The sequence below is a fragment of the Corvus kubaryi genome, unplaced genomic scaffold, assembly GCF_017639235.1.
Source record: "Corvus kubaryi isolate FWS band 111438036 unplaced genomic scaffold, C.kubaryi_AGA036_p1.0 37322, whole genome shotgun sequence".
NCBI classification, from domain to species: domain Eukaryota; kingdom Metazoa; phylum Chordata; class Aves; order Passeriformes; family Corvidae; genus Corvus; species Corvus kubaryi.
Genome location: NW_024581101.1, coordinates 5,124,576 through 5,189,193, shown reverse-complemented (window position 1 = coordinate 5,189,193; position 64,618 = coordinate 5,124,576). Strand labels below are relative to the sequence as shown.

General features: G+C 40.3%; 2 long non-coding RNA genes across 2 annotated transcripts; one reads left to right on the top strand and one right to left on the bottom strand.

The window, feature by feature from the left end:
- The first annotated feature begins 13,943 nt into the window (after positions 1-13,943).
- LOC121665275 lies at positions 13,944-35,124 on the top strand. The gene is made up of 5 exons (XR_006016305.1): positions 13,944-14,187; positions 20,943-21,040; positions 23,662-23,743; positions 32,366-34,783; positions 35,085-35,124. It is a non-coding gene; the product is annotated as an uncharacterized LOC121665275 (long non-coding RNA).
- Positions 35,125-35,946: 822 nt separating this feature from the next.
- LOC121665276 lies at positions 35,947-39,379 on the bottom strand. Its single transcript, XR_006016306.1, has 3 exons — positions 39,224-39,379; positions 39,028-39,086; positions 35,947-37,984 (listed from the first exon to the last, which is right to left on the bottom strand). It is a non-coding gene; the product is annotated as an uncharacterized LOC121665276 (long non-coding RNA).
- Positions 39,380-64,618: the final 25,239 nt, after the last annotated feature.

Sequence of the window (64,618 nt, the reverse complement as noted above, 5' to 3'; positions counted from 1 at the left end):
CAGACGCTGATCAGTGATGTCACACAGACGCTGATCAATGATGTCACACAGACGCTGATCAATGATGTCCCACAGACGCTGATCAGTGATGTCACACAGACGCTGATCAATGATGTCACACAGACGCTGATCAGTGATGTCACACAGACGCTGATCAATGATCAATGATCAAAGTGAGCCCCGGGCGAGGCTGAGCCGGTGGGTGAGCCCCAGGTCCTGCTGGGCCGGGAACATCTGGAGCGCTGCGGTTCCGGGGCAGATGCGTCACTGCCTCCTCACCCTCCACACCCTCCTCAGCCTCTGCATTCTCAGCAGGCCAGCGCCTGCCACCAGTGCAGCAGGGATTTGCAGCCTGCAGATTTTCCCAAAGTTTTCATACTGTTCCTCTGAAGATCACAAGGCTCACCAAGAGGTGCATTGTAACCAGGATGGACAGGCTGTGTGTTAACTTAGTGCTTTTATTTCTAGCCTTGAACACAGAAAAAAATGGTGCTGGAGGTCACAGGGATTGGAGTCAGGTGGAATGCCAGCGTCTAGAGAAAGGGAAATATTTTGTTCCCTCAGTCATTTGAAAAAAAATCTAAAGAAAGTGCCTGCTGGCTAAAGAATAATCTTTTCTGTTCAGTTTGAAATGAGAGAAAAATGGGAAATAGCAGGTAACAAAGTGAAAGTTAGACTCTAAACAGTCCACCAAGTTCTTATTTTAATTACAGGTCTATGTTCTCATGAAAGCTATAGCAAAATGAGACAGCACAGAGATCTCAAGCTGTACCGATGGGGTCTGTCATTATCTGTGCCATGTATGGGTTGTAAGGTGCCTCCTACAAAGAGGCTTTTATAATGTTTTATTTAAAATGAAGCATCATAGAATCTTAGAGTGCTTTGAAAGGGACCTTAAAGATCATTTAGTTTCAACTGCCTTTCCTATGCACTGCTCAAGTTCTTGTCCCACTAATTTGAGTGTTTCAACAAGCGGTGATTGTCACCACATTTTATGCAGCAGAGGAACTCAGGGAACAGCAGGAGAGAAGACTCTTAATTGGCTAAAAATACCTTGACTTCTTCTTAGGTACCACTTGCTAAATATAGTGTCATTTATAAAATTATTAGACAGCATATGTTTATAATTGTTAGGCCTTCTTTCTAAAAGTACACCATATTTGTTGTCTTTACTTCCGTTTTTCTTTACTTTAGTCTTACATAAACTTCCAATTCACCCACAGGTGGGAAATGATGGTAATGCATATTAATTGGAGAGCTCTCTGACTGTCTTCAGCTGCACAGCAGCAATTGTTTACCATGCTGTGTTATCGGGGGTAAGATCTCTGAAAAGAGAAACAGGACGATTTTAACATCTTTGAAAAGATTCCAAGCTCTGAGGTTTTCTTTTAAAACAAATAAACATGGCAGTGCCAAACTGCTCTAAAAACATGCAGTCTTTTCTAATAGTCAGGTTTTAACTTTTTTTTTAAATTTTCAGTGATTGTTCCTGGTCCCATTTCGTTATTGGCTTTCATCTTCCTCTGAGTTGCTACGTCCCTTGTTTTCAGTTTGCTCACTCTTGTTTTTGCAGAATTTCTTTCTGAATATTTTCAGTGTAAATGTGGCTTGAACAAACACTAGAAATGAAAATGTTCATTTTATCCCAGGGCAGATATTTTTCTCTGTTGGATGCTTTCATTTGACTTACCACCCCCTGAAGTTTTAATGCATTTTGAAAATTATTCTAATTCCACTCTTGAAAAAAAACAAAAAAGAAACAAAAAAAGAAAAAAAGAAATATTTTGCTGTGATTGACAGCGGAAACTTTGCAGTTCATTTCATAACTGCAGCTAATTAGTCAGTCATTACAGTGTGCTTCAGTTAGATGGCAGAACTTAGTGCTCTTTTCTGAGCTTCCCAGTCATAAGGGCAGGACAACAATGTCTCATTTGCCAAGGACTGCAAAACGAAAGCTTTCACTTTGGCGTGGTATTAAAAAAAACCCTGGACCTTTACAATAAGCTCCGTGTTTTAATGCTGGATCACCTCTGGAACTGCTATCAAGCTGTGCTTTGACCACAGCAGGGAAGCATTTGATTAACTACCAACAAGAAAGAATGCGCTGAACAATGAGACATCAAAGACAGCAGCTTCCTGACAGCACTTATTGAACAGTGATTAATGAATGACACAAATGAAGGATGTATCACCTCCAGTATATTTAAGAAGGCTAATAAGTATCATGAGGTGAAGTTCAAAAGAGTCATTAATTTATGAAAATAAAGAGCAACAACTTTAAAATATGTTTAAAATTTCACATTCAGTCTGGTTTAAAGATCAGCTGTATAGGGTGACATAGCTAATACTCATACTGCAACTTTCTTTTTTAATGGAAAGAGCTGCTTGGATTAGTTTAATTGAGGGGAAAGATTTATGTTGATTTCAATAATAAGCATTGCAATTTGAAACTCTTTCATGCTTTAATAATAAACAGTCCTTTTTTACTGCTCTTAGTTTTCATGGTAGCTAATTACTGTTGAATTTTCAATGGCAAAACTGAAGAAAGTAAGGAAGAGCAGAAATATTACAAACATCAGTGATCTGAAATAAGGTGAGAGGTAACTGAACATTATTAGCAGTTCAGAAATGTTTTTATGCCTTTGGTTTGCTGTCACTTAAAGCTAATGGCTCAAATAACATATTTCATTGCAATTAGATGCAATGTTCAGACCACAGCTGGTCGTCTAGTTTGCTTATACTCCTCTCAAGCACTGCAAAATCCCTTCCAGAATGGTTAAAGTGTGAATATGGCATCATGATGAGGTCAGAAGCTCAAAATTGTGAGTAAAGTTTGTTGGTCCCCGTGCTGCTGCTTCCAGCCTGTGAACATCCCTGTTCACAACATGCTGTCAGCTGGAGAAGAGAGGGCTCCAAGGAGACCTCAGAGCATCATCTGGAGCCTAAAGGGGCTCCAAGAGAGCTGGAGAGGGACTTTGAACAAAGGGATGGAGAGACAGGACAAGGGGGAATGGCTTCGAGTTGACAGAGGGCAGGGTTAGATGGGACATTGGGAAGAAATCCTTCCCTGGGAGGCTGGGGAGGCCCTGGCACAGGATGATGCCCAGAGAAGCTGTGGCTGCCCCTGGATCCCTGGCAGTGTCCAAGGCCAGGTTGGATGGGGCTTGGAACAACTTGGTCTAGTGGAGGATGTCCCTGCCCATGGCAGGGGTTGGAATGAGATGATCTTTAAGGTCACTTCCAACTCAGGCCATTCTCTGATTCTGTGCTCTGCCATAATAAAAATGTGCTCCCCGAGTGGTTTCCTCCTTTGACTGCAAATTTTATCATCTCCAACGAGCTGGAGGGAGCTAAGGCCAGCGCCAGAGAGCCTCACACACCAGAGCGCACCTGGAGGAATTCACTGTTCTGACTGGGTACACAAGTTTCTTTTTCCAGGGAGGAAGAGCTGGAAATACACTGGGATCAAAGGCTGTGGAACAAGCAATAGCAAGAGGCACAGAGGTTCCACTCAGTCCTCACCAATTCCTTGGAGCTGAAGAAGCCATCCAGCTACAGCTGGAGTGAGGCGCAAGCAGCACTGTTCTCGCAAAAGGAGGCCACTGGAAACCCTCTGCTCGCCTTTGCTACAGCACAGAAAGGAGGGCAGTCATTGGGATTAGAAGAGATCAGATGCAGCTCCCTCCTCTGCCTACAGGGATTGTTAAATCTCTCAGAAGAGTCCTAATTAGTGTGCTATGAGGTATTCTATGGAAGAATGCTCTTGGTTGCTCACGATGTTATTGCACTTGGCATTAGATAATTAAATCTTTACTGGAGAAAAGATGCAAGGGAAAGGCAGGGGGATGGGGGTGGAGGGGGAGAGAGAGTGCACCAACACAACTTTTAAACAACATATGTGAGAAATTCAGACTTGTATTCTCATTCCTATAAATACAACCTCACTTCACACTACGTAGTCATTGAAGGAGGGAACATGTATCTCCCCATCCCAAGTAGCCTTCTATCAACTAGACATTTAAATTTGTTTTTAATTAAATGTTAGGGGGTTTTGGGGAGACTCAGAGGGTCTGTTGTTGCACATGCTCATAGCACTTCTTTCCTGCAGGGAGGGTCAGACCCCTTCAGTGAGCAGAAATCCATTTGTGTCCCTGAGCGGCTGGACTTGGAGATAAATCCTTTCAGCAAGGTTGCTGAGGAGTGCAAGGCATGCAGGAGGCACAGATTTATGTGTGTGATCTTGGTGCCTCTGAAGTGAAAGTTTAGCATGTGATAAGGCAGACGTATGGCTGGAGTGTTTAATTTGATCAGGGAGCTGTAACACAAGTTTTTGTGAGTGCCCCTCAGTCTCTGCTATGAGGTCACTGTGTTGTTTTATTATTTTGGGACATGACAACAGATGGAAAAGGGCTTCTCTGCTTAATGTCAGTTATGTTTGTGACTGAATAGCCTATAGAGTTCTATTGATACAGCTGCTAAAACCATTAAACTCTACAGCTCAGGGGGCAGGGGAGGGGCTCTGCTGGGAGGGAGATTTTCTTCTGATTTTAATTCCTGGTCAAAATATATTTGTGTGTGTGTGTCTATATATAAACATACTAGAAAGGTGTGCCTGGCAAATTATTTCTGTGGTGACAATTTTTTAATTCAATCTGTGGTCTTTGCAGGTGATAGCCTAAGTATGTATGGTTTTCAGAAGCTGCATATTGAGGCAGTGATGAACAGGTTCCATAATTGTTATTTCTGGGCTTTTTGTAATGCTTTAATAAGAGTTATACCTGAAGTTCATACTCTTCTGTGTGAGACTGGAATATGTAATCTAGTAAGGGGAACTTCTCTTGTGTCATTCCAAGGTTCTACATTTATGAAAAGTTCTGTGGCTTGAGAAAAGAGAGACCTCCTCTTGAGACTTCCATCATTGCCTCAGTCAGGGTAAAAGCAATATTTCACTGCTTTTAAACCTAGAAAAAGGGAGTTATAATTAGTACTGTTCACTGAAGGCTTTCAAAGACTGTTACAGTCTGAGGGTGCTTCAAGGCTTAGGGAGGGCAAGGTCAGAGTTTCCAGCATTATGATCCCATTAGTGCAGAGCACTTTAGCTAATCTTTGCTGTGTTAGGACTAAGTTAACCCCAGAGCTAGAAAAGGTGCTGAGAGTGCAACAGGCAGGACTTAAGAGTTGCTGCATCCTCGGAGAATGCCCCCCTGGGAATGCTGATCCATGTCCTAACAGAGTGCTCTGGCTGCAGCTGCGCCATCAGGGGTTTGAAGAGAACTTGCTGTGAGCGCTTCTATTTGTGGTTAGATATCCAAAATACCAAACATGCTCTCTCCTACTAAACTACCTGCCTTGGGTCTCTCTGGAAACTCTCAAACTCTCTGCATCTTGCTAGACTTACAGAGATTTCTGTTTGAACATAATGATATTCTTGATTTGGTGTACACTCTTCGATCCCTCATTACCCAAAGGATTTATTTCAATAATGAGGGAAATTATCTCTTTATATAATTGCAATTTTTTTTGTATTCCTCTGACTCAAAGGCAATTATAAGTACAAAACAGAAGTTTCATATTTTGATATACAGTGACTCCTGCAAAGGAAAGTTCTTGAGTACACTCTTTAAGTGAGATGCTGCATGAAATTAAGCTACAGTTACATTATGAAGAGTAGGAAGCTTCCAAACTTGAAGAAAAAATGAGTTTAAACGCTGAAGCTCCAGAGGATTCTGGCAAGCTCTTCCAGTCTCAGAATTGCAACACATCTTTACTTTGAGACATTTGTAATGTGGTAAAAAGAGTTTCTTTAGCTGAAGTTAGACTTTGTCCCTCAGTGCGGTCGTTGCAGAATTTACTGTCTTTGGGATTTGCTAGCTGTGACTCTGGAGAAGGCCTGCACCCCATGAGCATCAGAACGTTCTTTCCTCTGCTTCTTTCTAATTATTCATTGCACTTTTTAAATTGATCTGCAGGATCTTTACATCATCGATCATTCTTATCACTTACATCATACCTTGATCAGTTATAGCAGAAAAATTAGGGGAAAAGACTTTAAAAGTGAATTTGGTTAACAAAGTGAAGATCAAAAATATTTCCTCCTTACTGTTTACTCCATCCTGAAAAAATGCACAAATTAAACTACGGAGCTCAGTTAATGAGCTAGTCACAAGTGTAAAGTTCAGCTGCGCTGACTTTTGCTATAATCAGGAGATTATTAGAATACAGCAGGTTTTCAATGCCATGTCAGTGACCCAGTGAGCCATGGAATGGAGTGTGTCAAGCCCTGGCCGTGCTCTCTGCTCCCAGTGCTCACCTCCTGTGTGTGGGGATGTGAGGGCAGCAGGCTGGGGTGTAAACCTTCAGCTGTCCTGTCCATGCTCTGTCTCAGCCCTCTTGGCCCTGTGGCTTTGGACTCTGCAGTCATCTAAGCACCTTCTTCTCTCAAGGATCTCCTAACTTATTTTTACTGCTGGATTTCAAGAGTTTATTACTCTTTGACCAATTTTCTTTCTATTACTTTTCTATTGTTACTTATTTCTGGAAGCTCTTTCAAAGTGTAGAGATTACACCTCAGCTAAAAGTGGCCAGGGCTTGCACAAAGGTGTCTGTCTCTTCTCACCTAAATATGATTTATAATCTAGGTATATAAACATAAGGGCACCGCATGAAGGAGAAATTAAGCTCAATATTGCATGAAAATTATCACTTTGTCTTCATTTTATCTATTTATCCTGCATAAGTAGCTTTGTGACAACTTTTGAGAAGGCCAATTCTCAGCAAAGGCTATAGGTGTTTGCTGGAGAAGTAATGACACATAAATCACTTTTGTTCCTTCTGCAACCATTTTTTTTCCACTGGAAGTTCAAGGCTCTGCTTTTTCTGCTTGTGTGATGAGTTACACCAGCTGAAGTTGGGATTTGTTCACAAATCTGTAAGGAAGCTGATTTTGCTCAGGACAAAAGACATCAGCTCCTGAATCCTGTTTCCCATCCCATCGTGTCTCTGAGGTCTTCTGGTCTGTGGTTGTGTCACAGCGCAGGATTTCTGGTTTTGACAAAAGAAGCACATTCCTCTTTTTATTGCTGGCTGTAGTTTCCTCTGTTATCAGTTTAGGACATTATTTTCTTGTCTGTTCTGCTGCTCTCTAGTGCTTCCACATCCACATTTCTATTCACACTTCATCCACATCCATTTTCATACTTCTGTCACGAGTCTTTCAGAGGGCATTTAAGCAATGAGCAAATTAAATTGCATTAACATATTAGCATTGTTAAATGCATTATATACCAGCCCTGAGATATCACCAGTGTTATAGAAATTGCCCTCCAGAACACAGTAACAACAAACTGAGCTGAATAGGCACCTTTTCCTACCCAGATTGTGGCCTGCAGCAGTTTTGCTTCTCCTTTCCTTCTGCTGTTGCCATTTCCCCTCTGAACATTAAAATCCCAGATGTATTTTTTTTTTTTCTTATGTTTGGCGTAACTTAGTGATGAGGACTTCTGGAACATATGGACTCTTTTGGAAAACACAATTATCCAAGGGGTAGCTAAAAGACAGTTCATGAGTTCAGCCTCCTGCATTGCTACTTCATTTACCCACGACATTCCCAGGCTTGCTGCAGTATCTGTAAGGAAGGAAGCAAACTTAATTCCAAAGTCAATGTTAAATGAATTTATAAGTCATGCACACTTTGCACAAGTATCTTCTTCCATGAACTTGAATTGTCACGTTAATTCAGTTTTCTCCTAAAGGGCTTTGAGAGTGATAATCTCATTTCCTCATCTAGTTTCACATGTAACAGAGATGAGGAAGTGTTGGCCTTGAGCATAAAATCCTTCAAATGCATAACAGTATTTTAGGAGTCTTAAAATATAGTGAGCTTGATGTTTTCTTTTAAAAAATACACTCAGAATGAATACCTGAAAAATATGCTGCATAATGAAATGAGATATGAAGTGATTGCCTTGAGAAGAACTTACAAAGATGATTTTTGCCCTTCAACTCATGCTCTATACTGAGCATTTCTCTCACATATTATTTTCCAAGTGGATTTTGGTGCCAGTAAATAATGAGTCTTTGAAATGGCTGGAAGTCAAGAAACTTCTTCTCCCAGGAATAAAGAACACTTTTTTACACAATCCCCTCTACCCTGCAGCCTTATTCTGGAAGCAAGCTGCAGCTCCAGTGGATAACCCACTCAAATTTGAATGGGCAATCAGTCGTGAGCCTCTCTGAATGCCCAGGGGGAAGGATGTGCTCCTTCATTAGACAAAGAAGAGAGGATCAAATAGGAAAATTCCAGTTTGTCATTTTACATAGATGTGGTAACAACAGAAGTGAAGTGTCTGGTTCTGCTGGCTGGGCATTGATCAGGTGCACAGACACAGCGACAGAAATTTGTGCAAGACACTCAGGGGTATTTTCTGCTGCTCTGCTCAGTCTGGGAAGGCACAGGAGCTTGGGGTGGTATCAGAGCTCAGGAGGAGCAGATCTGAATGTTTCCTGAGGAGATTCTGGGGATGGGAGCGTTGATGGCTGTGCAAACAGCTGCTGGGAGTGGCACAGGGGAGGTGCCGGTGAGAAGGAGTTATCCTGGCACACAGGTCTCTGTTCCAGTAGTGTTTGCCTATTTCAGTGCAACTTATTGCTACAGTGACACCCTGGAAACTCAGAAAAGCCACTGTGTGGCTGTAAGGGCAACAAATTCAGTCTGAGCATCAGCTCTACTGGAAACAAAGCTGGCTCTCACCAGGAAATGTGTAGACTGAGATTTCCATTCTGAGAGAGCTTACAACACTGGGTAGAATGTCCTCAAGAACATTTGATAGCACAGCACAGAAATAAATGTGTGCTCAAAAACCAGATCAGAACTTTGTCCTAAATTCGTATTTGTGGCTGGAAGGAGATGGTGATCACAAGACCAGTGAGACCTTCCATGCATTGTGCAAAGCAGATTATTCACAACATCTTTATCTCATGTTACATGCTGAATAAGCCACTACAGGAAAAATTTTCTAAACAATTTTGTAGATCCTCTATCAGCAATAACTTAAATAAAACCCCAAAATACATTATTGTTTTTTTATTTTTCAAATGTGCTGGGAGAACACTGAAAAGTAAGCTTGGATTTTTCACATGGAGGGAGTCTCCCATTTGTGGCCTTCTGGACAATAAGCTGAAAAGGTTCCTTGATAAGTGATGGATTGAGAGAGATTTCCTTTCCTGGTGACTTACTCTGGGTGTAACAGGCAGGAGGGTTGTGCAGTTTTCCTCTTCTTTTGTGATGAGGAACACACCTCTGTGCTAGTGGCAGAGCAAAACGATTCTCCAAGTTTCTATAGGTCAGCCTCAGCTTTCTTTTTTATTTATTTTGACATTTATATAATAATGTCGTTTACATGCAAAATTCTCACCAAGGCCAAAGTCTTCCCTACAAAGACCCAGGCTATCTCTTCAGATATGCATATTTTAGATGCCATGCCTTTAAATTTAACTGGGATTCTGTTGCCTTAAAAAAAATAATTGAGTCTACTGCCCCTGTATCTGTCTCTTCCAGTCTTTTCCTGGTAATAAAGAGTACTATAAATGATAGCTGAATCTGGTAATTAGAAAAGACTTCCCTTTTCTGTCCTGCTTTTTTTTTTTCTCTGTAATGCATTTTGTCTGTTTACTGGCTTGAGGTCCCTTCCCCCTGTGAGACTTATCTTTTTAATGGCAGTCATTTTTAACCTGCACAATTTTTCTGTAAGCATGACATTCACTATCTCTATAATAACAATCATTTGGCTTATGATTGAAACCATTACAGCACTGTACCATGCTGTGAGACTCAAATGCTGGCTTCACTTTTACATTGTTTACTTTCCTATCAGCATGCTGACAGTTCATAACTCTTGGCTACTTCCACACTGCCTGCAATTTCTGTACAGCTTTAGTGGAAATAAAGAACTGCATCCAGCAATTGTTTTTTTTGAATTACTTGCCTAAGCATGCTGGAAACTTGGTATCAAGATGCTGAACTGGACAGTCACTCTATAACACGGCACAAATTTGCTGGTAAACAGGTATAGCACCACTCTTTAAACAACAGGTGAAGTGTAATAGCCAAAGATCAATGAAAACCTTTTTACAACCTAAAGACAAGGTACATTAAGTACTAAATTAATAGACAGATTTATTGCCTGGCCAATCTTGTTTCCTTGCTCCACACGTCTTCTCTCCCTCATTTGAGGGACACTTCCTTTCTTGAAAGTTTAGTCATTATGGTCTGTGAGAGTGAAGAAAACTCATTTTACAGGTGATGGTTTTTGAATTAGTGGACTTTGTTTTGATTATCTAAAGGTTCTAGAGAGATCTTTGCTCCCTGTAATCATTTCACACACTTTTTCCTGCTCTTCAGTTTTCTAAAGGAGTCTGTAGTCAGCCCAGCCAGCAGGAACAGGAGAGGGCATTGCTAGGAAAACTCATTTTAGGACAAACAGGGTCTAGAACCTCAGCACAAGGAACTCTTCAATATGAAAAAATGATTGGGGGTTTCTTTTTTAAAGAGATTTTCAACTTGGATAAATAGAGTGGAGTTCTTACAGCTGTTTCCCAAGTTGTATCTCTGCCATGAGATTCTCAGACATATTTTGAGTCCTGTCTTATTTCAAAGAAAAGATCTAAAGAATTTTTTACATGGAAAGGAATTATTTTTGCAAGGTATCCACCCTGAGGTGTACATATGTTTAACTTGGTCAATGTTTTATGATGCAGACTGTTTCTGATCTGCACATTTTACCCTTAATGAGCCTTCCCTTTAAAATAAACAGTAATGTTCTGGTCTTCTATACATGCAAGTGCGGGTCTTGGTATTGACCAAAAATATATAGTAAAGCCAAACATTTTTGTTGTACTGATTTTACTGCACTCTTTTATTTCTTTTCCTGATTAGGGTTTCTTTTGTAGAAATAGTTTTGTTATTAAAATGAAAAATAGGGTGAGGGAGAACTTTGTGTCTTAAAGATGACTGAAGCTGCCTGTCACAGGCAGTGCAGAGGCAGAATTTGGTTTATGCAAAGATAAATTTGTTTAATAAAATCTCATTTTCCAGGCTTTAATACTAATGAGCTGGAGAGCTTCTACTTTCAGATACTGCTAATGACTTATGAATATGTTACACTGCACACAAGTACAGTGTTACCTGGCTGTACAATTGCACTTCAGGTTTGCCTTGCTTATATTTAAGCTTCAGGAATTGTGTGATTATTCCCTTTTTAAGAAAACATTTGCAATGTGTCTAGTGGTAGATAAAAAGCTTGACATTGTGTTTTAAGCATTTCTTTTAAGTGCTTGACACCTGGAGAAGTCAGAAATATTTCAAAATGGTTTTTAATAAATCTGATGTCTCAAGACTGACAAAATTTTGGAGTGAGTGACTGTAGTTGTAATCTACTTTTTACATATGGCAAGTATTGTTCATAAGGAGCACACACTTGAATATTTTTTGGAGAGGATTGCAGGGGCAGCGTGGGAGGATTTCATCTGAGTCAACTGAGCCAACTTTTTGTGAGATGACTTTATGTGAGAGGACCTCTTGAGGACACACTCAATACCTGCAGATGAAAATGTTCATTTTTCCCAAATTTCTTACCTTCCTTATAAGTGTTTACTGAATTTGTACAACGTAAATTGATGATGTGTTTCGAAGAATACTTGATACCAATTTACACTCTGCATCATGTTGGTGTGGAAATACCCTACTTCCCATTTTTCTTGAGTCCTAACGTCCTAATTCACACCCTCACAAAAGTAAGCAGGTAGAAGGACGGTAGGGCAGAACTTAATTTTGAAACATTCTTCCTCCACTTGAGATTTGCCTTTGTTTTTTGTCTTGAAATTCAAATTGATGGGCAGAGGATAATTCGTGTTAAGGCAGCTGTTATTCAGTCTGAGGGATATCTAATGGGAAGAAAGTGCTCTGAGCTGGGGAACAAAGGGTGACAAATGTCATTCTGCACATCAAGTTCTCCAATAGTTCCCCTGAAGCAGACAGCACATTAGCTTTAAAAAAAAAAAAAAGGAAAGAAAAAAAAAGAGCATTTGAACCAGTACAGTGTCAATATGTTATAAAAGTCTCCTAAACCTCTTGTCATTTGGGATAAGGACATCAATAATAGTCATTGTCAACCTTCATTAAACTCAGATCATCCATTTTTTTGTCCCTCAGGGTGTTTTTCATTGATATTTTCCCTGGAAAGAGAAAAGGCCCTACATCAAGCTAGTGTATAAAGCTTGATTCCTTTCCTCAGGGTTTTTAGTACAAGAGAAACAAATTATTTTAATTACTCTTTTTCTGTTTTGATTTTTTTTTTATTCTTTATTTGTTCAGTTGGTTTTTCTTCTGAACTCCTCTCGGGTGCTTAACCTGTTTCTAGTTGCAGAAGAGCCCTGGCTCATTAATCCACATAAAAAAGTCCAAGAAAAAGGGAATGTTCCACTTGCAAACAAAAAAGAAGATGTTGAGAAAACTAGATCCATGCTTCCCTTTCTCTAGGGATTTGTCTCCACATTGTTGCTGATCTTCCTCAGTTTACTCATTTCTGGAGTTTAGGTTTTAGACCCTTGTTAGCTCTTGCAGGTTGATTTACCAGCACTACCTGAGTTCTTTGGGATTCTTTTGGAAAAGACAAAAAGAAAGATAAAATTCCTGGCTGTGGATTGAGTTTGATGTCTTTGCCAACATAGGAGGTAGGTGGCAGGTGTTTTCAAGCATGGATGTTGGTATTCAGAAATGAGTATCTTAGACCTATTTGACTTTTTCTGAAGAAGAGAAGGAAATTATTTTCTATGCAGTGAGTTATTTTCTCAGACCTTGTTAGAGATTTTGCCTAGAAGTAGATAAATATTCTCACAGAAAAAAATCCAAGAAAAACAGAACAAAACTGAACAAAAAAACCTTATCAAAAAAACCCTGTGATCACATTTTTGTGCGCCAGGCAAAGAATTTGGTGAGTAAAAAGACATCTCTGATCAATGTAGGAGCTGGGGTGCATGAAACAGTCCTTTAAAAATATGCATCAGTGGAGTTCCACATAGTAGTTAATTTCTTTGCTTGCCTTGTGAGGTTTTATGGGTTTGTCTTTTGGGGGTTTTTTTGGATGAATTTTGACCAACCAATCCCACTCGATGTTTCATTAGTGCAGTGTTTGCAGAGCTCAGGAAATTTCTTTCTCTGGTGTCACTTTTAAGAGACCCTTCAGGTGGTGAATGTGCTCATCATCCTGCTTTTGTCGGTGCAACGGGACTTCATTACGGTGTGCAAGCACTTGAAAGGGCAGAGCCTGCTGAGCGAGAGACCCGTGCATCTTGTGAGGGAAGGTGTCCTAGAGTGTCATTATGAGCTGTCAATGCAATCGTACCTCAGGCCATTCCCACAACATATCTAATTCTGTTCCCCTCTGACCCCTTTCATGCCAGAAAATGGCAGAATTGTGCAGTTGTGCCTTTGAAAAGTGGTGGAGAGCCTGGCACAATGGATTCCTTATAATGTCATAGAGCACATTGAGCCAGGCCCACGGGGATTTTGAAAGGGATGAAATTACGCTGATCATCATATGGGGCAGTTAAGTCTTATCTTCAATCTTACAAATCAAACATGGGCATTCTCTTGTTTCCTTGAAAGCCACTCTATAAAATGATTCATGAAATGATTGTGCCTGAACTTACACCATATTTTTCAAAACAGCTCAAATCCAATGATTCTCTGTGAGCCTTTCTAACACCAGGGCACCCGCTGACCCAAATCCTCCAAAGGGACTGTGCTTTGGAAAACAACTTAAACTAAACTGGCAGCAAAATAGTGTAACACTCTGAGAGTTTCTTGTGCGCATGAGGAAATTGGAAAAACAATATCGTTCTCTAATATAAATAACAGAAAACTGATGTTTTTCTCTTAGAGTGGACTGGAATTGGAGTACGTGACACAGCCCTTCCCCATCCCCAGCGTGGGCACATGATCTCCCCGAGTTATCTGAGCCGTGGGATGGTGGGAATGCAGCCACTGTGGAATCTGGGCACAGCTTCCAGCTGCTGCCGGGAAGGGATGGAGCCAGAGGTGCCTGGGAGGAGGGAGGAGTGCTGCAGGATCCTGCTAAGTGTAAGTTTAGGGATGACAGACAAGCATGTGAATCTTGAATTTATATGCAGGTAAGCACTTCTCTTCCTCACCTCACTTTTATACCTTGCTAAATCCAGATTTAGCCCTTGATTTTCTTCTTATTACATCATTTTGAGGACACGTAGTTTGAAAGATCTTGAATCGACTCACTTCTTTTTGCTCTGCCTACCCCAATTTAAAGCTGTAGTTACTGGGAGAAGGCACAGGGATCTGGAAGCAAAATTATGTTCACCTCTTGGCTTTCTGTTGTAAGTATAATATTCAGAGTGTTTTGCCATATTAATGTGCAGCTCATAATTGTTAATATTGCCAGTGATTTACTGATGAGCCTCTTAACTTTAAGCGATGCTGTGACTCAATCCCTTTCCCTGTAGCATTAAGAACTAATTTGACAGTTGCTACAGGCAAAGCTGCAAGATGACTCAGATTGTCAAATGTCCTTTGTCCTCACAAATGCAAAATCCTCCAGCCAAGTTTCAAATGCAATTCCATTTTATTCTAATTTATTGTTCATTTCTCTTCTTGACACAGCAGCTCCCTAACAAGTCTGTACATCATTACTGAAATGCTTGCTCACAAAGGACTCTTGTCAATCACTGGCACAGGACATCAGGCAGAAAGGATGTCTGATCAAACACATTTTGAAAGGTCTGCCATAACAATGGGGAAGAGCTGAATCAAACTTGGGGAAAGGAAGGGCTAAACAAGGCTTATTTGTATCAAGCAGATGAGATTATTTTAAATAGGCCTAAGACTCTGAAAATCAAGTGGAATTAATTAGTTTCTGCATACTTAGAATGCATATTTTTTAAAGCATTGATTATAAGGCAAGTGGTGGATAAAATACTAATACCAATGAGCAGAGCAAAAATGAACCATCAGACCATTCAGACCTTCCTGGGGCTGCAAAGAACCTTGGACTCAGCCTGAAAATTACTAAAAATATCAGCCTGAAAATTACTAAAAATAAAATGAGGGATGATTCCTCTGAGGGTGAATCACTCCTGGCTCATCTGTATTAACAGTAATGAGAGCACTTTAAATAATAATTTTTTTCTTGTGCGTCTTTTTGAGTTACGATCTTGATTTTACTTATTTTAAAATACCCACAAGAAGAGAACATCTGTGGTTCAGTTTTACAAACAATATGTTTGCTTTTAATTTATTCTAAAATATAATTGTTCTTTACACAATGTATCAAAGCCTCCATCAGTTCAAGAGGTAAATGGTACAAAGGAATTGATCAATTTTAAATTCAAAATGCTGAAATAGATTTTTCATTTTGTGTACCTCAATGAGAGTAATTAGATTTTTTTTTCCCTAATCTGAGAGGAATTTAATGACACTGTATAGCCTTGAACTTCCCCTGATCTCTGCACTGTAGCTGCATACAAATCAATAACACACTTCACTTACAAGGGTTTATGTCCTTGTCAGCTCAAAATTCTGGTCACTCAGGGCTGTCACACTGAAGGTGAGCTTTGCACATCTCCCTGGATTTCTTCATCGCCCCTGCTGGGGCAGCGAATGGGAGTGGGAGGAAAACAGCGATGGTTGTGATTCTCTGCCAACCCTTCTTTATCCCAAACCTCAAAAACAACAAAATCTTTTCCACAAACGAGAAAATGTTGCACTCCCTGAGGAGCTTCTGGAACGCCATTGCTCTGAGGGTGTCTCAGTGGGCTGGGCAGCAGGAACAGGGTTTCAGCTGTACTGAGCAGGCTTCTCACTCCGGGCACTGAGTCAGGAGACCAAAAGGAAAAACAATGGATGATGATTTAATACAGCAATAATTCCCATGACAGAGACAATGAAATATGGACGGCGCTATTTTGTCACTTTTATGTGCCTCCCTCTGAAATCACCTTTTACGTTGCTTCAATATAATTCCCTATGTTGTGTTTTAACAAGAAAACAAAAACTCCCCATCACAGCCATTGTCTGAAACTGCAATATTCCCACAGTCCACCACTTGGCTTTATACAATGATTCTTAATAAAATGAATGGCGTCATAATCCTCACTATCATCATCATCCCGTTCTGAGGTGAAGAGACTTCAGAAAGTGAATTCTTTCTGAGCTTGAAAAGAGCTGTGACCTCGAGTCCTGGGCTCAGTGGCAGGGTCAGGATTACCCTTCCTTCTATAGTATGAAAACTAAAGTTGTTTAAGCCAGGAGCTCTGTGTTGACCCAGAAAAAGAGCCACAACAAGATCTAAACCCTTCCAATAATTTCAGAATAAAAGACCTGGCAAAAGGGTTAACTCTGGTAAGAAACAAGGCTCTGAGAAAATGGTCAGACGGAAATGTTGCTGTTCCCATCAAACACTACATGTGCTGCTTGTAGAATAAATGGGTTTACTTAGTCGTATTCCTCACCTCGTTGAAACTAAGAGCAGCAATTCTGTTAAAACCCAACTCTTCTCCTGTCTTCTTTCCAGGTGCTATTAAAAAAAAAACCCCAAAAAACAACAAAACACATTCCCTAAACTGATTGACTTTCATCAAGAGCTCTTTCAATGTCACAGAAATAGATTTCATTGCTGTTGACAGCCTGGCTTGATGCTAAACTTGTATTGAAACCCTACCAACAGGAAAAAGGCTGCTGAGTTGAACATAATGGTCATATTAGGGTTTTTTGCAGTGCCTGTCTCTGTGGTGGATGTGATTTCCTCTATTTTGACCCTGAGAAGCTTTTACAGCAGCTCATTTAAAGTTCGTGTCTCCAAAAGGAAAACAGGGGAAATACAGAAAGCGAAATGATCAACTGTACTTTTATTTCGAGCAGCCCTCCCACCGGCCGTGAGCTCTGCGGGGAGCAGGAGATGGGAAATCAGTGTTGCCCTTAAAACAGAGGAAATGTCTTTTCCAACATAATATCCATGAAGCTCCCCAGCACTCTGCCTCTCTGTAAACGACTCGAAGACAGGAGGTGCAGATTCTAACGACGTGGAGGGTGCCTCTAAATGCCGTCCTCCTCAAACTTCCCCTGCTCCTGTTTGTTGCTGTGCACTGAGTGTTACGTGGCCTCCTAAGGGGCTGTGAATAATGCACCCATCAGCAACTTTTGCATCTTCTGAGACGATTCCCATTTTCGAAAGCAGTTTGGTTCAGGGCTGTAATTGAAACCATGCACTGAACTGGTATTTTTATATGGGCCACTCTGAAAGTCTGTCGCAGACTGAGCGAGCTCTTCCATGTGTTGTGTCATCTTCCTTTTCTACACAGTCTTTGGAAAACCCCCTGGAAACTGTCCAACACCTCAGCTGGAGCTGTGACCATTCCCCACTCTGGTGTTCTCCTTGTGCTCAATCAGCAATCTCTAGCCATGCAAAGCTGGGGAAGGAAATGTGCTCTCTCTCTCAAGAGCTTGGAGTATTTCCTGGATAAAAGTGAAGAAGGGCTATAATCCTTTATTCTGTTTCTTTTTCCCCAAAGTCTGGTCAAGGGCAAGTTTCCAGTCAATAAATCTCTCTATACACAGCCTCTCTGTGCTTCTATTTCCCTTGGTGGTGACATCCCCTCAGTGTGTGGGAAGGAGAGGTATCCTAGAACATCCGGAGCTGGAAGGGATCTACAGAGATCATCAAAGTCCAACTCTTGGACATCTTGGACAGAAAGTCCAAGAGTTGTCCATCGAATACAATTCCATGGCCAGAAAGGAGCACTGGAAACAAAAATATTTAACAGTTCCACCATTGCCTCCCACCTCCTCAAACAACCCTGGTCTGGAAAGGGAAGGACAAACCCAAAATTCTGTGAAATTGTGGCAACATGGGAAAACTTCACAATTTATTGGCATCAGCTGGGTAATGTTTGTTGCTGCAGTTTGCTCACATTTTTTGCCGAAGAAGCAGAACTAAGTTACACTTTTGTCCTTGGCTATGACTTTTTGAGAGTGTGACTCAGGCAAGGTAGGGAATTTGTGTTTAATATTCCACTTTGGTGATGATGTGTGCAAATCTCTTCCCTTAACACCTTTTTAGATTTTTTTTTTTTTAATTCCTTTTTCCCCTCAATTTGTACAGCTGTAAACTTGTCAAGTGGGATGTGGTTCAAATAGTGTGGAGAAATACAGGAAATTGTTTAAAAATACTTTTAAAATGCTGTAATTTGTTACAAATAAGTTGAATTATAAACAGCAAAATTAAGCTTGGTACTAATTTCTCTTGTGTTCCTCCCAGTTGGCAAAAATAGAAAATGGCTAGTCAGCTTTCCCATTGTTTACATAGTTTTGAGTTTTTAATTAACATAATCTGCTTATTGCAATGTAGCTGTTAATTGCAGCCAGTTGAAGGAGAGGGGTACAAATTGCTGTTTATGTAGTAGAAGAAGGAGCCAAATAATTAGGGAAACTGTTTCCCGTATAGAAAATGACAATATTTTCTTTCTTTACACGGAAACATAAATAAATCTGTGACCAACTGTTTAGACACCATTTAAAAAGCACTGTAGCACGGCGAAGAACTTCAATACATTCAAATTGGTTCATTTCTCCATCAACTTGCCTGAACACATTTTTCTTTTGAATGAAAATGAAGCTTCTGTTAAAGAGAATTCCATGCTCAGTTTTGAGGGGTTAGTGGGGAATCTGTAAAGTCTCACTGATCTGTCCCAAGACTATTCTGCAGCACAGCTCTGAAGGTGCTGCAGCACCAGCTCTGGACTTTAAGCATCTGAGACTAGCTCAAGTTAAGTTTTTGTATAAGAATGAGTGTAAGGGTCTGTGAGTGTTCCAAGACTCTTTTAGTGTCTTAATTATTGGCAATTAAAATGACGACTGCTTAGGCACTGAGCATTTCTATTTATTTTCCTCAAAAATGATGGGGTTTTAGCAAGGAAAAAATAAATCAATGGTTGTGGCAAATATTCATATGATATGCCTGTCTCTAATTATTATATGTGACTCTGCAGGGGAATCTTGGGCAAAGAACCATTAATTTTGACTTTTTCTGCAAACCTAAGCAACAGAACCAAACCTAATTACAAAACTGAGTTTTGTCCCAGCCATATAATCCACTGTGCAAGTTTTACTCTTCACGCTTGCACTGCAGCCAGATATGGCAAAGGTTATTAAGTATTCTAATCTCATAAAATAAAAAGGAACAAAAAGGGATGCTGTTAAGATGACTTGGTTCTCTTTAAACACAGCAAGCTTTACTTTATGGTAGAATGAACAATGATTAAGAAGGTTTGACTGTATTATTAGAAATCTTTAATTGCAAAACGAGGAGCAGCCATGTATTTTGTGAAATGTAATCGAAATCACTCACAGGAGCAAATTAAATATATTCATGAGTAAAAGTTCCAAATATTTTATCTGTTGGCCTTTGCCATACACTGCAAAATTGGTGCTATTGCATAACTTTAAAAACAACAGTGCTGGAATGTGGGGGCCTGGTTCTGGTTTCACTTACATCTGATGTAGTTTGGAGCTCTGGTTGCAACCCTTGATTGACAATGCTGACAGCTGAGTGGAGGCATCCTTATGGCTCAAAGACTGCCCTTATGCCCACTGATTTCTGAAATGAGCAGCCAGGACAATGGTTATTGATCTGTTACAAATTACACACTCCATGTGCTTTTCTAGGCTTAGCACCTGAGTCAGGGAAATGGGTGACGAATTGATGGCAGGAATAAATGGCTCCTTGGAAGTAAAATTTATACTTTGAATCTTCCAAATCATTGTTGCCATGATAATTCATTTTATTTTTCTGTAAAATAATGCCAGATATGTTTATATTTTGCCTAACAGGTACAGTAGACAACATGTCTATTGTCCCAAGCCATATCTAAAAACATTTAGTGCAGATATTGGAGGCACAATATTATTGTTCTCTCCTCCTGGTTTCAGAAAAATAAAGAAATCCAACCTTGTAATATAATGAAGTTAATAAGATAGATTCGGTGTTCCCTGGGCAGAGCCTGAAGCTAAGATCAAAATCTGAATTTGTAACTTATTGAAGAAGTCAGATCCTGTGTCTGAGACTGGTGAGTATCACAAAATGTTTGTTCATGTAGATAGAACATATGTGCACGATGGATTAATGACAGCCTGTGTCCTTGAAATCCTAAAATAAACCTTTCTAACATGGGATATCTCCTTTCTTCAAACAATGTTCCCAGGCTCAGCAATACAGTAACATAAAGTGATATCTGGTGTGCAGCCATGAGCACCAATTGCATGAAAGAGGCTCCATCTGTGTCACAGCCAACAAAGAGAGGGGCTGCAGGTTCGGGAAGAGCCAACAGATAGTGAGGGGGAACCAATTAAAGGTTATTAAATGCTAAGACCTCTCCTCTGTGTCTGGAGGTTTGATTTTCAAAGTACTGGTGGCTCTGAGAATAATTATTTCCTGTTTGGCCCCTTCATATTTCTGCTGGGAGGTCAGAGCACGTTAAGGAGCAGCTGAAGTTGTCACTCATGAATAAGAGAAAACAATTTTAATGTGTGTTGTCTCCTTCTCAGCTTGCACTGGGGGTTTGTTGCAAATACTCTCCTACAAAAGGGTTCTGTTACAAAACAGCATATTTAAATCTGTTTTCCCTATTTTTATGCTCTTCTAAAAATAAGTTGGGACAGGTGTCACAGAGAGAAGAATATTTAATCAGGACATAAGGTTTTATTCCCCAATTTTTCCTTCATTCCAGCTCTGGGATGGGAGCAGCCTCAGCTGATGCTAAGATCCTGCAGATCTGCCTTACGAGCAGGTCAAAATGTCAACCTTTATGTATTTCTAATATTAGCCATTTCCTCAATTAATTTCCACCTTTTCTTTCTACAGGTTATTATTCCAGGCTTGTTAGTGCTGCCACAGTGAAAAGCTCAATAATTCCGTGCTTTTCCGTGCTCCCCTGGGGCAGTGCCAGGGCCAGGCTGCAGGTGAGAGGTGCAACCAGAGCTCTGGCAGCTGCTGGTGCTGCCATGCCCCACCCTGGGCATGCAGAGCGTTCCAGAGGCCAGCAGGAAGCTCTGCAGAAAAGTTCTCCCGCAGCTTTGGGTGTTTCTGACGCTGCCACGCTGAGGCCAAGTGGTTTCCAGTCTCAGGGAGCTTTTCTGCTGCTGGTGGCTGCACAGGGCTGTTCCTAAAGCTGCTCTCATCTGTGACAGCACACTAGGGTCTGCAGTGAGATTTAACTCGGGCTGATGTTACTGAGGAACGTCCTGATGAGTTGTGTTCAGTAGTCCAGCAGAGCATAATAGAGCCTGAAAAGAACCCTATAATGACCACTAATGCTGTTTTTCAGGAGAAGCAGCTCTCTTATTTACAGCCTGTGGAGAGGGGTGATAGAGTGCTTTCAGACAGAAAGCGAAAGAACTCTTAAAACATCGTCATACCCTCAGAATACCACCTTGCCCCCCTTCTCCTGGTTCTTTATGATTGCAATCTCTTTTGAGTGAAAATGCTACAATGAAATATATTATCCCTTTTATTGTAAGGAGAGAGATAGAACACTTACCGAGCAATTTAAGTGATGCAAGTGAACCTAATCACTCCTGAAATCAAAAGAAGTAAAGAGAAAATTCTTTCCCCCCTTCTTTTCCCTGGTAATGAATGCGAATCCTTAGTTTTGGACTCCTTTAACCATTCTGTCTCCACAAATGAGTGTAGACAGGGAATAGATCTTCACACTTCCCCACTGCTCCCAGCTTAGAGATGACACTCCTTTATCCTCTGCTCCATTTCTCTGGTGTGTCACCAACTTTTTAAGTGGTATTGCAGCAGTGGTTATCAATTGGTTCAGACCTCAGAATAGTTCTTCTGTAACTATGCTGATGAAAAAGTAAGCGTGAGGTGGAAAAAGAGCTTGTGTTTTATGGCAGTCGATGTTCCTGACATACAGCAGAATTCCTTCAATTTTGTCTCAGTTTTTTCTGTCTGCATAAGTGGGTCATTCAGCCTTTTGCGCAACAAATTCTTGGGATCACGGCTGCTCTTCTGCCCCCAGGGTAATTGGTAGGTTAACTGTCAACTGGTTAGAGAGAGGGGAATTCCAGCAGGTCAAAACTGCTCGTAAATCAACGCGGTTGAATGCCTTATTTAAGTGAAGATAAGGAGCACACAGGATTTTTGCTGAAGCTGGAACCAGGCATGGGCTTTGTTAGCCCTGTTAGTGCTGGAACCCTCCTGGCTCGTTCTCACAAGCAGAAAATTTTAACAGAGATTGTGAAAAAGTGCAAATATCTTCCTCAGCTGGAGCTTGTTCCTGTGGAAGGCTTTTTGTTTCCTGGGGCTTTGTGGTGAGTGAGGGACAGCCACCAGCAGCCCCTCCCAGGTGGTAAGGAGGTGACAGGGGGTGCATTGGTCAGCTCATTTTGGTTTGCACGCTCAGTAACCTGTGAGAACTGGTGTGAACCACAGCACTGGCAGTTTTGAGCAGATTAAGCAGCACTCGTATAAAAAACTATGAGGCAGCCTTTTGGCAGCTTGCGGGTGAGAAAGAAGCTCTCTGTGCATGTGCACAATACACTGTATTTGATTCATTTACATTGCTAAAGAATCAGCATATGTTTATTTTACATCCCAAATCAAGGGACCGATTGAGATCCTGTTAATAAGATTTTCTCAAAAACTCAAGGGATTAAGGAAATAGCTGCTTGATGCAGTGGCATCCTTTCAATTCAGATGGATTCTAATGATGAACAGGAGCATCCAGGAGCACTTATTTTGTTTTATTTTCACTTTTAACATGTCTTGGTATTAAACAAGCCCTGTGAATATACCTGATAAAACAGGGAAATAGGCTCTGTGGCGTTGGGAGTCTTCCTCCCCTTGCAGTGTAGCAGCTGGAAAATTATGATACAACCACAGTGACACAGATACCCCCCATGGAGCACTTTTGCAGCAAGACATGTTAAAAGTAAGAGTAAGAGAAAATGTTGTTATAGGGCCATTGATCTTGTGTTACCTAAAAGGAGTGAATACAGGTGTCGAGCTGACAAGGTGCTAAGCTATCCCAGCCTATGCAAAGCTCAGGATAGAGCAGCGGAAAACAGCCTTATCAGATCTTTGCCCAAATTATGGGGGGAGGGAGGGAGAGCAGGTGACCTTTAGAACCAACAGGACCATAAAAGCTGTCAAGCTCCCTAAAAAAATCAAAGTTTGGATGACAACTGTGAGTGCATTCTCTATGAAAATAGGGATTGAAGTTAAATTTAAAAAAACAATTGCTTTCAAGCATCAAGTGTCCCTGCCAGGTAACACCATGGAGTTTTATTACCTACTTTGAAAGTCCTAATACAGAGGTTCTGGAACAGAAGTGTTCACACACAATTATCTGTGGGGACTCCAGACACTGCTGATCACCCCAGACCTGCCTGGATGACACAAACCCCGAGCGTGATCTGCAGGGACATTTTGTTTCTATGCTACTCAGTGATAACAATAATAATAATAATAATAATAATAATAATAATAATGGATTCTTTCCTTCTGCAGTCTGTGTTGATCATGGTTTTTCCCCTTTCCCCTTTGTTTTCTCTCTTCCTCCTGTCCCCTGTAGTGTGAAGTCCTTTCCACCACATGTGTTTTCTTGCAGAGGCACAGCAAGTCAGTCCAACTCATCCCTCTTCACCAAACTGGTGGTAAGTCTCAGAATCAGCGATCTTTCTGTTTTGAATAAGGTTTTAAAATATTTAGTCTGAAGCTTGAATACAGCACTTGTGCCACATTCAGTGTTGACAGTCAGAGTTAGAAGTAGAGCAAGCCACTGGTAGAAATAATTTGGAAGCAAAGTGACAAATTCTGTCTGGTTTGATTTCTTTTGTTTTCCTACCTATTAATCATTCAGGAACTGACTGAATATTCTCAGAGCATACCTTACTGTCTCTCAAACAGGCAAGATTCTCTTTCTGCCTCCTGCTCAGATGACTTGGTACCATTTGGTGTGATTTTGATGAAAATGTGGAAACTCTTGGCTCACACAACTCTCCTCCTCTCTCCTCTACAGCTGTGCTTGCAAAGGGGATTCTCTGTGGCTGCCAGTGATTTTGAGTTGTTTATCAAGAGACTGGTCTAATCTAATCTAAAAGCTCTCCAGTGAGAGGGAGTTTATATTGCTGCTGTCTGGGAAGAACTGACACTCAAAATCCATATTTGGTTGTTTTATTTACATCTGTCTGGCAGCCCACTGAAGGAAGTGGTTTTGCATGTAATTTTTCAGCCATAGACAAAGGAAAACACACTTTTTTTGGGGGTGGTGAACACATTTAGCGTCTGTCATGAGAAAAAGAGCTTTCTTTACTTGTTCCTGTCCCTAGCATTAAATATCAGACAGAAAATAAAGAAGGTTCCAGTCAAAGACTGATCAGAGGCGAAACCCAGTGTGAGACCCCCTCCATCACTTGAAATATTCAACATAAATCCAGCTTGTCTGTGGCCATGGGGTAGTGATATCTGTACAGTGTTCAGCCTGAGTAAAAGATGACTTTTATATTAACTCCAGCATTCCAAGTTTTCCATTTATGACTTCTGTGTGCTTCCCAGATGCTGTGGTTGGGGTTAGGTTTAAGGGTTGTTTTTTTTCTCTTTCCATAAAAATCCATGCTTTCTGGTCAATGAGATTAGGCAAATTGACACTGAATAAAAACTAATTAAATAATGTGATTATAAAGTGTTTATCCTCAGGGAATAGATTATAAAAAAGTGAAAATAAATGATGTCAAGATGCAGTCTGAATAACAATAATAATAAATTATTGAAGCTTTTGGCTGCCAGTAGCCAGCCACCAGCTGAGTCAAGATGCACCCTCATCTCCTGCCCGTTGCCTTTGAACAGCAGTTATGGATTAAGTCTGACATTGTGAAAATAAATGGGAGAGTGTAGCTGAAGCCAAGCATTTATCAATCCTGGCTGTACTCCTTGCAAGGCAAGCCTTATACAATTTAATAAGATAACAAAAAGCTTAACAGTGTCTTCAGGATGTCAAAATATGGATTTATGCGCTGTATCCATGCTACTACTCTTAACTTGATGAATTTTAAGCCATCTCAGGATTTGTGTTTAGCATCCACAGGTGTGATAGGAATTATTTTCAGGTACCAAAGTGAATACCTGTGCATGCATATGGCAGAGGTATTCAAAACTGCCAGGTATCATAAAATGGAGGGAAGAACCAGGGAACAGCATCAGGACAACAGGTCTGCTCCCTCATTACAGGTCATGTTGTGCTTTGCATTCTCCAGAAGCTTTGTTTCAAGCAGTTTAGGGATTAAACCTGTGAATGCAGGAAGAGAGAGACCCACAACCAACTCAAAGAACATTTCCTTACTTTTTTTTGTTGCCTTTTGGAACTGGAGATGTTATCATGGACCCTCTTTTCTCTGCTCTTCATTACATTTAAAACGAGCAAACAGGATGCCATCATCAGCAAGGTTATTTTTCTATCCCTCATTTAATATCCTCACTGGTTACCAAAGCTTTGACTCCAGTAACATCCCCCTGAGTGGGTTTGGGCCCTTTTTGTTGAAGAACCCTGTGAATTTTCACAGCGCTGCATGCATAGGCCTGTCTGCTGCCCGTAGCATTTCTCTCCAATGAGAGAAAATCAAACAACTGCAGGTGGGTTTTGTGCCTGTGTGTAATAAATACTATCAAGATATCAATCATTGGTTAAGGTAACCTTTTGGACTACAGAGATAGAATCCCTGTAGTCTCTCAGTGACTATTTATCATTCTTTTCGAGAGTGATTTTGATCCAAATTGATTCTTTTCTTGTGCTACTCTATTTTTATGCCCTAGTCCATCTTTAATATACACCATGGCACTATCTGTTCTTGGGCGTGCAAGGACTTTGATGAATGTACTCCAGCCGCCACTGTTTTTTCATACCAGGTATCTATTGATTCTTATAATATCAACTTTCACCACTGGCATCATTTGTTAGAATTCCTCTGGTTAGTTTTAAAGGCCGTCTGCACTGATACACAACCAATTCAGCTCTTTCCCAGTAGTCCCTTTCAGGATTCTGTGTGGATTCTTTGATCAATCCCATCTGCCCTGCTCGGGAAGGACGTGCCCCAGTTACTCCAGCTCTTCAATGAGGTACTGCAGGACTGGCCCCACAGCTCTCCCAGGTCAGGCCTTCAGACTGAGCACAGAGAAATGGAGTAAGTATGTGACATTCCTGAGCCCAATTTTCAGAGCAGGAGGGGATGTTTAATACAGAGAAGTCAGTAAGTTCTTTTTGTCAGAGAGGAAAGGAATGGTTTTGCCTTGATCTATTTCAGAGATGATCAAAGACCAGATTAAACCGTCTGAAAGCTCTGTTCAGCCGTGCTGCATCTGTGTGCTGGATAACACAGGCTGCCAGGCCTCCTTCCTGCCCCACTGGCAGAGGTGGAGAGCACCTTCACTCAAACCAGCTCCTTTCCCTTGTGATGGTTCCCTGCATTCTCATGTTCCCATAACTCCACGCCTAAGAGCTAATTGAATTTATCTGGTAGCAAGTGGGTTTGGGCTGGAGGTGAAATGAAAGAGGTGTTGAACAACAGGTGCAGAATTTCCATCCCATGCCAGGGCTGCTTTGCTGGTGGGTGAAGCTCTGCTCCACATCCACTGCCAGAGAAGGAAGGAGCCCAAGGAACAGGGGGGATTCTCAGTGCAGCAAAACCAGATGCAATTCTGCAGCACAGCTTTTCCTGTAGTAGACAACAGCAGCCTTATGCAACAATGAGCACTTTCCTGTTTGGAGACCATCTGAAAAATGCCTTGGGAGCTGCATTAGAAGGATTAACATTTAGTGGAGGGGGTCCAGAGCAGCCACAGCTTTAAACTGTTTTAGAATGAGGCAATGAGCAGCTGTTCTACACGCAGGAACTGCACCTTCCTTTCAGTTCCTCTGTTCCTTGGTTGACTTATAGACTTTTTGGCCTGTTAAAATGTTAGCCCCTGATTAAAATTGTTAGAGTAGGATTTTCCAGTACTGTTTTGTATAATAAATTGTCTGTTATAAACCAGCTTTTTATACCGCCAGCCATTGTGATGATTGCTCCTCTGGAGTTTGATGTATGAGGCATGAGGCTGTATTTCTAAAATCTATTTTAATTGAAGGAAATGAAAATTTTACTCTTGTTAAATGAAATTTTTACTAACTTACAGAAATCTTACTAATTATTAAGGAGTTAGGTCAAGTCTTTCCAATTTAGTAAAAGTGCCAATACATCTTAATGGTGTGAGAGCTGATAATTGTCTTTTCTTTATTATATTTATGCAGACTGCAGATGCATTTATCACTTCATCAAAACACCTTTTTTTGAAAACAAGTTAAAAAAAGGAATGTCATAGATACTAATTCAGTTGCATAGCAATGAGAAAAAAAAATTAAAACCAATGAGATCTACAAGTTTTTCATAAGTTCAGCGCTCTTTCCCTTTGCATTCATTATTCAGTGGGTTAAAAAGTTTTCTCCAAAACAGGTGCTGATCTTGTTTTCACTATTGGTGAAGAAATTTCTCCAAAAGAAGACTGTAAAATCTGTAAGGAGAGCAAAGCTGACCAAAGGTCGAGGACAGTCAGTGGTGGAAAATAGAATTTCTGCAGAAGAAAAGAGAAACACAGGCAAACCAAGATGCTGGACCCATTCAGTACAGTTTGACACTGAATAACAAGCATTAATTACATTAATTAAGTCTCTTTTTTCTTGTGTTATCTGAATGGAGCTATTTATGGATGGCACGCTGAGAAGGAAGCAAACAAAATATGCTCTATTAACAGGCTTTTCCTTCCTCTTTTCAACCCTTTTAAAGGAGCCAAATCCCACCAATTCCATTTGGACTGACCTTTATGTACTTCATTTTACTTTAAAAAAACCCTAAATTCAGTTCACTGGGATTGTGGGCTAAACATTGAGGTGAGCATGGAGAGAGTGCAGCTTTAAAGAATAATGAGCTAACTACATCTAGCTCTGTCTTAAATTATTACTTTAAACCCATCTTTCTCAATGGTGTGAAGTGCTTTCTACCCTGCCTGAAATTCTTTTTTCTTTCCACACAAGAGTAGAAAAGGCAAAAGTGATGGAGGTCCAATATCTCACCTGATGCCTTAATGAAAAATGGATATGGTCAAAGTTCCACCTCTGCCGTGAGAAATATGACAGAAGCTTTTGACAGGGAACAGGCGAGGCAAGGAGCAGGCTGGCCCAGGGGGAGGCACGAGCTGCTGGGGCTCTGGTGACATGTGTGCCCTTGCAGGAAATGTTAGGGACCGTGTTCTCTTGTTACCTGCAAGAAACAGAGCTTGCACTGCATTCCCAGGTCACAGCTCAGAAACCTGCCACCACCCCAGAGAGCCGAGAGGATCTTGGAAGGAAAAGAGGATGTGATGGAGGGTGTTGCAATGACAACCCAGTGCTGTATGTCACGTCCAGGCAGCGAGGCAATGAATGCAGTGTCCTGAGTAACTCAGAGTAAGAGACAACACTACAGCAGGGGAGTGAGAAATTGGAGCTGCAGGAGCAAGGAACAAGAGCCAACACCGAGCATTGTGAGGGAATCAAATGTGCCATGAGATAATTACCTGAGCAGTTTCAGGTGAATAGAATGCACTGTTCTGCTTCTTGGGAAGTCAGATAATTTAAAGAACACCCGTGAGAAAAGCTCCAGTAACAACGGACTGGCACTTGGACTTTTTTTGTTATTTCAACAATATTAGGCTGAACTAGCACCTCATCATTTCACTGAGCAGTGGCCTATTGTAAGTCACAGATTACAGCTCAGAGAAGAAAAGAAATACAAATAGTAGGATTTATAGAAAGCAAATAGTCATTTTGTCTATTAAGGGAGAGTCAAGCTCAGTGCAAGGGAAGAGTGAAATCAATATGCTGTAACTCATAAATGTAAAGGCAGTAGAGAAGAAATATGAGATGATTTGAAGGTGAACTCACTACAATGATCACTTTATTTTTTAACACAGTAAGTAGTCTATAGTCTATTTCAGTAGTAAAGATGGGAAGTTTATCAAATGTAATAAAACTCTCAGAAATCAGAGCTTTGTGTAGGGTCACAATGCAAATTATTTTTGGGAAGAACAACTGTCAGCCATGTATCAGATCCTTCACTGTTCTGGATTTCTCTTCCTGTGTGTCTTTCAGTAAGAACCAGATTATTAATAGAGGCTTCTTTGTTTGATTAATCATTAAAAGAATGGCTGTGATTTCCTTTGTTCCCTTCACAGGAATCCATGTAAATGTAGGTATGCAACCGTCCTTCTCACGATTAACAATTTCAGAGGCATGGTCTGTCTGGTTATTTAATTTTTTACCCTGAAATGTAAACTTGACAACAACATTATGCACATTGAGGGACTTTTACTTCAGATTTACTTCAGTCTGATCCTTGGGACTAAATTCCCATTTTCAGCTGGAGTTCCATCATGTGAAGTAAAGTACAATAAGCGGGGAAAGTAAGTTCCTATATGTAAATTTCTTAAAACTGAAATACTTAAAATTAGGTTATTTTAAGGTCTTAAAATAATAAAGACCTTGAGACAAGGTAACCCAAGTAATGAAATAAAGATCTTGAGATCTTAAGCTACTGTGCTAGTTTGAAAACAAACCAGTGGGAGGCACTAAGTCAGAATAACAATTTAATGGAAATTAAAGAAAAGGAGGAAAAAAAAGGTAAAAGAAAACACTGTCAAACTGACAGAGTCAAGGTACAACCTGACACCCTGTTAGGCAGGGTGGTGGTAGCAGTCTGGTAGAATGGTGGCTGCAGTCCTCTGAAGTGGTGATCCTGTAGTGAAACAGTCTGCTCTTCCTCAGGAAGTCCAATGGTGGCTGTGTAGCTCCTGTCCTCTGGAAATCCAGTGGGAAGCCCCGGTGTCTCTGGTGTTCAGCCTCAGCTTATATCCACGATGGGATGCTTGGTTCCTCCCTCTGGGTGGAGCATCTCACAATGGGGTAACGAGTCATGAGGCAGAGTGTTGATTAGGCTCATTAACAGAAGATAGTCCGGAGGGAGTTATCTCTGAGTCAGGCGGCAGGACAATGATGGGCAATTAACAGCAAGATAGTCTGGGGGGAAGGAGGCAAGGAAACACTGCCCCACCTGATTTTAACAGCTGATGGGGATGGTAATAGAATACACTGCAACCCAGGACAGCTACTCAGATTCATTGAATTTCATGCTTATTCTTTATTCCAGGTTATCTGCTGTTCATTTCTTTGTGAAGCTGACAGGTCTGAATGATCTGCTTTTAAAGGTAACACTCCAAATTATAATACCAAATTCATATTCATTTTAAACTATCACAAAACATGCTTACAAAACTGTAGCTTCTTGGTCTTGCCTTTGTATGCCTTTTATTTCTTTGCTACAAAGAGGGAGTGAGCAACAGATAAGCAAAAGGTGTTTATTTCTCCCTGAAAAAGACTGCAAGGAAAACCCTGAAATGGCCTTGTCTGTAGAAAGGACCTTTAGACTGTGAAGAGCAGCACAAGACAAAGAATGAATCTGTTTGTCCCTAAGTGCAGTAAAAGCTGAACAAGCTGAGATCAGAAGCTAATCTGTGGTGGCACTTGATGTATCAGTAGCTCATGAGGAATGACGAGTTGGAGGAAAGGCCATGAAGGCACGTGGCAGGTTATCTGAAAAGTGACAGAAATGGGGAAAAAATAAAAAGAAGAAAGAAAAAAAGGAAAAGATACAAAGAGAGGAATAGAGAAAGGTTCCTTGCAGAAGCACTTCAGATGGCTGTCACTGAGCCAAATCTGGACTTGTAAAATCTGCAGGAAGACACTGCAGATGTGAGATGGAGGGCAAAGCTGGGTGGGTGAGGCGTAGCCCATGTGGATACAGAGCTGGGAGGTCCCAGCCCTCTGCTTCCCAGGAGAGAGACCTCAGCAAGGACAATCCTGGGCCCACTTAGCTCATGGTCCTGTCTCTGGGGATCACAAATTGCAGATTCCTCTGGAAGAGGAGCAGAGTCACAGAGACACAGAAAATTCTGTGTGGGAAGGTACCCACAAGGATCACCGTGTCCAGCTCTTAAGTGACCCACACAGGGGGAAGGAAGGGATGGCAAAAGTGACCACAGGGATGCCTTGGGGAGATGCTGGGACATTTGGGGACAAGAGGGGCTGGCTAAGAACTCCCAGCCAAGCCAGACTGCTGATGGATACCTTTTGCCACATTCGGTTTCTCACAAGACTGCAGCTTGAAGAGAAAGTAGCTCTTTCTGCCTTATCCCTTTACCAGACCATCCCAGAGGAAAGTGATGCTCTGTAATTCCCTAAAGAATCACCCAGGAAAATCAAGGAATGCTAAACTTAGCAAAGATAATGTTTCTGAAAGCTAATGGAGGGAGAAAAAACCCCATCCCAAGAGCAAGGCAGACTTTTTCACACGCACTGTAAAGCAAAGGGACAGAGATGCACATTTCCTATCGTTGTAGGTCACTCTTCAGTGCTTCATCCTGATGTGAATAGATCCCTCAATAGTTAACTCAGCCAAGGGAGAGTTCAGGTCAATCCTCCTCACTCCAGCCCTGCCTCCTTCCAAATCAATAATGGCTGATGAATACCTCTGGCAAGCCCAGAACAGACACAATGGAAATCCTGCTCTTTTCCAAAGTGCCTTTGCAAGCCCCTTGGATAAGGGGTGTTTTTCTGCTTCTCTGCTAAATCTCAGCAGTGAAGCTGAATTCCTGATGATGCTCCATTCTGCAGAGGCAACACTGCACTGCTAACCTGCACCTTTCTGCTCTTGGAGGGCTTAGCAAGAGCTTTTTGAGTTCATTTGAAAATGAATTCAAACTCACGATCTGTGTAGCTTTCATCTTTAATAAAGTCTGGGGTTTTTTTATTTAGACTGCTTTCACAACAGATGCAAAGTTGTTATTCAAAATATCATTCTGATAATTGGATTTTTTTTTAAGTGTAAAGTTCTGTAAGCAGTGCAAGCTATCTGAATTAAAACTGAATTTGTCTGCAAAAACTAGGAAAAATGAAAAAGCTGGAAAGATTAGATGGTTCACATTCATTAATCAAATCCCTTAATTGCACTGAAGTACTAAAAGAAGAATCACTTTTGTTAACTTGAAAGTTACGATGCACTTTTTTGGGAATTCAATCCTTTTTTATGTACATATTCCCAGTAAATCTATGCCTGGTTCTAATCTGCAGCAGCATTGTCCATAATTAAGAATATTTTACAAGAGGCTCTTTCAGAAATCCCCAGTAATTAATAATAAATATCTCTTTTTTACAGCACATGAATCTACAATAATGAAATAAACCTGAAGTTACAAGCACAGCACTCCAGCCTGTGCAAACAGACTTGGCAGTTCCAAGTACAGATTTATGTCTGGAAGGATGCATTCTCCTTGAAGCTGTTTGTGCAACCTACTTACCAGAAGAAAGAGATTTCCTGGAGATTTCCTTTAATTAGCTGGAACAAGCCATTAGTAAAACAAGCAACTAAAACCAGAAGCATACAAGCTCACATAGTTTATGAAAAAGCAATAATTGAAAATACATCTTAAAATTCAAGAAAGGTGGGACCAGGTTCAGTAACAGCTCTTTCTGTGTGGACAGCAAGGAGAGCCTAGGAAAAGAAAGTTTAGCAGTCTCCCTGGAAAGATAATGGCAGGAGAGGAAATACATCATCCATGCTAGTGTGGTTTGTGTCCCTGCCCTTCCCAGTTTCTGAAAGCCTCCGTTTATTCCTGGGGCAATTAGGAGTCATCATCACTGCCAATTATATTTTTCACTAAGTGAATGCAATGTCGTTTCCAAAAAAATTCTGAATCAGATGAATTTCAAAGTCTGGAATGCAGCAATTTTCCTGTGAGTGTTTCCTGGAGCAGCCACGGCCCGGAGTGATTTGAACACGAAGCACCAGGTCTCTTCCAGGGGATTACAGGAGACAGGGGCTGTGTCCCTTCTCTTACCCATAACGAGAATTGTGTGCCTCATTCCTCTCTCCCCAGCTGAAATGCACCCCTGCAGTTCTGCACTGTGCGTATTGACTCAAATGAAGCTTTGTGTAATAAGATTTAAATTGTAACGACTCATTATGTCAACCCTTTTTGCTGGTATTTTACATAGTAAGTGTGCACAGAGTGCAGGGTCCTACTGCAGAAAATCCCAGCAAGTTGACAGTGACAGAGACAAAAAAAAAAACTACTCTGGAAACTTCTCCCAAAATCTCAGCATGACCAGAGTTCCAAAAGGATGATTTGAGTGGGTGTCCCTATTACAGCCATTATCATCCGCTCAAGATTCTCTCCTGAATCCATCACATTTAGATTTTAGTGGGGCCAGGCTGTCTTCTTTATATGGGCCTCAGGTGAATGATTTCAAAGTATTATTTTTCATGATTGTTTAAACATTTGGCTACGCACACTCACACAGAGAGCTGTTTTCTAATAATCCTTTTATCAGCCTGAAGCTGGAACAACTTTCTTTCTTGCAAGGATCTGTTATTGAGAGTTTCTTATTAGTAACTAGATGCTGACATTGATTTCATTAAAAAATAAGCACAGTCCCGAAGAGCTTTTGATTTCTTTTTTTAATTGCATAACATGTAGAGTATAAACACAAACAGCTTTGCTCAGAACTGTACCTAATTGCTTGAATGAAAAGGATTTCTGGATCAGCAGTTTCTCTCATTTTTTTGGTACACATTGGTGGCATGTTACCAAGGCACCTCTAAAACTGCTAAATGTGGCTGGGGCTGAAAGTGATGTGGAAAAGTTATTTTTGTGTGCATTGTAGAGTGCTCAAAACCACTAACAAAACCATTGTTTTACAGTACCAAAAGTAATGGCTATTCCATGCAAAATCAGCTGCAGATAAATACCTTTCCTTCTTACAGTGAAGTAAAGGAATAACTTTGCCTTGAGATACCATTTTGTGTCCAGTGAGTCTAATAGACAAATTTTGTTAATTTGCACCAAAAAAGTAAACTTTGTGGCTCTTTGTGTCAGCTTTTTAAAGACAGAGGTTAACAAAACTCTTCAAACCCAAATTCTCTTCTCTATATGATTCCACATCAATCTACAGAGGACTATTCTCTGGCTGGTTTCTAAATTCTGGTGCTCCCTATTTAAATATCCATAGGAAGTACAAACGCTTCTCTCCTACTCGTTTCTCATCTGAGAATTTAATAGCAACTGTTAAATGACATAATACTATAAGAAAGTAGGTTGGGGAAGTGGGAGGAGGACAAAAAATTGATAAAGAAATGGGAAAGAGAGCTGAAGCTTAAAGCTTCTTGTGGTACATCACTGTAGCTCTTATGACTCTTTTTTTACACTCTTGCTTCTCTTCAGAATCCAAATGTTCACAAGGCTGTAATTGAAAGCCAGAGAACTGGTAAATATCAATATCTAATAGCTGGTGTCCTTCTCCCTGTTCTCCCCTAATGCATATTTCCTGTGAAACGCTGTCAATGAACGAATGACTTCTTATTTCCCCAACTCCTCCTTAGATGTACTTTCTTCATCCTCACAGAAGAATGTTTTGTATTTCAGGATTGGTTGGCTTCTCTTTTTTTTTTGCTGGCAGCCCTTCCTGCTCTCGTTAGTACATGAAAGCCTAATTGTGCTGGGCAGCTCTGTCCTGGCAAGCAACTTTGAAATTATACATGAAATGGAACTAGACATCATTAATTCTACTTTTGTAGGTAAGTTTTTCTCCTGTGAATGATGTGCTTTGCTCCTTACCTAAGAAGATTCTGTATTTTTTTAAGCCTTTTGCACTGTGATATAAATTAAGGTATATAAAATATATTCTTACAACTAATTAGAAATCAGTGAGAAAATCCACCTGAAATTTATAGAAATTAATTCAGAAGAACCAAACAATTAATTTATGCTTAATCCAGTGACTCACTATCCAACTTGTTTCCGCTGTTTATTTTTATATCAGTGTCTTAATTCAGGAGCAGGCAGGGAATATATCCTTATGTTTTACTTCTTTTGCAGAATTAGCTTAAAGGAAAAGAAGAAAACCACCAAAACATAGGATTGCAGACTTGCCATTTTTTTTCCTGAGAGGATCATCAATAATTTAAAATTTCTTCATCTTCAGAATGCCCAGATGAATGCTCTGAGATATTCAAAGGCTAGAAGCTGAAAGATTATACAGGTGATTCAATAAATCTTGGCAACAACTAAAACAAAAATCATGTTATTTTTTTAAATTTTAAGTATGAGGGATTAATTTTTCTCTCTTTATTTTTCTCTGTATCAACGAATAATTGAAGACATATTGGTATAAAATATAACCATAGCTGAAATGCAAATATATAGGATCATTCCATTTTTACTTTCCTTGGAAAAACAGTTTTTTGCTTTTTCCACTTGGTCCTTTATATTTGAAAGAGCAATATTCCTCAGGTGAGCACTGGTAATTAAGTCAGGTACTCATATTTTTTCTATTACTACTTTTCTTGGTGCTTATTTAAGAACTTTGTTTGCAAAGTTGAATACCCAAGGTTCCTTTTCAACACTTGTATTGATTTTCTTTTGTCTTTTAACAAACAGACACCAACCTGCACTTAACATGGAAAAAATAACAAGCAGGCAGTGCTCAAATAGCAAAATCAACATTTTTATTCATCTAATAATGAATATTGTGAGCAAGCCAAGATCCAGCTGCAGCCCAATAGAAAAGCAGAGGCCTTTATTTCTCGAGTAGCAATGATATCATCAATAGGTGGGGGAGAGGGTTTCTAAAAATTAAGAAATAAATTCAAATGGAAGCTCTTTAGGTTTTTCAGCACACATTAATTACTTGAATTCAGGTACCTGTCCCAAAATTGGCTACAAGTATGTTAATCCAGCCGGGCACAGAAAATTAATCTTGATTATGAATTAATATTGTCCCTTCAGTCCAGAGAGTGGAGCCATGAATATGCATCCCAGCCCTTTGTGCACGCCCTGGCAGGAGTACAGATGGCATTTTATCCCTCACACAGAGTTTGGTGTGTGCCTGTCTGGAAGTTCAGGGGGTGCCAGACCCTCTGGGTGAAGTTGTGTGAGCTGAGTCCAGAGCTGCTGATGTGTGGGGATGGACAGGGAGGTCCCAAAAGAGAGGGTAAGGAAATGTGGAGAGAGAGCATTTTTTAACTTGGAGAGCAAGAGGCTCAGGGCTGACCTTATCACTTTCCACAGCTCCGTGACAGGAGGGGGCAGCCGGAGGGGGCAGCCAGAGGGGTCAGGCTCTGATTCTGGGCAACAAGTGACAGGATGAGAGGACATGGCCTCAGTGTGAGCCAGGGGAGCTTCAGGATGGACATTCGGGGGAATTTCTTCACAGAAAGAACTGTCAAGCTCTGGAAAAAGCTGCCTGGGCAGGTGGTGAAGTCATCACCCCTGGAGGTGCTTAAGGAAAGCCTGGACGTGGCATTTAGTGCCATGGTCTGGGTGACACAGAGGGGTTGGGTCAAAGGTTGGACTTGATGAACTTAGAGGTCTTTTCCAACCTAATTGATTCTGTGATCCTGTGAAAGCCTTCCAAGGTCTGATGAGCTCTGGGGTTTGCCTGGCTGAACCTGCAAAAATGGGTAAAGCTCCACAGCTGCTGGGTTTGTCCAGAGCCGGCAGCGCACAGTAGCATTAAAAATGGAACCTATCCAAGGAGGTGGTGGCTGCTTTATTCAAACAGAGACCAGCATCACACACACACCCCTGAGCCTCTTCCACACTGACCTGTCACTGTGGCTCTCCAGGTGGCTGGAGTGAGCTGTCTGGGGGAGTGCATGGATGTATAGATATCTGTAATTAATCAGAAAGACTGGATTCTATTAGCAACACCAGCTCAATAAATAATAAGGTTTCATAAATATTAGTTGTGACCTGTGTCTCCCCCAGCTTCATCCTCTACCAGGGAAAAGGGAATTTAGAGTACTTTAGCAGGTTTTTCTACCTGGGAAAGACAAAGGATGAACCCCCTCAACGGGCTCTGCTAACATGGCTACAGAAAAGACCCCTCTCACTGAGAGAACTTCATTTCCTGACCGTGCCCGTCCATTACCAGCAATAAACACTTAGGATTTGGTTTTAGAAAGAGCTTTATGAGCCTCCAGTTCATGTTAAGATTAAAAGGGTCATATTCTTTTGTGTTGATACAGTGCAAAGGATTCTGATTTGGCTTTGCGGTATTTTTTCTTTTTTAAATCTTTGCCTGAATCAGAAGGAAGGCTGGATCATCACTGGATATAATGCATTATCATTAACTTCCTGAAGCAATTTCTCTTGTACAATTTTGCTAGCCCAGGCATTCTAGCTTTTAGTTTAATTGAGTTTGTTGATAAATCTGTCATGACATGCTTTCTATATATGATCTTCCTATAAAAAAAATATTTCTACAGAATAAAAATCATTCCATGAATGGGATTAGAACAAGGCTTGCACATTGTTTAATCATGTATTCAATTGGTGTCTAACAAGCAGTAGGAATGACTTAGATTGACCTTCTGTTCATTTATGACTTTCCCATTAACATTTGCAAAATAGGCAATGAGAAAAAAACATATGTTGAAATCACACAGTTCAGCCAATGCTTTCATTAAATATTACCAACTACTTTCCCTGTTGAAATGGAATATTCTCACTCAATCAATGAATCCAGTAAATAAATGTACAACTGCCTGTGGTGTCTTTTGCATTAGAATTTCAGTTTCCATGCTTGTCCCCAAGGCCAAGAGAGAGCACGACTTCCTGTTGCCGATGTTTTGTGTTTCATCAAGTCGTGTCTCAGTATATCCACGTCACCTTAGGTCTGAGCAGATGTGACAGAAGGGAACAGACTACCCTGAGCTGCTGCAATGTCAGCGCCTGCACCAGGAAGACTGGAAAATGCAGTGCTGGAAGTGCAGTGACTGGGAAGCAGAAAAACAACAGAGTAAGAGTTAATATTCTGACAGGAAGTCAAATAAATGGAGTGCACACACGACTTCATTGCAAGAAAAAGAAAACAAACAAAAAAATGAACCCTGTTACTATCATGAGAATAATAATGATTTGCTATTGTTTTGTTTTGGCAGTAAGCAATTATCACCTTCTGCAGGACTGAGGCACACTGTGACTACGCTGTGCGTAAGTAGAGAGGAAATAGTGACTACAGGTGTTACTGCATTTAACACATTTTATTCCTCCATGCAGTTTTATGGATTTCAAAAGTGGGATCAATTCTCCCTCCCTGAATTCTGATTACAATAATTGTTTTATTTCTTTCTTTTCAAATGAGAATGCTACTGGCTTCCTTTGGCATATTTCTTGATAATATGACTGCTTTGGTTATTGCAGTGGTACGTTTCATGTCTCTGACCACAGTACAAGATGTTTCATTTACTTAAAGCTTTCTTGATGTTATCGAACTGAGAAAATTTACTTTGGTAGCCCTGAAAGCAATTCCAGGAATAAGACTTGATCCTTCACTCAATTATCTGTCCACATTCCATCAAACATCTGTAACAAGGCTAAACAAAATGTAAGGACACCCAGGCCTTAGATCAGCCAGGAAATGTTATCTTGGAATTGACTTTTTTCCTCCTAATGTAACAAGAATTATTGCCAGCAAGTCTCTTGGCTGCATGGAAGCCAGGCTCGCCTTTGTGATTGCCAAGCTGTTTTACACACTCAATTATCTGTCATTTTAATTTCACTATATTTCACGAAAAATGCAGAGGAGGACTCACATCTCAGCAGAGGATGCAATACCAGTGTGGTCATGCAGAACAGCTTTGTCCTTAAAAGTTATTAGAGCCAGTCAGTGGGAGAAGGGAAATAAAATTAGGTCGTCTTAATTCAAAGCTCTATTTTATTTTCATTGTCATTTGGCTTTTTGTAATCATCAGCCTTATCCAACCATCACACTTGGATTATCTCTTTCACTTGATCTTGCAAACATGGAAAAGCTTACCTTTGGGAGTTTTTAGCTAGTGAGCTCCTCAAATTTTTCAAGCCAACTTTTTCACCTTCCTTTTCACGTTGAGTAATTTAGAAAAAGATATAGAAATGGGGGAAAAGAAAATACAGAGTTACCATACTTTTTATGTTAGCAAATGAAGGACTTAATGTTAAAATTGGTATGAAAGGAGAGGCATCCAGTTACAAACCTGGTGCTCAGTATTTATGACAATTTCTGAGACATTTTTAGCATAGCCTGAAACCAGAATGGCAGATTATCTTCTGACAGGAGCAGTGCAGCCAGGTGTGCCCACGTGCATCTGTAAGCACAGCAATGCATGAGACAGCACAGGAGGCAGGGGGAGAGGGAGTGCAAGTGCCTGGACAAGTGGGATGCAGTGAATAACCTCAAGGGTTAAAGCGCGTCAGATCCTTACGGCAAATGACACCGGCCCGCCATCAATCCCTCTGTGCCTTCCGTGAAGGAGCTCTCTCACTGAGCATTCAAGGACAAAATGAAGAGGGTTTGTTGTCTGGGTTTTTTTTTTTTTACCTTCAGGTTACAGTATACAGGCATGAAGGAAATCCAGGCTGCCTGCAAGTTCTGCCTGCTGCTTTGGTGCATGGTCAACTCCAACGCTCCCCTCCCTCTTTGGGTACATAACAAGAGGTGACAGACCTGAAATAAAAGCCCACATTAAGCGAAAAGGTTCAAAAATTTGTTGGTTTAGGGAAGATATGGAGGGTGAGTGGGGAAAAGAAAGGCAGACAGGATAATCTAAGCAATATGAATAAATTGATAGCTAGTACAAGGAAAAAGAATGTGAGGGAATTTAAAAGGGGAAAAAAAAGACTGCAATTAAACAACTCTTGATGTTTCCTTCATCAATACAGAAATCTGTGTTTATTCAGAAATATTACTGAGGAAACAGTGAACCTAACAATGCTATTTTTTCCTAGCAGAAGGAATTTATGACATATTTTGCCCCATCCTCCCCAAACATAAACCCCTTTCTGGATAAAAAGAGTAAAACTTGTAACTCTGATATTTTTTTAATATTTTAAAACATATGAGTCCATCCATGGGAGCTTCTTTTCCTTTTCTCAGCAGCTTTACAATGGCTTGGTTTCATTTCTGAAGAAGAAATTATCCAGGCCTTGAGACAAAGATGTTCAAAGCCATGTTTTTGATCATTTAAACATCAATACCACTGGCTACACAGAAACTATTCATAATCCTTTCCCAGGGTTGGCAGGAAGCAAAGATAAATATTTTTCACAGCACTGATATCCATTGCCTCCCAAAGGCAGGATCATGTTTTTGGACTTGTCCTGTCCCAAACGGATCTGGTCCCTGTCAGCCTCAAAAAGAAACCAGGAAGGTCTCCTGTGCTCTCAGTTATGTGACTGTAGATGTCATGGTTGATATTCTCAGTGTAAAAATGTCATGAAGCTTCGTGGGGGGGGAAATACTTCATTTTTCCTCCCTACATGTGGGGTCCTAGCCTTGCTTGCTTGTTCCAGCCCTTCACCCATGGTCAACAATTAGTTTATCTGGGACAAAGCTATTAACTGACCCTGTTTAATGTCTGGGTAAGGAACAATCAGGTCTGCATATGCGCAAGGCCAATCCCAATCAGAAATGTTTGGAACTTCAAGTGAAATGTCTCTGCATTTAATGAAAAACCCCAAGAGTTTCAGTAAGTATGATGGGTAATAGGATAATTTTCCTTGTTCCTTGGTTTCACTTAGCAAAGACAGAGGAACCGGAGCAGGAACGCTTCACGCAGCATTTATTTCTCTCATGTGAGTGGTTTAAATTCCTCCATTTCTAAAATCAGGAGATACAAAATGGAGCAAGCTCTGCGAATTTATTATCCAACATTTCCTGCTTGTCCATGGAATGTCACTGTGCACCCATCTGTGTTTCCCCCATTAATTTAATAATGTCCATGGCACCTCCAGGGCGCCACGTAACAGAAGCCTGATGAAAGCTCCTCTGAACAGTTTCACTCCCATATTGTCTCCTGACACATCCAAACAGCCTTAAAGCCCAACTGGAGCTCATCCTGGTCCTTCAAGTTAATAAGCAAGTAGCCACTGGCATTTATAAATATATATATATATGTATTCATTATCTCATCTCTATGTATATGCATCTATATTATACAAATACTACCATTAAAAAAAAAAAAAAACCACATTAACACCTTAAGTGCCCAAGTGTCACTGTAGTACCAGGAGCATTAGATTTAATTAGGTAGCAAAAATAGAAACTGAAGTCTGGTTAATAACTTCTAAAGCTGATCATAATTGGCTTCTTAGTTGGAGATCAAGCAAAAAAATAAATTTCAGACATCAGTTTAAGTGAATACTGAATAAATTATTCAAAATAACTTTGAGAATCAAATAATTGGACAAATAATATGTAAAGTCAATAAAGTGTGACCATCAACAAATGACAAATGTATGAACAATAGAACAGTATTATTCTTCTACTTAGCTCCAGAGAGTTCCTTGTACCCATCAGATTAATTGTTTATTCCAGTTATTACATTCTTTCAAATGTATGAGAAAAGAAACCATTGATTTACTGCTGTCAAGGGGTACTTAGTGCAACAGTTTAAACAAAGCATGGCTGTCTCCATATATAATTCATGTTTATTATAAATGTAAAGGAGAAAGAAAATGCTACAGGAGCTTTTCTAGGCTCAGCAATCTAAATTTCTGTTGCTTTGTGAATGTAATAAATACAATGTTTACCTGCAGAAATAACCAAACAGAAATTTCCTGCACTGAATAGGTAATTTCCAGAGGGACACACAGTGTTATTAAAAGCATTCTCCAAATGCTGATTGCTTCATTCTAAACTAAATCACATCATTTGGTATTTAAGAACTGTCTGGATTTGCTGCTTTGTTCTTAATATGCTTGGCACACCTGCCTCACAAATCTTCAAATGGCTCTAAAATGTGTCCTGGATTGTTTTTGGCTGGGATAGCACTGATTTAGAGAATGCACAAAGGTGCGATCTTCCCCCTCTCTCAGAACCCTGCTCTTCCCTTACTGAGCTGGTTGAAATTCCAGGAGTGCTCTGATATAAAAAGGGTGCTCAGACCCTGTCACTCTCCCAGCCCCGCCTGCAAGGCTGAGTTATATTTTGGTTTTAGGCTAGTAATATATCAGTGGTTATGTCAAAGTCTTCTTCAGAATTTTGAGCTTGTGGGTTGCACCATTTCATTAGCTGGTGGGTTTTTTGTTTTCCTTTCCTACCACGTTATAGCAGTGAACTCTCCCCTTGCAGCAGTCTGGGATGCCTCCACTGGATACTCCACGCTACTCTCTTAGCCTAATAAAAAGTAGAAAATCACTTGGGTTTGTTCTTCAATTACTTATTCACCATGCAACTCTGACTTAGGAAAAGTGAAGTTCTAGGTGTGTGATTCTAATTAGAATATTATTCCAATTACTATCTTGAAATGAGAATCCTGCTGTGCAGTATGCTAATATGAAATGTACCCACAGAAAGCAACAGAGGACAAAGCAGAGTCCCCTTTTTTTAGTGATTTCAGCAAAATAATAGATCCAGAACTCCAAGCTAGTCAGACACTGAGTATCAGAGTGAAAGAGAGTGGGTAAGTCCCTTGAAGGCATAATAATGATAGTGCTTGTTAAGGTCACCATTTTCATTTCAAACTGCAGCAACAGCCATTTAAAAAATAACTTTACAACCAAGAAGAACTTGGAAATAGCACAGTACTGCAGTGTATTTACAGATGTCACATTTTCTCAGTAAAAAGAAAACCAACTCCCAAAGTAAATAATTTTAACTGCCTAAAACACAAACCCCATTTAGGCCATAGAGAATAATTGACCAGAAATCCCGAATATTTTGGATAACAAAAGGGATCAGTCATCATCCATCCACCATTGTATATAGGCTGTGTGCTTTTACACAAATTGTTGCTGTGTTAATTCTTGTCTGTTTCTCTGCCTGCAAGGTCTTGAAAGAATAATAAATCTGATCTTGAAATAAATAAGGTTTGAACTTCTCTTATGCTTTATTATAATTTTTAGCAGATTAGACTTGGTAAGACTCTTAGCATTTTAAATCTTAAAATACTGTCTTTAAGTAAGCATGTCTCTGCTGACCTGTCACCTTTAAGTTATTTGCAGGGAACTTTGATTAAGTAGCATTAACTAAGTCTTCTCCTTAAATTATTTGAAAAATGTAACTTTAAATAGGTCATTTAAAAAAAAAAACCCACCAACTTTCTGAGCTTCTTTCCTCGAGTCTCTCCCCTACGGATTGTCTTAATAGGTAAAGCACTGTCTGCATTTGCTGGAGGTTGCAGCCTTTGCTAGCAACAAAGTCAGTGTGTTCAGCTAGACAGATTCCTACAGAGACCTCGGGGCTTTCATGTGGGACCTCTGTCTCCTGGAAATGATATTGTATTCTGCACAGAAAAAAGCACCTTCCTCACTCCAGCTGTTACAATCACTGAAAAATGGTGAGTTCTGCAGAACACACAACTCTGCAAGCCTGTTTAATCAGTGACTGAGGCAGCCCTCCTCAGCCATGGACTGTGCTGGAGGATTTTACATTACTTTTATCATCTTGCTTGCCTCTAAGAACATCCTGTTACATAAAAAGATTGTTTGTCAATCTTGGAAAATATTTATTTTTCTGTATGACCAACCTGAAACTCCATTTTTGTGTTTTCTGCTTTTGCTTGGGGTGAATAGCTAATAATAGTTCTAATAATTACAGTGATAATATTTTTCAAGCTCTGTAACAATTTGCAAACACAGACTCTCATCCTTACAGGCACCATGCAAAATAAACCTGGCCTGGTCAGCCTGTGAGGGACATCAGTGCATCTGCTTTGAATGCTGTTTTCCAGCATGGCAGGAAAAGCTTAGGAGCAGAGCAGCATCTGTATGTTCTCACATTCTCATTTTTGACAAAGGAACGCAGAAAGAAATCAAGAAATCTGTCCCACCTTTTTTTTTTTTGAATTGCAGAGAAAGCCTGGGCTAAAGACTTGAGTTCTGTTATTTTTGTCAAGTTACTTAAGTTACTTTCCATAGTCAGTCACCACTGGCAGACTACAGTCACTGCTAACGTTAGCAGATATTCATGGAGGCTTTTAAAACACTGTCTGAAATCAGGTCCCTGCTCTGTCAAACTGGTGACCTGGAACTGAAAGGCTTTTGTGACATTTTTAAGTCCCTCAGTCCCAGGATCTCCTGAGAAATCCCTGGTAGCAAGGGAAGACGGAGTGAAGCACGGTTTCATTAGCAAATACATTTCTCTTACCTTTGAGAACTGCATATACAGCTGAAATTTGCCATTTCTGCTTACAGGGCTGGTATATCACAGTTGTTCTGCTAGGTTGTGCGTTGGGAAGTAACCTACAGCAAAAAACAAAGCAACTGGACATATTTACCTGCCAATAAAACATCCTTTCCCCTGGAATATTTTCATCTGACCTTTCTGGTCTCGTTAAATGAAGAAAGGGGTGCTACTGAGATTATTTTAGATGCAATCATTGCTTAAACATGACATTTAGGATTCATGTAGAGGTTAGCCACAGCAAGGCATCTTTTTCCCACCAGTGAGCAGTGCCTCACATTTCTTCCCATGCTCCTTATCTAACTCAGCTGCTCCTAAACCCATCTCGTACACAAGAACCTCTCCAGAGGTTGCAGCAAATTTTCAGGCTGTGGGAAGTTTGAGCTGTTGAGAAGACTAGCACAGCACTAATAAAATCTGAACACTTATAGTCAAACCTTATTCCTGATGCTGCTAAATGGGAACTTACAGCTTAACATAATAGGCAATTTAGCATACAAATGTGCCCCATAAAAGCAAGGATGTTGGCAGTGCAAAATCATAAATGTTAACCTTTGGGCAAGCTGTTACAAATGTGCTACAGGCTCTTGCAATTTTAATGAACTTGTTTGCACACACGAGGTTTATCTTGTGCTAAACACTGGGAGCCACACACCCAGGAAGAGGAACACCTTCAAAAATTCTGGAGTGTGGAAGTTCATCATGTCCCACTCACCTCTCATCAGAGGTTTATAGCAGCAGGCAAGGAAAATGGCCTTTTTGCCCTCAGAAATGCGATGGAGAAACAGTACATAACTCTCCTAACAGTGCTGGAGAACACAGGAAATCTTTTATAAGTACAAGTGTTTGCGATCAAACTTTTATTCTGGACAAGTACAGATGATAATGAATGTGATTTTCCTGAGCCATTGCTTCATTATTTTTTGGTAAGTTCCTGGAAAGGCACAGGTTGTTGAAAATGTGAGAAATCCATAGCAATTTCAACCCTAAATCAGGGCTAATAGTTATCTTATGAACTAGTAGGCACCTGTGACCTTTCCTTGTAAGCAATTTGGGTTTGATGAATCAATGTCTGAGCATCCTCACAATCAAATAATGCTGCAGAGCAACCAAATTAAGTTGCTCCATTTCAGGGAAGCACTTGGAAAAAACCCACACATTTTCAAGCAGTTTTGCTAGTCCTGAACACAGCACTCACATCCAGCCTTGGCGGTGGGCATGCTTTCAGTCCAAGTCTCTCACGTTTTTTGGCATTGGAAGGCCACTTCATTCCAAAGCAGAATTAATCAGAGCTACTCTTTCAAGCTAAATGTGTGAAAGATGAATCATTAAAGAAAAAAAGATGATGTCTCAGACTTATCTGACTCCACTGCCAAATTTTCTTCACCTTCCACCCTACGATTACTGCAGCAAAATATGGAGTTTTCAGTTTGCATTCACACAGTTTAACAACGTCTACTGGAACATTCATAGCCAAGAACCTTCTCACTTGCTTATTCCTTCCTGTAAAGAAAAGGAATTCAAAGAAATTTCCTTTTAATTGGCTGTGAAGTTCTTTTAGCTTGGTTAACAGCCTTAACTGCCGACAAAGCATGGAACTGGATTGTGAAGAGAATTCATACAGGGACCAAAAAGCACTTGCCAGGTATTTCTCACCTCACTAACAGCTCATTTGCTTCACTATCGTTAATATATGTATCTGTACACACAGGGAACAATCTGAGACTCGTTAGGCTATAAGGCAAGAAGAAAATGTAGATTTTCATAATAACTTGCATTATTATAAAGCCTAAAAAGTTATACATATGCACTAAATGGAAAGTTAAAGCATGAAAGAGAGTAAAAGAGAGAAAATAAAAGGAGTTGAAAATAAAGGAAGTCTTCCTTTTCAGACACAGAGGCAGTGAGAAAAGTTTCTCTAATGTTATCCTTCAATACGCAGTGTAGTGAACTAAATTGGGATCCAAAATATCAAAATATTCCACTTCATTGTTACTTTCATACAAGTTCAGAACAAGGGTTTCATGCACAGTGTAAACTGAAAATCAGAGGTTCATTAATTAAAAAAAAAAAAAAAACCAACTTCACTCATAAAAAATCATTTCATACTAGAATGATTAAATTGAATTAATGGAATTAATATTATTGTACCCTACTTTGTATGAAGAGCACTTAACACACACAAGTCTAAAAGACCATTTTAGGTTTGGTTTTAAGAACAGAACTTCACCTGCATGGTTGGTTGCTTTTGATGCTCTGCATTATGTCATCTTACATGCTGTAAAATATGTCCCTGACATTAATTTTCTGTAGAAAACAACCAGGAAAACTATTTGCATAACTGTAAAAACGAAGCCCCTTTGAGTCATTAATATTGAAAAATATTCATGTGTGTTTAAACTCGGCCTGTGAAATGTACAGTTCAGTGCTTTCCAGGTCCAATTTCTGAGTTTAACTTAATCAAGTCTAATGGTGCAAAGGTGATTATCTGCCTTCTGCTAAGTTCAAGAATGTAATAAAACTGGTTACATTAGGAAGACAATTTATTATCTGTACAATGGCAGAAAAAGGTAAAGAAAAGGTAATTTATGGTGGCGCTTTCTGAGCTTAATGTATTAGTTGCAGCAGAGGTTAAAACTTTCATCTTCTTACACCTAAACTTGGAGAAATGAGAAAGCTTCTGAATACGAGACAGAACATGTGCAATAACATAGAAATTACACTTCTTTATCCATACAGCAGACGGGGACTCATTCTTTTGCTGTTTTTCCAGTTATATTTTGTTTTACAGTATGAAGAGTTACCCTGAAGTACAGCAGGATAATCCTTGGGGTTGCATTTTCTTTTTCAGGTTGTTGCCTTTTATGATCCCTTGGGAAAAAAAAAAAAACTGCTCAGCTGTATTGTGGCTCCACTGATGGCAAACGACAGAATCAGGACAGGAATATATTTCTCATTGCTCTCATTAGTCTGGGGGAAGAGATTCAGTGTCAGTAGGACTTGAGGATGACAGGGAGCACACAGACCTTGGATGAATGGCAGAAGCAGCACAGCTTCTTCAAGCCTTATTGCCTCTACCTTTTCTGAGAATGATCACTATGTCAAACAAAACAGAAAACAGAGATATTTTTCAGAGAGACGTTTTCTGAAAATATCCCGGTACTAACAGGAAAAGCACACTTTTCCATTTGCTGGTTTAGGAAACCCAGCCCTTTCTTGCCATATTGCACCTGTTGCAACTGCACTGCAGGGAAGAGGGAAGATGCAATGCAGCAGCTTTGACTCATATTACTGTAAAATTTATGGGTTTGTCTCTTTGCTGCCTATGTGCAAAGTCTATTCCTGACCTTGACCCCCAGCCTCTCTCACCCTTCTGATCCAGGAAACTTGTGAAGAGTCACAGGGAGATTAAGGATGATTCCAGACTGAGCTTGATTGATCTGTCATTTAGACATTTAAATGTATTACATTTTGTTGATTATCTACAAAGACATTTTCTCAATTTGGTTTGCTAAGTTAGCATTAAAAAAATTGGCAAATTCTTAAAATTGTAAGGTGGTTGTGAACTGTGAGAATTCTCCACATTCAACCCAAGCATCTCCATTCCAAATGTAGTCATTTTTGTTTGCTATTAAAGCAGATTGTGTGTTTGGACACCCAAATACAACAGCTCTTTCACAAGATGATTTTTCTATTCCATTAAATAATTATTTCTTTGGTGTCAAAACATGTCAGTGACAAAATTAAGAGAGAAAATAAATTAACATACTGTAAATATGTGTGATTTCATACTGAATTGCAGCAAAATACCCTCCGTGCAGCGGACTTTAAATGGCATGAAATTTCTGATGCCATTTCCTGAACCTTACATAACATTCAGCAGAACAGCCACTCTTTATAAAAGTGTAAAACTGTAAAATGCAGTTTCCACAGCATCCAGCACCTCACTCCATTCTGCCTGCATCACCTTTCAAGCAAGAAGCACCACTGGATTGAATTAGGTCCATTAAGAATTGAATCTCATGCATGGTGCATTAAATCACTCAATTAAATCAACCTGTGATTATCGAATAATGCACCAACATCCTTGTCTGGATCACCTGCATCTTTCAGGAAGCCTGGGCAGTTTCCTTACTGAAACTTCAGAAATAAGAAGCTCCGTGGCTCTCAGTGGGACTGACAGAGCTGTGTGAGTTTTCAGACTGGATTCACCTGCATATATTCAGGAATACTGGTAAAAAAAATAAATTATTTTTCCCTGCATACCTGTTTTACTGCCAAACATCCTGCAGCGACTCCTTTTCTAACACAACTAGGTTTTTTTCCCCCCAAAGTTCAGATAATCTCTTGCTGAGCTTCCCTATCTGCTGTTTGGGACCATTCAACCAAGCACATTCATTTTGCTCATGCAAAAACCTCGGTGAGATTGGGCTTATCAGAAAAGGTTCTCTGAATGTGCTTGGCTCCTCTCTCATGGTGCCATTTCAAGACTTCTGTCTGTGCCTAGATATCCCAGAGTCGTAATAAATAGAGCCAGGGGTTGTTTATTACCAATGTTTGCTATCTGGAATGTGCTGTCATCTCATTACAACGTGTTTCAACTTCTGCATGGACAGGTCTCTTATTTACACTCTGCTTTATTCATGGAGGGAACGCTGACATTGGAGGCAGTAGAGAGCAGAGTGAAAGGACTCCATCTGTAATACTGTTAAAATAATCCCTTTTCACTACTTTTAACACCAGAAATTGATATCTCTGTATCAAAAATTCAAAAGTTTCTGATTTGAAGATTGTCAGGTAAAGATGTTAATGGTGAAAGCCTGGAACTAAGTTAAAAATTCATGGTAGTCTTGGTCATCTGAGCTTCTGGGAGCTGTCAGCCTAGCAGCACGTACAGACAGTGAGAAGTATGGATTGCTTTTGACTCAGACTCCCAAAGCAAGTTTGAGGGCACTACAATACCATAAGGACTGCTGGATTCAGAAATTTCGGATTAAAAGGTACAACTTATCTATTATTCTGCCCTGGTCTCTATGATGTCATTATGTCATCTGTGATATAAATGAACATGACAAATTTTACCCATATAGCTCCATAGAGCCTCAGTGGAATACTCCCAGGTAGAAAATCAGGACATTTCTGTAAGCAACACTTATTTTAGCTGTGCTCTCAGTGAGCTCTGTGAAGAACTAATTTTATTATCGCATATAAAAAGCAATTAAATGATACTTAATTTCTGGGATTCCTTAAATAGATTAAGAAATTACTCTAAAAATAAAGTAAGAGCAAAATTCAGACCTGAAGTGCATCAGCTTCGTTCTCTGCTGCACTTGCAAAAGCACAGCCAGCAGCTCAGGAGAAGGGATTATTCACTTTTACCAGGCATTTGCCTGGTTGTGGACATACAGTACCTTGCCAGACTTTTTTTCATGAGAGATCACTAATGAGTGTTTCACTGGGAAGATGAAGCCAGACACTTCTCAGAGATTCCCAACCAGACTCGTGGCTATGGGCAGAAGTTGCAGCAAAAGAAAGGTGTTATTGAATCTAAGCAAGAGTTTCTTCATGCTGAAGACGGTCAAATATTGGAGCAAGGGCCCAGAGAGGCTGGGAAATCTCCATTACTGGAGATATTCAACACTCAAAAGCAGAAAATGCTGAGCAACCTCACCAAACTAAGCCTTATTTTTAAGGGAGTAGAACAGAAAATGTTCAAAGGTCATTTCCAACCTGAAATAGTCGATGTTGCTGTGGTCCTAGAGTTGTGCATCTACAGGTATTTGGTTGCTTGTATCCCCAGCCAGACTGTTCTCACCAGTACAGGTTTTCCCAGTGTTGTTGGTTTGGGTTTTTATCCAGGGGCTGCGGTGATGACTTTTCTGCTAAAACCACCCTTAGCATCTGGTTTCTGAAATAAGAATCTGATGACAAACATTTTTCAAAAGGCACCAACTGACTGATATTATTCTATATTACAGATTTCCAAGGAGGGTAATTCATGGCAAATATAACGTTTTCCCCCTAATTCTTATAAGCCATTTCTTCACCATCCAAATAAATGCTGTCAGAACATGGAATAAACCGTTCTTCCAGAATGTGAGAAGTGCAATCTGTCCACATTACACCATCCTTCTCTCCAAGGAGAGAGAAAAGATTTGCTTCAGCAGAGAAGGCACTCTGTTATATGGCTTTTTCTTTTCTAGTCTCATATCTTATGTTTCAATGGGTAAACTCTGCAAGTCAGATTTATATTCAAGTCTAAAGTTATGTTTTGCTGCAGTAAAATCAGAGGAGACCATGACAGATTGATCCATGGAAGAACAGGTGGGAACTGAGCAGACCTTATTAATCTTTTTCTCTACTTGGTGGCACTCAAGTGCCTTTAATACACAGAGAGAACTTTATCTGTGCCACATGAAGTTAACCTTGAATAGAACTTGGATTTCTAAGAGTCAGATTAAATTTTTTCTGAGTTAAAAACTTGCACTTATTTTTGATATTTCAGAGATTTTGGTAGCATCCTCTTGTCCTCAGTGTTCTCTGCCCAGCTGAGCACTTCTAATAATTTAATGTGGATCCTCTTCTGAAACAGCTCTTCCCATGTTTTACATCTGAGACATCTTCCACTTCCCATGGTGGAAGAGAGGCCTCTGGAACTAAACTTCCAGACACCTCATTCCACTTTCTAAGGCATTGTAACAATTTTACAGAGCATAACAAAGACCTTTGTCTTCCTGTTGAAGCAACTCTATTTCCTTTTAAAGCACAAAAATTAATAGAGCTAAATATAGGCTAGTTTAAGCATGGCTCTGAAATCTTATGACTAAGAAAATGGAGGATGCTGTGTTCAAGCCCCCCACTGCTCTGTGCATTTTCTGTGAAAGGTTTCGTGTGAGGTACAAACCACAGAGACTGATGTGCCTCTGCTGGGTCTCTTTAGCTGTCCATCCAAGAGACATAAGCATAAAGCTAAACTGAAAATGGGGTCAGAAACTACAGAATTGCCATTACAGATCTGGTGTATCTATGTTAGTCAACCATCCTTGTGCATAACTAAGTAAATTTAACTTCTTTCAGAACATTATCATACAGCTTCTTCACTACATCCCCTATTTCCTTCTGATTATGAGATTGTATTTGTTACCTACTCAGGCACTGAAAGATGCAGGTGAAATTTTGCTGTTTGACACACAGACCACACAGACAGGGGTGGAAGTGCAATGTTGTCACCATGGCTGGTCAGCCTTCATCCTCAGGGGCAGTGACAGCTGAGAGAGGCTGTGGAGATGGGGTGTCCAGGAGAGGAAATACTCCCCCAGCTGTAGCACTGGTTTGCTTTTTACACCAGATCTGCTTTTCTAATTGCATGAAAATGCTCAAGAGCAGAACAGAAACTGGAGACCTGTGCAAGTCACTGATTGTTGCTGTTGTCTTTCAGACAGAGTTTTGAAAAAAATGCACCTACTGCCTTTAACACCATTGAAAGAATTTAACAAGTTAATGCAATAAAATTTGATCATCTTGATTTGAGTATGTCTGTGGTTGTTGCATTTCCATGATGAAAGTGATGTAAGGCTCATTATCCTAAATAAACTCCTAATTTTCTGCTCACGGTTGCTAAAAGTGTTCCAGAATCAGCAGCACCAAAACGAGCACTTCATTCACTTCCTCATGGTTACAGGGCTCCAGGTCTGAATGCTGTAATCTTCGTGCCACAGCTGCAAAGAAATCACATTTTTGTAGGAGGACAAGATCCCCACAGATAATAACGGGCCACAGGTTTTGTCCTGTTTGCAGGGTGTCAGGGCTGAGACAGGTCAGGCTCTCCCCAGCTTTACATGCACTGCTCAGAGGTTTGGTTTTAACTTTGTTTTGCTGCAACAGCACCCAAATTTCTTAACTGTGGTGTCTAACACACATCAGGTATTTCTTTGTTCTGTTTGGAAATGGTTCTGCCCAGCTCCAGGTCTGCCCTTCTGGGGCTGAACATCTGAATACACATTTAGATTCCTAAGTGCAGAGATGAAGATGGGATTCTTAAACCAATCAGCTGGAGAAAGAGGGGGTTATCCTGAACTCTTTTTTTTTTTTTTTTTGGCAAGCCAAGAAGAAACATTACAATAAAAAAATAGAAACCTGAGTCTCCTGTGCATGCAAGTCCTTCAAAGGAAAAGACTGACTTTTAATAGGTGAGAAAGCAGATTTTCTGCTCTCAGATTCCATTGGGGAAACTTCCACAGCAGGGTGTTGCATTGTAACAATTGCAGGCAATCACTCAGCTGTAGGAAATTGTTCTGAATATCTGACAAAACAAACTCAGCATCTCCAAGCCACCCCTAACAGCTCAGGGATGGCTCTGTGCTTTGCATCCCTGCTGCAGCCCATAAGTCTCACCCAATAATGTGTCTTTGCAAGATGAGGGGCACGGATTTGTTTTTCCAGCTACCGTCACTCATGGATAGCCCTTCCCGTGAGACCCAAATGCTGGTAAATATTAGTGGAGCGAGTGTCATTTAGTTTGTTCTGTCAGAAGGTGGACACATTATTATCTTTGGTGACAGTAGTGAAGTTAAATTTAGTCCATGCTACATTTTTCAACCTCCATAGGAGGACTGTTGGTCTAAACAAAAAATACATCTTTTTTAAAAAGGAAATCGACTTCTTGCAATTTTGCCTCTCTCACTTCCTATTTGCATGCTGAATTATTTCCTTTTAAAATTAATGTCATTAAACAACTATTGCACACATAGGACACACAAATACCACAGAAGGTGAAGTGAGCTGCTGATAAAAACAAAAAAGAGAAAAGGAAACAGGTGTGTTCATCTGTCAATCAATAAACTAAATAGATGTCATAAAACTTAAAGAGAATAATCTTTTTTTTACTGTTGTCTGAACTGCACTTGATCTTGTTCTTCACACTTTTAACAGTCACATAACAATCAATTGTATAAATTTACTGGAACCATGGCAAAAAAAGCAGTCTCAAGACCCTAAGAATTTAGTTTTAGACAGTAGCTAAATATCCTTATGCTGTTATCAAAATCATTAATATGCTACATGAACACATGAACAACAAAAATTCCTCACTTATTCTCCCTGCATATCGGCAGGATTAATGTCAAATACTCTCCAGCTTCCTGAATAAAAGGTTTCTTGTTTTTGATGTGACAAATGAGAAACAAATCTCAGCCTGAACTTTTTCATGAGCTGATTATTTTACAATGTGATTTGTATTTTTTTGACAGGCCCGAGTTCCAGGTGGACCAGAGGTAATACCAGTCACCCATCCGTGCTGGCAGAGAGGCAGCAGAAGAATACAAAACTGCACAAAATGCTAATTCTCGTGATTCTGCTCCTATCCCTGCAAAATTCAGCTGTTCCCTGCTGTGCCCTGTGAGTCCCAGTTGTGACCTGGTTCCATTAAAATAAACCCAGGATATGTGCTAAGAGTTTTTCTGGCGCTCTTTAGGATATTTCTTTTCTGGTGCAGAGACCTGTGGAAATAACCACTCTTGTTTTTGCCATCAGGTGCATGGATGCATGTTTTCAGGGACTGTGTGATACAGCACCCGCATCTCAGGGAAGCCACGGGGGCCTCTGTTTGCTCTTTCTGTAGAGGATAAAATCAGCTCTCCCTCTCCAGTCTCCAGAATCCTGCAGAGGCACCATTAACATGATTCTCTCACTTCATTTGGGGGTTTATATCCATGCCTGGAATTTAATTTTGCAGAATGACCTAGACCTAACCCTGGCACGAGCAAAAAATAAAACCTAGAAGAAATAAATTGTGATAAAAATTCAAATCATTAGCCCAGGACCAAACCCATCATTTATTGCTGTGCAAGAGCTTCTCTTTGCCAGAACTGGGAAGCACAGCCAGGAAAACCAAAAAGAGCCATTGTGTATTAAGCAAAAGACCAAATCCTTCACTCTTACAGCCTTACAAACTGTACTCCACAGGAATATTTTTACGAAGAAAGAATCCATATATAGAGTAAAGGAAATCAATTATTTATGCAGAGGTTTTTTTTCAGGTAATTTCGCTGTTCTTCAGAGATCAGACTAGAATGGTAAAGAGGAATAATTTTAAGCTGAGGAGTCTTAAGGCTTCTCTGCTATGATTTCCCAACTTTATTCATTTTCTCTTGCAAGCAATAGAATTTTGCTTTGGAATAAATTCCCCCGTACTGTCATCTTCCTTCTTTGGGGAGCATTTAAGGCAGTTCTGAGTCACATTCTGCATATTCAGTAGGAGGAAAAAGTTATCTGTGAATTTACTAATGCTGAGCCTAACACCTCTAAAATGAAAGCAAGCTTATCTCCCAACTATTGCCAGAGACAAGGCTACAGATTTCAATTCAGCTCCCCTAGATAAACTGCTGTTTATGAGCTGGGTGCAACCGTTTGGAATATTCAGAGCAGCTGCAACAGTCTGGAACAGAACTGGAGGTTTCTTCCCTTCTGACCCAACAGCAAATCGCATCCTACAATTCCGAGCCCCAAGTTGACACATGGTAAATTTTCCATGGCTAAATATGTCATGAGACAGCCCCAGAGCTGACCTTCACATTATGGAACCTAAGGAGCTCCACCTGGTGGTAGTGAACATCGGCTTGGGTGCAAATGGTGAAGTGCTCATGACCTTCAATAAAAACGTCTGAGACATTTCAAGGGAATTTCACAGAACATGGGACAAGACCTGCCTTACTGCTCAGGATTTTCTCTGCCCCAAATCAGTGCAATGACGTGGTGCCCACACCTTCTGAGTAATCTCAGCTGTTTTTTAATCAGCCAGCATCCGCTGCCGCAGCCTGTCTGCTCCCTAGGCAGCCCTGTGTGATTTTACATTTAGACTCTATTCATTACACAGTGATTTTGGATTCTAATCTCTCCCCAGAGCAGCAGTACTGACAGACTAGTGCAGTCACCTATGGCGTCTTTCCCAGTGTGAAGAGCCTTGTTTTCTTCTAATTGTTTTTTTCTTGAAGTTATTTAGTGTTTCTGGAAATGCTTCACCTCTGGGAGAGATACAGAGATTCTGGTTTTTTAAACCACTAGTACTGTAGTGGATGATCCCAATTCTTTTCTTCTTCACATCTCTAAAAAGGACTTCCTACAGCCATTCTGGTGTGGGTTAGTCCAAGTGTGAAAGTTCACTCAAGAGCAAGTCTGTATCCTAAAGCTTTATTTGTATTAACTGTGTTTTACGCTGACTTAAAGATAATTTCCTGCAAAAAGAAGTACCACAAGAGGAGTGGTAGGAAGAGGACTTCAAAGGCATTCAGGGTATCCTCTCCCACAAGAAGTCACTTGATTTATCAAACAAACCTAAGTAGATTGTACTTGGAAGCATTTATTGTTTCTGTTGTACAATACACTGAATGTATCACTCTGCAATTAAATAAATTAAATATTAGTCCACTTAAATTCGCAAGTTGAAACAGATAAGTTACATTTACTAAACACAAGAGTCTCTATGACATCTAATTGGATTGGATCTGGAATTTATTGACTGGTAATTAGGCTGTATTGGTTTGTGTGTAGCAAACAGCTCTCACCACGTGAGGCTCCTGCCGTGATCAGGGATCAGCACAGTGGGAGCAGGTGGGGCTCTGTGGAGAGCACGTTGGGTTTTGTGTACATTGTAGGGCACTGCAGCCGTTTACATGCTTCAATGTATACATGAAGTTACAGAACTCTATTAAATAAACCTTTTTATGTCCTCCAGCAACAGAGCCTGTCTGCTTCGAGAAATGGTCAAGCTATTAGAAATGTTTATTTATGGTTCTATTTAGCCTATTCTCGTGGTGTGTCCAAATGAAGCAACTGCATCCTGTTAATGAAATGAATATTCTCATTATGAATTTAACACAATCACGTTTTGCCTTTGACATCTCTACTTACCCCTGTTGGTACATCCAAAGAAATCTGGTGCTTGAGAGTCACCTGGAGGAGTTGGGAAGGTGCAGGCAACTTCTCAGGGTGTGACACAGTGGAGAATTGAGGTCACTGCCTTCAAAATGGAAGTTTTCTTTTTATATCATATTTTTTATCAAGACTGTAACAATGTAAGCAGTTTTGTAGTAAAATGAGAGAAAAAATAAATCTGAGATTTTCTAAGAACAAAATAAAGATGTTTTTGATTTTTTTTTCCCCTGTATGTTTAGAACCAGCACAGGGAGCTTTGGACTATTTCCATTCTCAAAACTGTTAAAAATCCCTCTGAATAAAGTGGTCCTCAGTATGGGCAGGTCAATTATTAAAAGTATATTGATCAGTACACAGGACGTACAGGATTATCATTATTGAAACAATTAGGTTCTATTTGATGCTACTCTGTATATAATTATGTAGGTAAGGTCTAGTTGATTACTTCTGGAAAAAAGATTTATTTGAGCACAGGGGTTATATGTGGCTGATTTCAATTAAGTACTCAGTGCCCTCAAATTTTATGGGAAGCACCTGGTGCACTGTTAAAATAAAACAAATTGATTGAGACTATATATATGTACTGTAACAAGTTCTTAATGAGGAACTGCCTGCTCGTCAGTGGTGCTTGGGAGTCTGGGTTTTATGGCTGCCTCTGGTATTTATGGACTTCTCTGTTTCCCCTTTGGTCTTATTTTGAACATTTGCAGTTCATCACCAAAAAGCCCTGCAAACACCTTCATGCCTTCTCTTTGGATGGGCAAACCTCTTCTCCTCCTGTTTTTTGTCATCACTACCCTCAGAAACTTGCTAAATCCTCAGAAATAATTCAGATCTCAATATCCAAGGTATGACTACATGTGCTTGTAACACTGGATCTGGCAGAAAAGCAGTTTCATCTCACACAAAATGCTTTGAAGAGTTAAGAACATTTAAAAAAATATTCTCAGCATAATTTTGTCTCATTTTTCACACAAGTCTATTTAAGTGGAAGTATCTACACATTTCCAGAGGCAAAAAAGGGGGCAGATATTCATGTAAACCCTTCAGTTTCTCCCTGGTGAGTAGAGGGGAGAAGTCAAAGACATTTTTGATTTGTGTGTATCTGCTTTCAAAGTCCTGGATCTTTGGAGAGTTGGTGATTCCAGGATGGAACCATCTGGTTGATACCACAGAGATGCTCACGGGGCATGGAACAGGGTAAATTGAGCTCAAAGGCTTCAGCTGGAGCCATCACTGACAAGTCAACTTGTGAAAATCAGGGGCAGTGGGAAACAAAGGAGGAAGTCCTGCAGCACTGGGTCGTTCTCTGGGCTGCAGACTTGACAGTTCTCAAGGAAACAGGAAAACGAAGCTGTGGAGTTCATATTCTCCCGAGCAGAAACTTTGAGATATTGAAATTAAACAGAGCAGAGATGGAAGGGATCAGCTAGTTCATCCTGCTGACAATTCTGTAATGTTCCTCTGAGGATTAGCATATTGTTCAGCAGTTCAGCATGGTGTTAAATATTCCCTGGTAGGAGCTGCTTTTTTTTTTCCTTGAGAGACCATTTAAACTAGAACAGGTCTTAGTATCAGGAAATAGCCTTGTCTGTAGCCTAAATATTCATATTTCTTAATTTCATCCTATTATGTCTGCTGAGACCATGACACACACTGCTCTGTCAAATAACATCTATCTTGTTTAACTCCTTCAGCTGCTGAAGGCTGCTCCAGTGACTGCCACAGATTGCTTAGTCAGAAATCATTCCTGTTAAAGAGCTCTTTTCACACTTAACCTCTGGTTCCATGACTGAATTATTCTGCTGCCATTGCCATCTATTATCATAATTTCAAAACCTCACATATTATAAACAAAATAGACTATCTGAAATTCATCATTGAAATAGCAACAGTGGGAGAACAAACTCCAGTGTGAGTTATTTTCTCTCAACTGTCATTTGCTTTAGAAGTTCTCATCAGTCTGCCACAATAAAGCATGAAATAGAAGACATACGTTCCTCTGAAAACATCCCCAAAGGTTCAAACTTAGAGATTCCTACTGTGCCAAACATCAGGCAGTCTGCCAAGAAGCTCAATTAGAATCTTTGACTAAATTAAGTAGCTCACAATCAAAGCATACAAATGAAAAAAGCCCCCTCCAAAAGAATGGCTTTCCTGGAGGTGTAACAAAATATTTCCTTGGCTGTTCAAAATAAGTCTCAAATTATAGTGATGTTATTTGACTTTAGGAATGCACAGATGTGTTAAGTATTTCATTGGGAATACTGTGTGGTTAGTTGGACAAGCATAAAGCATACATAATTAATTTCACTCTTACAGTGCCTCTGCTCTTTAACATTTGTTACTGTAGCAAAAGCAGCTTACGAAGCACCCTGTTTAACTGACAACATTGAAGGGAATTGTTAAAAAAAAAAAAAAGAAGAAAAATCTGGTTTCATTCTGCTCTCAAAAATGCAGACTGTATGTCTGCATTTAGGGTTTTAAAGCAGACACAAGAAGAATGGCAGGTTCCTGCAGAGAAATATGTCACTGGTGATAAACAGCCCCAAAGTCAGTGGAGCAGATAATGCATTGCAGGTCAGAAACTACACCCCTGACAATACTGCACATGCAGGTAATACACCAAATGTCACATCTGAAGGGGGTAATGCTTTTTCTACTGCTACATCCTCAACAAATTGTACTACATAGCTGAGTTACTTGCTGACACGGAAGCATGAAGGAGCTTTAGGTAACAGAAATTGCAATGAGAGCCTGAACAAGATAGACCACCAAATCAGAAAAACCCAGTAAAATTAACAGCCCAGCTCTCATCAGCAATATAAGCCAAACAGTAAATCATCTTAGATTGTAATCGTAACCTATAAAAGTAATTGTTCTTTATAGTTCTGTATTAAAAGATTAAGCCCTCTAGACAGAAAGGCATCAGACCTTAATAAGGTTAAAAATCGCTTGCTTGTTTGTTTTTAGTCTTGACACATTCTATCCTTTATGTGCAGGATTTTTAACAGCACATTTCACTTTAATGGATGCAGTGGAATTCATCTCTGTTGTTCATAATTCTTAGTTACACACATCTTGACTTACACCTTTCCAGAGCTGACATTAACTCATTCATTCTTACCACGCATAGACAAGCTGAAAATGAAAGGAGATAGGGAAACCTGCCTAAAACCATCCTGGCATTGCTGCAGTGTTCCTGTATTTCCCTCACGTGCTCAGTCTCCCAGGCCATGCTTCCTCTTCCTCACCATCTTCCTGGATTATTGAGGAAGACCAGACTAAAATATTTACAAAGCTAAAAAAACTGATGGAAAAAAAGGACCTAATTAAGTTTGTCACCTGAACCAAGCTTTCCCATCCTTGGGTGAACATATCAGAAGTCAAGACCTGAATGCACAAGCCCACACACACAGCTGGGGCCGATGCAGCCACCTCTAACTCCGAGCAGGGTGGGGTGGAGAGAAGCCCTGCCAATTAAATAGACCCCCTAAAGTCCCAGAGCAGCCTAAGGAACCAATTTTAAAGGGTTTCCTTTTGTTGTACACGCTATGCAGCTTCCAGATTAGCTACACAGGAAACTGCTACATTCAGCAGACCATTTTCAAACAGAATTATGTTAAAATACAGAAATATTTTCAGTAGTGGAGGGTGGTTTTCTATAATGAATCAATTCTTGGTGAGCTGAGATTTTTTCCTTTCAGGTCTGGAGCCAAGGAAAAACCTGGACTATTTTTGAATCATCACTTGTCTTAGCCAGCAGGAAACTCTACTAGTGACTTACTGGTCCAGGCTTGTGCTCAGAGTTTTAAAGATCAGAAAACCTGATTTAGACAGAAGCTTGGGAAATGGTCTACTGCAGCACAGTAGAGCACAGATAGCATTTCTCTTTCCTATCCCATAATCAAACAAGTAGGAACTCCTGGTTTCTCAGTGAAGAAGGGTAAGCTTCTCCCGAAGCCATCCTGCTTCTAAAGCCTTGCCCCACAAATCCAATACCTGAACGACACCCAACATGAAGCATAAACACCCACATTTACCTGCAAGACCTTAAGGAGGAGGCAAATCTGCTCTTGTGTGTGATAGGGCCCAGCAGCTCATAAGTGGAGGGCTGTTGTTTATGCATTCCCCTTTAATTTTCATTAAGAAATCTGCTAGAGTTTAGTGCCATCACTTCTGGTTAAGAGGTTGTTCCACACGGGCACAACAACTTCATGCAACACTCTTGTTTGTGCCACCCCTTTTTACCTTCCCATGTTCATGAATTATCCACTACTGAAGAAAAGGAACCCTCAGGTTCTGTGCAACTCCTTAAGTCACTGAAAACTTCCAAAGCCTGGCATGTCAAATTCAAATATAAAATCCATGATGTGACACCACCAGATCAAAGTGGCAAACTGTATATGTGACAGCTGTCTGTAACAGTGCTCTTGTGGAGTGCTGAACTGAAGGTTATATGTTGATGCAGGGCCAGGTAAAAAATCACTCTTCCTGACAGACCATTACTTTAAAGAGTTCCCTGTTGAAATCCAACTCTGTGTTAACTCACACACGCTCAGCTGATGTCAACCTTCAGAAAAGATCTGGAATATTATTTTTCCTGCTCTCAAAAAGAGACATTACAAATTAACAGCATAGAAATAGTGTGAAATTCTTCAAATGAGAATGGAAAATTTCTTTACATGGAGCAGACCCATAATACAGTCTCAGAAGAGTCAGGAATCCAAACAGAACTGGCCCTCCCAAAGGTGTAATTATGCAGTGATTCCTGACAGGGTAACTCAAAGGAGCTGGATGTATTTCTGCATCCTATTTAGCAGCCACTGCCATGGACTGCTATCAACTGATCCCTAAAGTCAAGGAATCTTGAATCCTCATCTGTTTCCTGGTTTCCGATAGAATGGGCAACAGCACCTTCTGAATGTCTGCCAAAGCATTCTAATTGTGGAAAAAACATCTCTGTCCACACAAACCATGGGCTGGTTTGGTATGAGACAACAGAGAGGAGCCAGCTCCACGCTGCACTTGCTCTCCCTTTGTACTTTGGAGGGTGAATATCTACCACTGCCTACTCGGGAACTCCAAACACATCACAGAGTCTAAAGGATCCCATTAGGACAGTAAGAATTGCAAAGCAGATGACAAAACTAAACCCATGTCATCTTAAAGGGAGATTTGTGTCCCTTTCAAAGGAAAGTGGATCTCTTAGTTTAACACCACAGCAGTTACAAGCCTGGAAGCTGAGAACCACTTGTCACCCTGATAAAGCTGTCTCACATTGTGATACGGTGCTATTAAAAACTAAAAACTTTTCCATTAAAATTGTTAATTTACTGAAAAAAAGCAAGCATGCCACACCAGTGATCACTGCCCTGGCTAATCACTTCAAGCTCAGTTTCAGGTGAAGTCAGCTGGTATTGTCTCTCACACAGCTTCCAGACTGAGCTTGCACCTTATCCCATTTTCCAGGTCCTTTCCAGGCATCAGGACATGATTTAGACAGAGGAGGCATCCAGCAGTCTGAGCTGTTTGTATCACGATGTGAAACCTGTGAAATGCTTTTCTTTGTTCACACACAGACTAGGTGATTGCTTTGATAGCAACAGTTCATACTGCTACAAAGAAAAACTTAAGAGGATGAGAAAGATTTGAAACATTCCTCAGTGAAATCTGAAGGGTTTTAGCAGGATAACGACTTCTTTTTCTCACTGAGGGGAGCCTGGTAAGGAGTCCTCGCAGTAAGAGATTTGTCATGTATCAGGAAAGGGAATGAAAGAGACAGCTTTTACCTCCAGAAAAACTTAAAAACCTCTTCTGTCTATAACTCCCGTTGATATTTTCCCACCAAAACATTGATTTGTGTTATTTTTCCCACACAGCTTGAGATGTAAACTCACTGAAACAGCCCAGGACTCTGCACATGGACCTGATGTGCTGGAACTACAACATCATTTTTAAATTTTTTATATATTTCTTGAGTAAAATCTGTATTTCCCTCTCAGAGAAATGGGATATCACCCATGCATCTCCCTGAGCTGTATGAATGCAGCTGATGTTTTCCAAGTTCCTCACTGGCATTAGTTCACTATTTCCCAGAGTCCCAGACTTTTGGGCAGTCCTGTCTCTGAACAGAAACAATGAGGTGATGAACACTTTGCACAGAATAGGCAAGTGGGCTTGGAAAAACAAATAGTCTTCAATTGAAAAGCTACAAAAAAATGTATCAAGATGAAAAAATTCTGATCTTATTTCTCTGACGTGCTGTGCTGTCTGGAAACATCCCTTGTGTGGGGGTGATGAGCTGGAGGTTAATGAGTCAGGGGGTGAGGATCCTCCCTTTTTCCTTTTTTCAGTTTTATGTTTCTGATCTCCTCCGCTCTTGTCTGAATATCTGGAAGGACTCTCCTTTTATAAAAGCAAGACCCTATTATCAGGAGTCTGATAAGATTCTTCAGGTGTCCAAAATCAGATGTCCAGGAGTGGAGTCTTGCATTAATCTGCAAGGCACCGTTCCTAAAAGGGCAGCAGTGTGCTAAAAGCAAAATGTTCTCCTAAAATTTCCGAAGCATTTTGAGCTTGTAAAAAGCTGTGTCTAAGAAAAAACCCACAGAACAATTTTACACTAAGATATGATCTCAAAATGGTTTTGCTCCATATTTTTACTAGCATATCTAAGTGGAAAATTACCAAGAAGTCATGACCCTATGAATCTCAGTTATTGGTCCCTGATGCAGTTTACTCTGTTGGTATAAATGATATAAATAACGGGCAGATGCACATTGGTCATGCAAGCCCTTGGCATGATGGCAATTTCCAGGGAAGGTGCAAGCACTCCAGTACTGTGTGGAGCAAAGCCTGAGGAGAGGAGAGATGGGAATAGCAAGCACTCAGAACCAAGAACACTGTGTGCTTCCTGAAGGTCATTTGGTTTCTTCTCTCCCATTAAGTTTAATAATTTATACTCTTTAATCTATTTCTGCTTTCTTTTTATATCTCTTGGTTAAACACTGAGATGTAGGTCTTTGTTTAGGCTTTCTGAACATAAAATCATGTCTGATCTTCACAGTCCTTCTATTTTCCACCTGACTTTAATGCATTAGAACTTTTCTGCTCATTATTCTGACCATGGAAGGAAGCATAGCAGCTTGAATTCATGCAGCCTCTCTTCTGGTTTTGGTGTTTTGTTGGGTTTTTTTGGAGGGGAGGATGAGGGAAGATCCTCTGCTGTGGAGAGAAGAAGGTGTTTATGCATTTTTATTCTCTGGAAATTCTATAAGTGAATGATTAGAAAGCCAAGTTTCCATTTAGTTTGGTCCCCAGACTAAAATAATTTTGACTTACTAAAATAAAAGAACACTGAAAAGATTATAGCCACTATACAACTGTTAAAATACGTAGACACACTAACTCATGGATTTAGTCAGCCTTGAGCAGTGTTAAATCTGATAGAAAACAGCTTTCCTGCCAGATCTGTAGCACTTATGAAACTCCAGCCTCAATGGCGATGGGTAATAAACCTGAATTTATTGAAAGTGAAGTGAAGCAGATCCTGGCCTTGACCTTACCAGTTGCTTCTCTGGGATTATTTACTCCAGCTGGTCTAAATATCGGAGAATTTTCTCATTTGGGGCAGCTTAGCTGTGGCTGAGGGGCAGAGCAGTGTGCCTGGAGCAGGACAAGCCTTTGGGTCTATCCCAAGGCAGCAGCACTGCAGGGGCGAAGCTCTGACCAGGTCAATATTTCCAGGGCATTGTCTGTGCACAGGTCCCGGGTGGGAGGCAGGGGGAAGTGCCCCAATGTCATGACAAACATTCTGCTTCCCTGGAGGGAGCAAAGACACTCTCAGGATGTGCAGATAAAGCCCTGAAGTTTGACATCTCTAAAGCGTTTTAAAACAGGGCTTTCCTCTCTGAGTGCACATCTCAGCAATCCAGCCAATTTTACTACATAAAATAAAAATATGGTCTTGTCAGGGTAGGCACAACCAAAATTCAGTGGTCAGCTTCTGTAGATAATGCTAGCATACATTCTTTAGGTCACAGATGACACAGGGTGGAATTGGAGAGCACACTAGCCAAAGTGGCAGTGGCCCATTTTAGCTGGTAAACAAGACTTTTCTTTCTCCTAAATTAAGACATTTGTTGAAGGCATGGTCTAGAATTCATTTTCTCACCCTTTTTCTTTCCAGCTTCTGGGTTTTTGTCTCTGTTCATCTTCCCAAGCTACTATAAGAATTTCCAGGTGTAGGCTGACAGTTAAATCAGAATTGGGGAACTGCCAGAGAAGGATGAAATACATCCATTCAATACAACTA